The 69,935-nt window shown below is 56.1% G+C and overlaps 2 protein-coding genes across 2 annotated transcripts; both read right to left on the reverse strand.

The window, feature by feature from the left end:
- Positions 1 to 6,148: 6,148 nt before the first annotated feature.
- Positions 6,149 to 11,415, reverse strand: LOC129405831 (phospholipase A and acyltransferase 3-like). Its single transcript, XM_055143441.1, has 4 exons — positions 11,376 to 11,415; positions 7,936 to 8,030; positions 6,892 to 7,006; positions 6,149 to 6,470 (listed from the first exon to the last, which is right to left on the reverse strand). The coding sequence occupies exons 2-4, from the start codon at positions 7,954 to 7,956 to the stop codon at positions 6,163 to 6,165; spliced, it is 444 nt and encodes a 147-aa protein (XP_054999416.1). The 5' UTR covers positions 7,957 to 8,030; positions 11,376 to 11,415; the 3' UTR covers positions 6,149 to 6,162.
- Positions 11,416 to 15,994: 4,579 nt separating this feature from the next.
- Positions 15,995 to 52,596, reverse strand: LOC129406066 (uncharacterized). The gene is made up of 11 exons (XM_055143824.1): positions 52,544 to 52,596; positions 41,599 to 41,689; positions 38,483 to 38,597; positions 36,551 to 36,822; positions 34,565 to 34,652; positions 34,205 to 34,292; positions 34,049 to 34,133; positions 24,778 to 24,892; positions 21,880 to 22,145; positions 16,413 to 16,524; positions 15,995 to 16,104 (listed from the first exon to the last, which is right to left on the reverse strand). The coding sequence occupies exons 1-10, from the start codon at positions 52,594 to 52,596 to the stop codon at positions 16,423 to 16,425; spliced, it is 1,275 nt and encodes a 424-aa protein (XP_054999799.1). The 3' UTR covers positions 15,995 to 16,104; positions 16,413 to 16,422.
- Positions 52,597 to 69,935: the final 17,339 nt, after the last annotated feature.

Genomic DNA, 69,935 nt, shown 5'->3' on the forward strand with positions numbered 1-69,935 from the left:
ATCTCCTCATAGAGCAAACTGTGGCCCCTCACGCACATTCCCAGGCCTTGGTGCTGACTTTTAACACTTGAAGCACAAACGGGCCCACAGACGGGCTCACAGTGCTCAGGGAGCCCAGAGCCACGTGGGGACTCTTGGCCAATGGGTGCAGGTCAAGGGCCTGGTGTTATGGAGCTACGGTCCCTGGGCCTCACCCAGCGATGCCCGTGGCCAACACCTGGGGCAGTGCCAGGATCAAACCTGAATTCCTGACCCAGGGCCACCTCTCTGGCGCCTGTCTCCCTTCGGTTTGTTTTGATTTTTTTCCTTTTTGCCATGCAGAAGTGCTTTGCCTCTTCTCCTGGCTCTGGTCTCTGGGGTTCTGCCGACAGTGCTCCTAGAGGGACCCACCAAGCATTTCCTCATTGCGCTGAGCTCTCTAACTGGGTCTCGTCCTTGAATGTCATACTGAACCTTTTTATGGTGCATCTGTGCTACTTTGGAGCTGTGGGGTCGCTGACTAGACACAGGGATGTTCCCTTGTCCCCCTTCCCCTCCTCCATACACAGCTCATGGATCACTTTCTGCATCAAACAGTCCAGAGGATGCTCTAAAGTCGGCTTGAGTCAGGACACAGGGACACAGGAAGGAGGAGAGGGCTCATGGGGGAGCCATGAACTGTCCTAGGGCTCAGTCTCTTTGCCGCCAGGATATGGGTGCAGGAGGTGGGGCTCGGGCAGCCCTTTGCAGGTGGCAGAGTGGAGAGAGAGAGACAGCAGCTGCCCCACTGATCTGGGAATGCTCATTCCAGCTCCTCATGGCTGAGTCCCATGGGAGGCAGCTGGGCTCATCTTCACCCTGTCTAGTTTTTTGGGAGAGACCCCTCTCCCAATCTGTCTCTTGGGCCTCACTGTCTGGGGACAGGATATCCGGGATCAGTTCTAGCATTGCTTCTAGGAGCCAGATAGGCCCTTCAGCAAACACATTTGCCTCCGCCCCTGAGAGACTGGGGTCCATGGCTATGAGTCCTGTGTTGACTGTTGGCTCTCTGGTATGACATGGCAAATGGGGCTTCAATGGGTTAGTGGGGGCAAGCCTGGGACCAGCTCTGTGTTGTGGTGGCAGCTTTGCAGTAATGCTCAGGTTGGTATATAGGAGGCAAGATTGGTCAGAAAGAGGAATGGTAAAGTGGGAGATTTGATAACAAAGGCCTCTTTTAATTATTTTTCCGTTGTTCGCAATAGATTAGTACATTCAATATTCCAACGCCATTTCCACCACCATTAAACCTTCCAACCACCATTCTATCAAATTTTCCCAGCCACAACCCAAGTCTGCCCCAGTAGCAGGCCCTAAGTAACTTATTTTTAATTGCTTGCTACGGATAATCTGCTAAAAATGATCTCAAAAAGTTTCTTTAGGAGACACTGTGGGGACTGTTGTATCTCACCTGGGAGCCCTTGTATGAAAGATTTAACAACATGCGGTTACAGGTTGGGCTTTTTGTGCCAATGTGTGCAACTAGGTGTGCTACTCCTAGCATAACACTAATGTACAGTATGATATTTCACACGTCACATTTGTTCCAGGAATTCTAAACTGTTAAATTCGGTGATGCAGGTGGAGGTAAATTTTCAACTTGATAGTGATTTTTGGGGTCCAGCGACATTTCTCCAGCTTCTGTAACTCTTCTGAGGTTTGTGAGTCTCTGGGTCATGTCCATTAATGAGTTTATTTGGCCCCAGAGGCAGTTTGTGGGTGTGACTGCCAAGCGCCTGGAAGCAGAGGGAGGTGGAGGGAGGTTGCCATCCCTGACTCCGTGAGAACCTGGGCATTTCAGTCACAAAATCCGCATACTGGAGTTTTTCAGCAGATTCCCTCATGGATGAGGCTCGTCCAATCCTGTGGAGATTCGCCATGAGCATGGCTATGATTGACTTTTGGAGATTTTCAGCTGCTGGACCTCTGATCAGTGAGGCGGGGACTCACCTGCCCTCTAGGCTGCCCCAATTGAGACTTAGCCTGATAGGGGTCTGGAGGTATCTCTGCAGCGTGTTGATCTCTTCTGAGATTTATTGGTGAGTCTCTGGGTCATGGTCATTAGTGAGCTTATATGGCGCAAGACCAAAGGCCACTAAAAGTTCTGGGGGGACTCAAACCTAGCAGAAGGTTTGAGTCTGTTCCAGAACCTATCTGTCCTGGAAATGGAACAAAGGATGCCTGGGCTCTGGGACACCTCATGAAGGGACAGAAGATGGGCTGTAGGGATCCCCTGGGCTTTCTTTCTCACAACCTCCATGGGAAGACTTGGCATCATTGAAAGTGAACCTATGGCACCTCGTGCCCCAAAGCCAGTCATGAAACCTTTTGGGGATATGACAGAGGGTCATATGTTCCAGCAAAACAGGCAGGGGGTGGAAGTTCTCAACCCAAGCAGCCCCTGTCCCGGGTTGAAGCCTTGAGTTTGGTGAGAGAGTGGCTGGCCAGCCTGTAGGCGGCAGAGGGCTCAGTGTCCCCAGTTGGGTGGGTGAGCTGTCATGAATCGGGTGACCAGAGAGAACGGTGTGGCAACTTGGCAGTCCTGATCCCGCACCCCCCAGACTCCTGTCCACGGTGCAGGACCACAGTCACCTCAGACATGTCCAAGAAAGGACTCTGACAAGAAAGGCTCAGCTCTGCTGCACCCAGCTGACACACTCTGGTCCCAGAACCGGGTCTACACCCACAGTGGGTCCCTCACAGATACGGACCTTCAGAGAAGTGCAGAAAGGGGGTCTGCCAGGACAATAACCCGTGGGCAGAGAGAACAAATGCCATTCGTTTCTGGCAACGCTCCTGAAACCCTCTAAACAGTCATGTATTGGAGACTAAGGAAAAATAATAATAATAACAACAACAACAATGAGTTTAAGTTTGCAAACACCTTGGACCTGGTGACCCCTATCTTAGCAGAGACTCATGCGCCACCGGTAACTGTGACCGTGAACGACTGTGGGGCACAGAGCCCCAGACTGGCGCTGCCTTCGCCCCTACCCTGCTGCCCCTTGCCAGGGTCCCCCACAGGGCTCACAGCACACGCAGCCCTCATGGTAACATCACTGACACTGGAGTGAAGCCCAGGGCTCTGCTCTATCCTCAGAGCCCAGGGGAGGGCCACCTGACCCACCAGTAGCCAATCAGCGGGCTCAGTGTGTGGGCGCTCAGCCAATCACGTTCTCTCGGGAACCCGGCTGGGGGCCTGTGGATGGGGAAGGGGCGTGGGGACAGAGGCCCCGGGAGGTCTGTGCAGGACCCTGTGGAGAGAAGCAGGAGCCCTGGTCTGGAGCAGGGGGAGCCACAGAGACCGGGAGAGACGGGGAGAGCCGAGAAAACGGGCGGATCCTGCGGGGGCCACAGGAGCAGCGGGCACTGGGGCCGCATGGACACACAGGCCCTGGGTCCTGTTCCTGCCCATTGGGATGGGCTGTCCCTGAGCGTCTGTGGAAGGACCCGCGTCCTGCAGGAGAAAGACGGACACAGACGCAGACACCGGAGTGCAGCCCTTTATTAAAGCTCCGTGTGCGGGGACCAGCGAGAGACAGTGCGGGGCGGTCATTGCTCGGTGGGGACGTTCCCGCTGCGCCGGACAGTGGCCCGAGATTGAGTCGGCTGAGAGTCCCCTGAGGAGAGAGAGCAGGTCTCCTTGCCACATGGACACGAGTCTCACCCGGGCCACACCCCTAGCCCAACTCCAGCCCCTCCCCCCAGAGGCGCCCCCATCCCTGCTGCCTGGGGCTCCCTAGGAACTTTGGTGCTAACACACTGGGGTCCAGATGGGCTGCAGGGCCCCCACCTGCACTGCCTGAAATGAGCCCCAGGGGTCCATCAGGGTGACCGAGAGGCCAGACCCAACCCCCTTGGCTAGGCTGGCCGTCGGGGTTGGAGGTTCTTACCTCTTTCCGTTTCCTGCACAGTACTCGGTACAGGAATGATGCTTCCCACACTGCGACTATACGAAAAAGTCTGAAAGGGATACTCCGCCTGCAGCAGGAGAAGAGGGTCACTGGCGAGGGGCTCCGGCCACCACGCGCACACCCGCGGCTGCCACGCAGGAGGGACCAGCTGCCTCGTGTCCGTTGCAGCAGAACCCCGGGGGAGAAAAGAGAGGCCGGAGGGTCTCCAGAGGGGGCAGGACCCTCGAGAGAAGGAGGCGCTGCCCAGCGGGGAGCAGCAGTGGGAGAGGAGCTGTGGGTGTCCGCTGGGGACACTCGGGAGGGACACAGGGGCCTGGGGCTTCTAGAGGCGGAGGAAGCCGACAGGGGGCGCTGTGGGAGTGCCCGGAAGGCTCTGTCGGGGCTGGCCAAACCGGAGCCGGGGAGCAAGGGGGATGCTGAGGCACCGGAAACAATCCTATCCCGGTGCTCAGCTCCCTGCAGCCCCAGCGGGCGCTCAGGCTCATCTGCTGCACCAGGGCCGGGACTGTTTGTTCCTCTAGACATGAAGCTTTCACTGCAGTTATCCCCCGGGTGTCACCAGAAGGGGATTCTGGAGTAGGAAGTGGATCCTGGCGGGAGTGGAGACCAGTAATGGTTCAGGAGGGACAGAGGATGTTCCCTGGGGTGGACACACTCAGCAGAGCACCTGTCACCATAAGGGTGCCCCCTGTCCTCTCAGTAGAAAGGGGGGCCTTGAACACACGACGTCAGCAGTGTCTGCAGAAGCTGTTTGTCCCGGCTGCCCAGCAACGCTCTTCATAAATTCCAGTGCCCCCTAAATCGCTCAGTGAAGGGCCCGGTGATGCCCGACTCGAGGGGTGCACTCAGGATATCAGGGACAGAGAAATAGCATCCAAACAGGAAACAAAGAGTATTGCAAAGGCAAACACGATGTCTGTGGCCTTGGAAGTTTGAGTCAGGGGAGAGAAGAATCCAGCCACCCTCCGTGGGAAGAGGAAGTGGTTCAGGGGTGAAGGCAGCTCCTTTGCAAGGGTGAGGCCGGATGTGCTCCAGGGCCACAACTAAAGTGTTGACATCGTGTGTTTGTGGTTGTGTGTGTTCTGTGTGCACATGCATGTGCTCATAGCAGTTCCTCAGACGCGCTTAAAGAGGATGTCAACTCACAGTTCAACCAAGTTTCCCAGAGACAAAACCCAGTCGGGGGACAGCACTACACTGTCGCCTCGGCACCCAGATGCCTAGAACAGTCTCAGTGACTGCCTGGGCTCCATCCTTGGCTCCTCATTCCCAAAGGTGTGGGTTCCCCTCACCCCCGAACCTTCTCTCCATGATCTTCTCCTCCTTACACTAGAGCTCTGTGCCCATCTAGGAGGGGGGTATCTAGTCGGGGTCTTTGATCAGGATCGGAAGACCAGCAGGGAGGACCAACGGGAAGCAGAGGACCTGTCCTCTCAGACAGGATCCACCTCCAAGGGCCCCCTCAGCCTCTCAGCCCCTGGAGATGGCCACTGGGAGTCGGACCTTGTCAGGGACTTACAAGTTGGTTTCGGTCAACACTGTCAGCTTTTCCCGAAGAGACAAGGAGGCTGATCTGACCCTGGGGGACAATAGCGCCCAGAGGACTGAGACACTGACCAGCAGACACTGAGCCTGAGGGCAAGGCAAGGGGATGCCCGAGCTGTGGGCAGTGCCTGTGGCCCAAACCACCTCCTCTGCACTCCCTTCAGCTCCTCTATTTTTTCTCTCCTGTCCACACCTAGTATTGCTCTGCCTGCCCCTGAGGTGCCCGGGCTGCAGCCCAGGGTCTCCCTCATGCCAGGCATGTGCTCTGCCCCTTGAACCACATCCCAGCTCCTCCTCTGCCCAATTCCCACAGCCCATGATTCCTGGGCTCTAGGATCCTTGTCAAGGGTCAGGCTTACTCCAAGAACAAAACACACCTTCACTGCATGGTCTCCTATCCCTGACCCCTCCAGGGCAATCAGACTTGTGTGGCTGGTGCCCTGGGGTCACATCCCACCCTCCATGCAGGCAGTAGGCTGAGTAAACATATAGCTGAGCACTGTGGACCTTGGTTTTTTCATCTGTGAAATGGGTGATAGAACCTGCTTCTTGCCAGTGATGGGTAGAGCTCATCTTCATCTACAGAGTCCAAGCTGGTGTCCCTTCACCTTCCACCCTGACACTGACTTCGGAAGGGGCACACTGGCTCTCTGTTTGTCCAGTCAATCACCCTCTGTAAGCACAGTCAGTGGGGACAGTGCTGGGGATGGGGACACACCTGGTGAGAGCGGGCAATTCTGTAGCGCATATATGTGGCGAAGTGCTCGCGGTTCTCAAGCATGAGGTTGTAGTTCCACTCCTGCCCCACACTTGTCAAGGCTCTTTGGACGATCTCCGCAGCAGGCCGTGCCCCCATCTCTTCATCGTATTTGTTATTGACCTTGTACCGGCGTCCCGCAGTCACCTCAGACAGCAGGTCCTTCTTCACCATAGCTCGGGAACTCAAGCCCAACACAGACCCGGATAAATTCACTCCTGAACGCCCACCACCTCCTGTGGGGTCACAAGAGAGGACTCAGTGGTCAACCCTGCACAACCCCAGGGGACCCTCCTTCCTCAAATAAGTCACCCCATGGCCCCCGTCCCCAGGGAGGGGATGAACCCAGAAGGGTTGACATCCCCCGGCTCCGACCCACAAGGGGGACCACTGGGCCTGAGCCTCTGGTAAAGCTCTGGAGTCCCCGGACTCTCTTCCCCTCATTAAAGAAAGGGGACAGAGGGACGCTGGGAGGAACCCTGTCTCCCACACGGCCATGCCCTCCTCCCTGACCCAGGTCCTTGCTCACTGCTGGTTCTGAAGCAGAGACCGGGCGTTCTTTAATGCCCCAACAGGATGTTGCTGGAACTGCACATTAAAGTGGGTGACAGGGACACAGCCACCTCAGCCCGTCCTCTACAGAGACCCCGTCCTCACCGACGTCAGTCACATGCACCACGTAACCATCTCCCACATACACGGCCCAGTGCTCGTAAACACCGCAGAAAATCTCAATCAGATCTCCAGGTTGGGGCTCAGGATCTTCTCTGTTCTGCAAAAGAAAAACAGAGACAGAAAGAGGTGAGTGCTTGACAGAGAAGGTTCCAGAACATTCTACAACCATCACACCTGTAAGGAGCCCAGCGCAGCCACAGAAGCCCGATATTCTCCCTGCAGGAAATGAAGAGGAGGGGGCTCCCCTCACCAAGAGAGTAGACCCCCTTTCCTGGGGTTGCTGGGCTAGGAATGAGTGTTTGGGAACAGAGGTGACAGGGTCCCCAGAGGAGCCATGAGAGGGGCTCACAGGGAGAAGTGCAAAGTGCTCTCCCAGGCCATCGTCCCCCTATCTACTGGTCCTGGGGTGACCTAGTGTTCCGACCCCCAGGCCAGCCTGGGGACACTGAGTTCAGCCCCTGCCCACGTGGGCCTCACTCCCGGGAGTCAAAGCTGCCCCCACAGAGGAGGGGACTCAGGGACAGGAAGGGCAGGAGCCTGTCAGCCCCTTCCCCGGGAGAGACACCGAGACTGTATCTGAGTATTTCCCCCGTGCACCCCGAGACCCCCACAACCATAGGGGTTAGCCCGGGGCAGCTGCAATCTGGGTCCAGGAAAGAGGCCAATGGGGGATCCAGGGGGAGCTGGAGAGCTTGGGGGGCTGTGCCCCTGTGGAGTGGCATGAGCTGGAGACTGTGTCCTGGTCCCTGCAGAATGGGGGCCCTGCAGAATGGGGACCCTTCACACGAGTCTCTGGGGGTGCCCTGGTTCTGGCCACACCTGCTGCCGCTGCCTCAGCTGAGCGGGATGCACTGAGCCGGGGCTGCGCTGCCCACTGAGATCTTGGGGCGAAACAGTACGACAAGGCTTTGACCCGGGGTCAGAGTCACCAGGGGGGAGGCAGAATGACAGAGTGAGCACCCAGACCACTGAACTAGGATTAGCCCCAATTTGCTGATTTTAACATAAGGGTCTCTGGAGTCTTACCGAGGACGAACTCGCCCCCATGAGGCCCACGGCCTGCGGTTCAGCCTTCGTTGCACTGCAGAGTCTTATTCTCCCTCAACCGTGCCCAGGTGCACCTGTGTCATAAATGATGGGCATCAAAGTTCACACCTAAACTGCCGTGTCCCCTGCAGGCGGGGTCGTGCCTGGTCGGTGCAGAGAGTCAGGGGTTAAGCAGAGGGGACGTCGGGGTTCAAGCTCAGAGTCTAAAGGGTCGGGGGGTGAGTCAGAGCCTGGGTAAAACCCTGAGAGGGAAAGAAGGGCTCAGGCAAGGCAGGTGCATGGGGGGCACGGAGGGTGGCAGACGGGGAGGGAGCAGGAGGCCCAGACCCCGCAGAAACCTGCCCGGCCTGAGCAGAGACACAGAACTCACAGGGTCAGAGGGACAGAGCCCCACACCCCACCCTCACAGACACGCGCCCCGGGGCCCCCATCCGAGCCCCGTCACAGGCTTGAGCCCGGGCTCCGGAGCAGGGTTGCTGCAGAGAAACGGCTGATTCCAGAGCCCGTGATGGAGCAGAGATCCCAGACCTCCTCCCTCAGGCTGGGACTGGGGGTCCTCCGGGGCGGGGGAGGGAGGAAACAGAAGGAGAAGCGGGAGAGGGCGGGACAGGGTGCTGAGGGGAGAGGGTGGGACAGAGGGCTGAGGGGGGAGGGTGGGAAAGGTCCTGGAGGGGGCAGCAGTTGTACCCCGGGGGCTGCAGGTGACAAGGCGCTTTGATGAAGCCACCGGCCGTCCTGTCGGTATGATGCACAGCCGACCCCAGGTGACCCTTCACCATGAGATGAGGCCGCTGTCCTGCCTCTGGGTCTAAACAGCGCACTCTGTGTTTCACTTTCACAAAAACTTCACTTCCTCTCTGACCCTTCCAGGCACATAAACATCATAAATTCCACATCAAGCGGTCCCTGTCAAAGCTGCCACTTCTTTGTCCAATAGGGGCAAGCCACACTCTACGGGCACCTGGACGCTGAAAGGAGCCAGAGAGAGGAGACATCGGACAGCGGGGCCTGAGTGGGAGATGTGGTGCTACTCGAGGTCAGGGCAGAGGCCAAAGTCACCCCGTCTGGGGGCTGGACTCAGTCCAGGGGGGACAGCACTTGACTCAGATGTGGCCGACCCAGTTCCACCCGGGCACTGTCTAAGGTCCCCTGAGCACGCCCAGGAGGGACCCCTGAGTCCAGAGCAGGAGGGGCCTAACCTCCATCCCTCTACCAAATGTGCAGGGAGAGGAGGGGAGGGAGAGAAGGGACAGACAGGAGGGAGGGAGGGAGGGAGGGAAGGAAGGAGGGAGGGAGGGAGGGAGGGAGGGAGGGAGGGAGGGAGGGAGGGAGGGAGGGAGGGAGGGAGGGAGGGAGAGGAGGGAGGGAGGAGAGGAGGGTCTGGGCATGGGGTGAGGTGCTGCAAGGAAACCCACACTCAGCCCCCAAACTGCCCGCCCTGAGCAGGACAAACCTCCAAGGTCAGGACCGAAGTCTGGACGCAGCCCACAAACACTTTCCCCATCCCGCACCCATGGACGGTCCCAGCCACCGGCAGGCCTATACCCAGGGGCAGTTGCTGCCAGTTAAGAGGTTTATCCAGGTACCAATAGTGTGGAAAGACCCCCCCAAAGCATCTTGGTCTCAGGGGGACTTGTGGTTATCGGGTTGGGAAGAGGAAGCGGCAAAGGCAGACATGGGAAGTGGGGGAGGGCGGGAGCCACGAACTCAGATTCAGGACGCAGGTCACGACGACGACAATGATGATGATGATGATGATGATGATGATGATGATGATGATGATGATGATGATGATGATGCGGTTTGAGAAATCCCAGGCGCGGCCTGCCCTTATGAAGCACAGCTGACCTCAGTGCAGTGCTGCCCCTCAACCCAAGGCCATCGGGGGGGACACCCGTGCTTGGTTCTTTCCATCGGGAAAGGGCACCTGTTGCTCCTAAGCGCACAGGCCATGGGGACGTTTCTTAGCCCTGGTTTAGGGCTGAGCCGAGGGGGAAAGTGTGAAAGAAGTGACAGCTCTGTGGGGATGGATGGGGTCTCTGGTGCCTGTGTACGGGCACCCCACACAGGAGGAGAGCCGCCTGCTGCCCCGGAAGTCAGGAGAGCCAGGGCCCCTCACCCCCTCTGGCCCAACCCCCAGAGACACACACCCGGCCCCAGTGGAAACCCAACTCAGTCCTGCCTGGTGTGGAGGGAGATGTAGGCCCAGCTGACTCGCCACCAGCCCCAAGTCTCTCTCCTCTGACACCCCCTCCAGAGAGCCCCCCACAGCAGAGACCCCTTCACAGATGTCCCACCCTACAGCTGTCACAGCTGCCAGGGACCTGCCCCTGGTGATCAGGCTGAGGCAGGGTCTCCTGGAGGGTTAAGACAGTGAGATGGAAATAAGAGACAGAGCAGGGTGGGGGCGATGGCCTTGGACGGTTCCGACTGCCTCTCACTCTCCACATGCAGAGCTTCAAACAGTGCTTATTAGGGACAGGGCTGAGTCCTCCAGGGAATCGCTCGTCCCTCCTAGTCATGTTCCAAGAGCAACTGCCCCGGTCTGCCTTTGCCCTCATCTAATCTCTCCTCAACCAGAAAAGGACCCGCCCTGCCGCCGTGACAAGAGCGTCCCACCCCCACCTCCCGGTGACCGGCATCTAAACTGGGGGAGACCCGGGAGGTCCCAGCATCAGGCCTTTGGTTGGAAATGTCTGAAATTATTCCAGACCAGGCAGTGTGGGGAAACAATAAGAAACACACAACGGGGAACAAGAAACACAAAGGACAGTGACAAGAACAGAAAACCCAAAGGGAAAACTCAGAACTGCTGAGAGATGAAATCCATCTGGGCTATCGCAGTGAGCGGGTCCTAGAGCCCCCTGAAGTCCCTTCACCCCCTCCAGGGGACGCGGAAGTGCTGATCCCAAACAGCCCGGTTTAGAGCCTGTTCCTGAGCAGGAGCAGAGCAGCTGAGGGGGGACCCCAGGGTGTAGGAAGCAAGAAGGAGGCACAGTTTTGTGGGGGGGCCAGGGCCGCTCTCCTAACTGTACCCCTTGGATCATCTTTCTGGGACCCTCCCAGTGTGGAGGGGGGGGTCCTCCCTGAGCCGCCATCCTGCTCCGCCCAGGCCAAGCAGCTCTGGCACCGTCACTCCTAGGAACATCCCCACAGTCCCCACTAGCTGAACTGCCAGATGGGGGCCGGGTGTCTGTGGGGTCTCAGGCAGTGCCCCTGGCCCAGGACGTGGTGCCGTGCAGACCCTGAGGTTGCAGGGACGATGGTGTTTGAGGCCCTAAGGCCACCCCAGAGCTGCTCTGATGCCTATGAGACACGGCTGGAGCCACGGCCAACCCACTGGTGACCCTGCACACAGCCGCGCCTCACCTGGACACTCTCTTCCGCCAGTCTAACGGCACAGTTTCCTGGACACTTACCGAGGTCGCTGTCCTGCCTCCGAGTCACCTGCTGCTCCGGGTCCCGCGTCTAAGTGCAGCGCACTCTGTTTCACTTTCACAAAAGTTTCACTTTCTCTTTGACCCTCCCAGGCATGTGAACATTTTAAATTCTGCATCAAGGAGTTCCTGTCAAAGCTGCCATTTCTTTGTCCAATAGAGGCAAGCCACACTCTACGGGCACCTGGACGCTGAAATGAGCCAGAGAGAGGAGACATCGGACAGCGGGGCCTGAGTGGAAGATGTGGTGGTGGTCGAGGTCAGGACAGAGGCTAGAGTCACCCCGTCTGGGGGCTGGACACAGTCCAGGGGGGACAGCACTTGACTCAGATGTGGCCGACCCAGTTCCACCCAGGCACTGTCTATGGTCCCCTGGGCACCACAAGGAGGGACCCCTGAGCCCAAAGCAGGAGAGCCCCAGCCCCGATCCCTCTACCCAATGTGCAGGGAGAGGAGGGGAGGGAGAGAAGGGGCAGGCAGGAGGGAGGGAGGGAGGGGACAGTGTGGGCAGGGGGGAGGTGCTTCAAGGAGCCCCACACTCAGCCCCCAAATGCCCGCCCTGAGCAGGACAAACCTCACAGGTCAGGGCCGATGTCTAGACAAGGCCTAGAGACACTTTCCCCATCCGACATCCCAGGACGTCCCTGCCACCTGCAGGCTTATACCCAGGGGCAGTTGCTGCCAGATAAGAGGTTTATCCTGGTGCCAGCAGCCTGCGAAGACCCCCCCGAAGCATCTTGGTCTTGGGATGGCTTGTGGTTATCGGGGTGGGGTGAAGAAGCAGCAAAGGTAGAATGGGGGGTGGGGGAGGGGTGGGAAATCAGCCGAGAACTCAGATGCAGGACGCAGGTCACGACGATGATGATGATGATAATGATGATGATGATGATGATGATGATGATGGCGGTTTGAGAAATCGCTGGTCCGGCCTGTCATGTGTGAAGCTCAGCTGACCCCTGTGCAGTGCTTCCCCTCAGGCCATCAGGAGGGACACTCATACTTATTTCTTTCCATCAGGGACGGGCACCTGTTGCCCCTAAGCCCACAGGCCATGGGGACATTTCTTAGCCCTGGGGAAGGCTGAGCCGAGGGGGAAGGGGCGAAAGGAGAGACTGTCGGGAGTAGGAGGGCATTCCTGGCCCCCGTGTACTTGCACCCACACTGGACCCAGAGTCACCTGCTACTTCGGAAGTCAGGCAGGAAGGCAGCACGTGTGAGAGGGGAGCATGTGGTGCGGGGGGCAGGAGAGGGAGGAGCTGAAGGTTCATGGGCTACGTGCAGTTACTGGGGAGCCATGGTACGGGGTGTCTAACTCTCTATGCAGACACAGAACCATCCGTTTCTCGACTGCACACAGTGACAGCATCCCACGTATCCAGTCCGGGCGCCAATCTATTCGGTTAGAAATGGTGACTCTGGTCAAGAACTGAGTGTTGAGAGTAGGTAAAGGGATACACATGATAACCTTTCAATGTCTGTATTGCAAACAGTAATGCTCTGAGGGAGAAGGGAGAGAAGGAGAGAAGGGGGAGGGAGGGAGGGAGGGAGGGAGGGAGGGAGGGAGGGAGGGAGGGAGGGAGGGAGGGAGGGAGGGAGGGAGGGAGGGAGATAGTGAAGTGCCTACCACAGAGGCAGGCTGTGGAGTAGGGGGGTGGCGGGAGGGAAACTGAGGACATGTACACTGGTGAAGGGACGGGTGTTGGAACAATATGAGAGAGAAAGAGAGAAAGAAAAGAAAAAAGAAAGCAGGGCCTGGAGAGCTAAAAATAAAAAATAAAAATAAAATAATTCTACAGTCAAGAAACAAAACAAAAAAAGAAAACAAGGAAGAAAGGAAGGACCATGATCAATCTTTAACTTTCTATCTCACAGTGATTGACTTAAAAATATTGTTTTAATCATCAATCCATAACAATTTTCAGGAAGCATCAGGCCCCCTGACGTCAGTCTGTCGCCGTTATCGGGGTGGCCGTGGGTCAGGGCCGGGCAGCGTTCTCACAGGCTGACCAGTCCAGCGGGCTCAGGGCTGTGTCAGCGGGAACTCCAGCAGCTCTGGGCCGAGGATTCAGCAGCTGGACCGTCCAGGAGGCCAAAGACTATGGGCCCAGCAGCAATCCGGCAGGGCTGACCCCCTCACACCGCGCCTGCGGCCAGCTCGGACCCCAGACCCGGCCTGGCCCAGCAACATCAGGAGACACCTGCTCCGAGTCACCGTAGGCGGCCCCAGGGGGCTGAGGGGCTGAGCAGAGCCCGTCTCAGGGCAGAGAGAGCGTCACGTTCCCGCACTGCAGAGACAGGCAACACCCCGGCTGAGCACCATTCAGGCAAGTGAAGCGGGAAGGAGCAACACCGGCCCTGAGCACTCAGCCCAGGATGAAGGGAGCTGAATGGGGTGCGAATGATGACCTGCCTGGGGAGGTGGGGGACGGTCTCTGGGGGACACCGCCCTGACCTGCCTGGGTGGGGGCGGGGTGGGTCTCATCTCCAGGGGTCTGTGCTCCAGGGGTGAGTGTAAACAGTGCTTTGAGGTCTGGGGGCCCCTCTCAGCACCTGACGTGTCTTTCACCAACCTCCTTCCACACCCTCCTCCTCCTCCCCTGGTCCCTCCAGAATCTCCTCCTCTGGCCCAGAGGCCGCGCCTGGCTCAGGAGCCCTCTAGGTCCCCAACCCAGGACATCTGTCTCTCCCTCATGGGACACCAGCTCCCGAGTCCCTCCTGCCGGTGACATCCTGATGAGGCTCTGTGAAGGTAGGGGCAGGACCCCCCACACCCTCTTTCTCCTCTGCTCCACCCCAAAGGGGCCAACAGGCCAGCACCCACCCACACCTGAAACCACAGGGAACATTCTTCTCTGACACTGTGTCCCCAAGGCCATGAAGCCAGAGTGACAGAGGCTGGGGGCTGATGGGAGATGAACTTGGCCCCTGCCCGAATAACAGACTGGAGGAGACGGGCAGGTGGGCAGGAGGTGAGAGAGAGAACGGGGAAAACAGACACGTGCACGCAGGAGATCAAGGTCCCGGCTTGCCTCGGAGGTCACTCCGTGAGCCACCCAGAGGGAACCTGGCCCTTGTGAGCGAATCTCAGGACTGTCCCTGGCTCAGAGATGGAGAAGGACACAGCCACCCGCGGGTCCTCGGAAGGGAAGGGCCCAGCTGGTGCGCGCTGGGTCCAGGCCTGAGCCCTGATGGCAGTGTCTGTGGAGGGTAAGGCTGGGGGGGGTGCGGGGGAGGGTCCCGCTCTCTGCAAACGTCATTAAGATCTGGACCGCCCCCACCCTGCACGGTGAGGCTGCACATCTCTGGGTGGGAGCAGGGAGAAGCCTGCACCTGCCCCAGGGCCCTTGTGGGCATCGTGTCTTCCAGAGGACAGCGGTCACCCTGACTCATGGACACGGCATCACTTCTCCAGACAGTCGAGATGCCCTGAGACGCAGACCCCCCAGGGGCTGGGCTGTTGTCACGCAAGGGGCCTGTGTGTGGAGCCCTTGATTGATGTCAAGGTGCCCACAGGCTCTCTGAGCACCTTGGAATGGATGAGGGGAGCTTCAGGTGCTCAGAGAGTCTGTAGACGCAGATTGGGGTCAGGACATGGTGTAGACTGGGGCTGGGACACTGTGTAGACAGGTCAGGACACGGTGTACACTGAGGTCGAGAAATGGTGTAGTCTGTGGTCAGGACATGTTGTAGTCTGGGGCCAGAACACAGCATAGACTGGGGTCAGGACACAGTGTAGACTGGAGTCAGGACAGAGTGTAGACTGGGGTCAGGACACTGTGTAGTCTGTGGTCGGAACACTGTGCAGACTGCGGTCAGGACATGATGTAGACTGGGGTCAGGACACAGTGTAGTCTGGGGTCAGGATATGGTATAGACTGGGATCAGGACACAGTGTAGACTGGGGTCAGGACACAGTGTAGACTGGGGTCAGGACACAGTGTAGTCTGTGGTCAGAACACTGTGTAGACTGGGGTGAGGACACAGTATAGACTGGGGTCGGGATATGGTATAGACTGGGGTCAGGACACAGTGTAGTCTGGGGTCAGGATATGGTATAGACTGGGATCAGGACACAGTGTAGACTGGGATCAGGACACAGTGTAGACTGGGGTCAGGACACAGTGTAGTCTGGGGTCAGGACACAGTGTAGTCTGTGGTCAGAACACTGTGTAGACTGGGGTCAGGACACAGTGTAGTCTGTGGTCAGAACACTGTGCAGACTGGGGTCAGGACATGATGTAGACTGGGATAAGGACACAGTGTAGACTGGGGTCGGAACACAGTGTAGACTAGGGTCGGGACACGGTATAGACTGGGATCAGGACACAGTGTAGACTGGGGTCAGAACACAGTGTAGACTGGGGTCAGGACAGTGTAGACTGGGATCGGGATATGGTATAGACTGGGGTCAGGACACAGTGTAGACTGGGTCGGGACACAGTGTAGACTGGGGTTGAGACACATGTAGCACGCATGCATCAGCGCCAGCAGGGGGCCCTGGCTCCTGTTCTTGTCCATCCGGGGCGTCTCCCCGCCCCTGTGTGCGGGTAAGAAGAACCACATTGACCAGGACTAATCCCAAGGCCACTGTCGGGATCCTGGACGCGGCCGTTTATTGCTCCTCTCGGAAGCAGAAGGCGGGAGCCGGGAGCCGGCATCAGGGCCCTGGGGTCGGTCCTCCCTCATGGGCGTCCTGCCCACACGTCCCCACCTGAGGAGAGAGCGGCAGTGGCCTTCTTACAAGGACTCGATGCCCATCCCGCGGCAGCCTCTACCCTCGCCCAGCCCTGGCCTCCCGGGGGCACCTGGTCCCTCTGCGCTTGGGCCCAGGACAGGCCCGGCGGTACCTAACACACTCCCCCCGGGCCGCAGTGCCCCAACACAGTCTTCCGAACAGGACCCTGAGCAGTATAACCCAGAAGCCAGATCACACACACACACACACACACACACACACACACACACACACAACCCGTGGCTGAGTCAGACCGACTGGTGGTTGCGGAGCCCGGGACTCACCACTTGGCAGCTAGTTTCTGAACACAATGAACGCGAGTGGGATGATCACGGCCAGGGCCACGACTCCGAGTAAAGCTACGTTCTCGCTGATGACCTTTGCCTTTTTGTCCACCTGCAGCAGGAAGAAGAGGGTCACTAGCGAGGGGCCCCGGCGACCACGGACACACCCGCGGCCCGTGTCTTTCACCAACCTCCTTCCACACCCTCCTCCTCCTCCCCTGGTCCCTCCAGAATCTCCTCCTCTGGCCCTGAGGCCGCGCCTGGCCTCTAGTTCCCCAACCCAGAACATCTGTCTCTCCCTCATGGGACACCAGCTCCCGAGTCCCTCCTGCCGGTGACATCCTGATGAGGCTCTGTGAAGGCAGGGGCAGGACCCCCCACACCCTCTTTCTTCTCTGCTCCACCCCAAAGGGGCCAACAGGCCAGCACCCACCCACACCTGAAACCACAGGGAACATTCTTCTCTGACACTGTGTCCCCAAGGCCATGAAGCCAGAGTGACAAAGACTGGGGGCTGATGGGAGATGAACTTGGCCCCTGCCCGAATAACAGACTGGAAGAGACGGGCAGGTGGGCAGGAGGTGAGAGAGAGAACGGGGAAGACAGACACGTGCACGCAGGAGATCAAGGTCCCGGCTTGCCTCGGAGGTCACTCCGTGAGCCACCCCGAGGGGACCTGGCCCTTGTGAGTGAATCTCAGCACTGTCCTTGGCTCAGAGATGGAGAAGGACGCAGCTACCCGCGGGTCCTCGAAGGGAAGGGCCCAGCTGGTGCGCGCTGGGTCCAGGCCTGAGCCCTGATGGCAGTGTCTGTGGAGGGTCAGGCTGGGGGGGGGGGTGCGGGGGAGGGTCCCGCTCTCTGCAAACGTCATTAAGGTCTGGACCGCCCCCACCCTGCACGGTGAGGCTGCACATCTCTGGGTGGGAGCAGGGAGAAGCCTGCACCTGCCCCAGGGCCCTTGTGGGCATCGTGTCTTCCAGAGGACAGCGGTCACCCTGACTCATGGACACGGCATCACTTCTCCAGACAGTCGAGATGCCCTGAGACGCAGACCCCCCAGGGGCTGGGCTGTTGTCACGCAAGGGGCCTGTGTGTGGAGCCCTTGATTGATGTCAAGGTGCCCACAGGCTCTCTGAGCACCTTGGAATGGATGAGGGGAGCTTCAGGTGCTCAGAGAGTCTGTAGACGCAGATTGGGGTCAGGACATGGTGTAGACTGGGGCTGGGACACTGTGTAGACAGGTCAGGACACGGTGTACACTGAAGTCGAGAAATGGTGTAGTCTGTGGTCAGGACATGTTGTAGTCTGGGGCCAGAACACAGCATAGACTGGGGTCAGGACAGAGTGTAGACTGGAGTCAGGACACAGCGTAGACTGGGGTCAGGACACAGTGTAGACTGGGGTCAGGACACGGTATAGACTGGGGTCAGGACACAGTGTAGTCTGTGGTCAGAACACTGTGTAGACTGGGGTAAGGACACAGTATAGACTGGGGTCAGGACACAGTGTAGTCTGTGGTGGGAACACTGTGCAGACCTGGGTCAGGACATGATGTAGACTGGGGTCAGGACACAGTGTAGTCTGGGGTCGGGATATGGTATAGACTGGGATCAGGACACAGTGTAGACTGGGGTCAGGACACAGTGTAGACTGGGGTCAGGACACAGTGTAGTCTGTGGTCAGAAAACTGTGTAGACTGGGGTCAGGACACGGTATAGACTGGGGTCAGGACACAGTGTAGTCTGTGGTCGGAACACTGTGCAGACTGGGGTCAGAACACGATGTAGACTGGGGTCAGGACACAGTGTAGTCTGGGGTCGGGATATGGTATAGACTGGGATCAGGACACAGTGTAGACTGGGGTCAGGACACAGTGTAGACTGGGGTCAGGACACAGTGTAATCTGTGGTCGGAACACTGTGCAGACTGCGGTCAGAACACGATGTAGACTGGGGTCAGGACACAGTGTAGTCTGGGGTCGGGATATGGTATAGACTGGGATCAGGACACAGTGTAGACTGGGGTCAGGACACAGTGTAGACTGGGGTCAGGACACAGTGTAATCTGTGGTCGGAACACTGTGTAGACTGGGATCAGGACACAGTATAGACTGGGGTCGGGATATGGTATAGACTGGGGTCAGGACACAGTGTAGTCTGTGGTCAGAACACTGTGTAGACTGGGGTCAGGACACAGTATAGACTGGGGTCGGGATATGATATAGACTGGGGTTGGGATATGGTATAGACTGGGGTCAGGACACAGTGTAGGCTGGGGTCAGGACACAGTGTAGACTGGGGTCAGGACACAGTGTAGACTGAGGTCGGAAGAGTATAGACTGGGGTAAGGACACAGTGTAGACTGGGGTCAGAACACAGTGTAGACCAGGGTCGGGACACGGTATAGACTGGGGTCAGGACACAGTGTAGACTGGGGTCAGGACACAGTGTAGACTGGGGTCAGGACAGTGTAGACTGGGATCAGGACATGGTATAGATTGGGGTCAGGACACAGTGTAGGCTGGGGTCGGGTCACGGTGTAGACTGGGGTTGAGACACATGTAGCATGCATGCATCAGCGCCAGCAGGGGGCCCTGGCTCCTGTTCTTGTCCGTCGGGGGCGTCTCCCCGCCCCTGTGTGCGGGTAAGAAGAACCACATTGACCAGGACTAATCCCAAGGCCACTGTCGGGATCCTGGACGCGGCCGTTTATTGCTCCTCTCGGAAGCAGAAGGCGGGAGCCGGGAGCCGGCATCAGGGCCCTGGGGTCAGTCCTCCCTCACAGGCGTCCTGCCCACGTGTCCCCTCCTGAGGAGAGAGCGCGAGTGGCCTTCTTACAAGGACTCGATGTCCATCCCGCGGCAGCCTCTACCCTCGCCCAGCCCTGGCCTCCCGGGGCACCTGGTCCCTCTGCGCTTGGGCTCCCTGGCCGGACGCACAGACTTGGGCCTAGGACAGGCCCGGCGGTACCTAACACACTCCCTCTGGGCCGCAGTGCCCCAACACAGTCTTCCGAACAGGACCCCGAGCAGTATAACCCAGTAGCCAGATAACACAAACACACACACACACACACACACCACAGTCTTCTCGAACAGGACCCCAAGCAGTATAACCCAGAAGCCAGATCACACACACACACACACACACACACACACACACACACACCAGTCTTCACGAATAGGACCCCGAGCAGTATAACCCAGAAGTCAGATCTCACACACACACACACACACACACACACACACACCGTGGCTGAGTCAGACCGACTGGTGGTTCCGGAGCCCGGGACTCACCACTTGCGGCTAGTTTCTGAACACAATGAACGCAAGTGGGATGATCAAGCCAGGGTCACGACTCCGAGTAAAGCTACGTTCTCGCTGATGACCTTTGCCTTTTTGTCCACCTGCAGCAGGAAGAAGAGGGTCACTAGCGTGGGGTCCCGGCCACCACGGACACAACAGCGGCCCGTGTCCTCTTCAGCGGACCCAGGGGGAGGGGGGGCAGAGAGACCAGAAGGGGCTCCCGAGGGGGCAGGACACTCGAGAAGGAGGAGCTGCCCAGCGGGGAGCAGCAGTGGGAGAGGAGCTGTGGGTGTCCGCTGTGGGCACTGGGAGGGACACGCGGGCCTGCGGCTGGTACAGGCGGAGGAAGCCGACAGGGGGCGCTGTGGGAAAGGGGGGAGTGTCCGGAAGTCTCGGTCGGGGCTGGCAAATCAGGAGCCCGGGAGCAAGGGGGATGCTGAGGCACCGGAAACAATCCTATCCCGGTGCTCAGCCCCCTGCAGCCTCAGCGGGCGCTCAGGCTCATCTGCTGAACGAGGGCCGGGACTGTTTGTTCACCAGGGGCGAAGCTTTCACTGCAGTTATTCCCCGGGTGTCACCGGAAGGGGATTCTGGAGTAGGAAGTGGATCCTGGCAGGGTGGGGACCCGTCGTGGTGCAGGAGAGACAGAGGATGTTCCCAAGGGTGGGGGCACTCAGCAGAGCAGGTGTCACTCCTAGGGTGCCCCCTGCCCTTCTCAGGAGAAGGGGGTCCTTGAAGACCCAGCGTCAGCAATGGGACCCGAACTCTACAGGTTTGTCTCAACTGTCCATCAACCCTCTTCATAAATCTCCTACGCTCCCATTTTATAGAGGGGAAGACCGTGTACAGGCCAACACAGGGAAAGAGGCCAACAGTGTAAACGACACTCCCAAAGCCACAAAGTGACAGCCCTGAGATGCCCGATCCTAAAGGGCACCCAGGGCATCAAGAACAAGGAAACAACACCCCAAACAGAGACGGAAGAGAACATTCCAAAGATGAACACAGAGTGGATCTTGCCACCTCGGGCATTTGAGCCCAGGGAGAGGAGAGAAGCCAACCAGCCTCGGGAGGGGTGTGGGAATGGTCCAGGTGTGTGTGTGTGTGTGTGTGTGTGTGTGTATGTGTGTGTGTGTGTGTGTGTGATCAGAAAACCCCTTCAGACAAGCTTAAAGAGAACATAGTTCATCAGAGTGGCCCGACACAGCACACCGGCAGGGGGCAGCACGGCGCTGGCCTCTGGGCATTCGGGTGCCCAGAACAGTCTCAGTAACCACCTGGGCTCCTTCTGGGCTCCTCAATCCCAAAGGTGTGGGTTCCCCTAGGTCACATCCCCTTTCTCCAGGGTTCTCCTCCTCACAGGGGTCGCTGTGCGCATCTGGGGTGTCCCTAGTGAGGGCTCAGGGGTCAGCATCCTGGACACCAGAGGGAGGACCCACTGAAGCTGCCTTTGAGCAGACAGGACCCACCCCCAGGGGGCGCCCTCACCCTCTCTACCCCTGGAGATGGCAACTGGGAGTCGGACCTTGTCAGTGACTGACAAGTTGGTTTAGGTCAACACTGTCAGCTTTTCCAGAAGAGACAGAGAGGCTGATCTGACCCTGGGGGACAATAGTGCCCAGTGGACTGAGACAGTGACCGGCAGACCCTGAGCCTGAGTGCAGGGCAACAGGATGCCCGAGCAGCGGGCAGTGCCTGTGGCCTCCTCTGCCGTGATCACGCTCCCCCCAACTCCTCTACTCCTGTTTCCTCTCCTGCCCACACCTAGTATTGCTCTGCCTGCCCCCGAGGTGCCCGGGGTGCAGCCCAGGGTCTCCCGCACGCCAGGCATGTGCTCTGCCTCTTCACCCAGAACCTGGCCCCTCCTCTGCCCAACCTCACAGCCCCCATTCCCTGGGCTCAGAGCCCAGAGAGCAAAACACCAAGAGATAAGCTGCCTCCACTGCGGGGCTGCCTCTCCCTGACTCACCCGGGGACATCGGGGCCTGTGTGGCAGGTGCCCAGGGCTCCGGCCCCACTCACAGGGCAGGCACTAGGCTGAGTGTGGACCGATCCCTGAGCACCGTGGGCCTCAGTTTCTCCATCTATAGAATGGGTGCTAGAACCTGCTGCCAGAGTTAGGGAGGACTATTACGGGGGGACCGGGACGCGGCTGAGACACACCTGCTCGCTGAGGGAAACTCCGTAGCGCAGCAGAGTGGCAAAGTTCTCGCAGTTCCTTTCAGGGAGGTTGTAGGATATCTCCCGGCCCACCAGCGCCTCTGCCCGTTCAACGACGCGAGGCAGCGGCGGGTGCGTCTGGTCGTATTTGCTGTTGACCCGGTACTTCTTCCCCGCGGCCGCCTTGGACAGCAGCTCCTTCCTCACCACAGCTCCGGTGCTCAGGCCCAACACAGAGGCGATCAAATTCATTCCCGAAGGCCCCTTCTCTGTGGGGTCACAAGAGAGGACTCAGTGGTCAACCCTGGGCCACCCCAGCAACGCCAACCAGCTCCAAGTAAGCCCCCCCCAATGCCCCCAGGGAGGGGTGAGTCGAGAAGGGCTGACACCCGCCAGCTCCGACCCACTGGGGCCCACTGGGGCCTCTGGAGAAGGTTCCCGAGTCTCCAGATCTGTTTATTTGGGGTTTTTTTCTTTATTTTCCTGGCGAGGCAGAGGAGGAGCTGGGTGGACCCCAGGGGCGTCCTAGCTCAGTGAGGGGGAGGGACAGAGAGAGCTCAGGGACGGGGAGAGACCCTCCCTCTTAGCTAGGTTGGGGCACAACTCGGCGTGCACTGACCCGGGTTCCATCCGGGCACCACCAGGTCCCAGAGTCATGCGGGTGTGGCCCGGGCACCCCCAGCACCACAGCCTCGGGCAGAGGGGCCTGGAGACCTGGGCCGGGCACTCAGGCCTCCTGAGCACGATCCAGAAGCCCCCCTAACATTTATACCAAGGATTCCTTCTCTTGCGTGGAAACACAGTCCGCTCCCCGCTCAGCCGGCCTTCAGGGTCTCTGACCCCAATCTCTCCTTCAGGTTCTCCCTCCTCTGACCCTTAGTCTTCCGGCGCTTTCTGTAACCCCCCCCCCATCTTCTCCCTCCCCCATCCAGGCTCCCAACATCTCTCCCTTCTCTCCCTGCCCCTGCCTCCCCACTACAGTGTGCTTCTTTCCTCTGTCCTGTAGGAGGCGCCCTCTCCTACTTCTAGAAACAGAGAGAGAGAGAGAGAGAGAGAGAGAGAGAGAGAGAGAGAGAGAGAGAGAGAGCGCCTTGGACCATAGGGGAGGGGCACACACCCACAGTCCCTCTCTACCCCACCCCCAGTAACCACTGTAGCACTGTCATCTGTTGTTCATCGATTTGCTCGAGAGGGCACCAGTAACGTCTCCATTGTGAGACTTCTTGTTACTGTTTTTGGCATATCGAATACGCCACCGGTTGCTTGCCAGGCTCTGCCGTGCGGGTGCGATACTCTCGGTAGCTTGCCGGGCTCTCCGAGAGGGGTGGAGGAATCGAACCCGAGTTGGCCGCGTGCAAGGCAAACGCCCTTCTCGCTGTGCTATTGCTCCAGTCCAGTAACCACAAAGACATGAAAATCTACGTTTGCACAAACAAAGCAACCCTCTGTGGAAAGACTTATAGAGGATTCAATAACAAGGTCCAAAAATCAAAGTCCCCCTGCACTGCACCACCCCCCAAAATAAAATCCTCCTCTAGGGAACAGGATTCCGAGCGTGGTGTGCCATCGAGATCCCCAGCTGCGACAGAGAGAGCTCGGCACTCGCTCTGGATTTGATTCCAGGCACCATGGGGTCCCCGAGACACCTTCGGGCACAGCCCTGGAGACCCTTGGTAAATCAGCGCCTTCAGGCGGCCTTGGGTCATTCTCAGCACCAGGGGGCGAGCACAAGCTCAGAGCCAGGAAAGCACAGTGGGGAGGGCATTGGCCTTGCCACGGGCGACCCGGGTCGATCCCTGGCATCTCAAACAGTTCCCTTCACCCGCGAGGAAGGATCCCTGAGCATGCAGACAGGAGTCAGGCCTGAGCACAGCCGGGTGTGGCCCCAAATAAACAAACAAAAGCCCCGAGCAGCATCATATCTCCATCCGTGAGTCCCGGACTGCCAGCCCAACCTGCAAGAGTCAGCATCGGACCGGGACCCCTGAGCACTGTCTGGGGAGCAACTCCTGGAGAAGTGAAGATAAAGGAATCGCACCCAGCAGGGAAGGAACGAAGGACTGTCATCTGGCCTGAAACTCGACGGCAGGATGCTCAGTGCCACTAGGCGGGAAAGTGCATCTTCCCGTGGGGAGGGCGAGGCCAGGGACGGATCCTCCATGACTGGACTGAGGTGAGTGTATCTACGACAGGTATCTAACTGCAGGGAGCACTGAGACGCCCGAGTCCCTCCCTGTAGCGGGACAGAGGCACGTGCACTCAGAGCCCCGCTGTCGGCGTCAGGGGGACACTCAGACGAGGGGCCTCTCCAAGCCCCCAGACCAGACCCTGCCCTGCCCCGGGCGCCCAGCTGGTGTTTCCTTCCATGCCAGGTGCTGGAGGGGAGGGGGTTGGCTCAGCCCTGCCAAGGCCACCCTGCTCTCCCTACTGCCAACCCCACCCCAGGGGCTTCTCCCTGAGCCACAGAGGGTGCAGCTGAGAGGAGGGAGGGACATAGGATACCCACAGTCGGCGGGCAGGAGCCAGGGTCCACCGTGCAGCTCCCTGGGGTGGAGGCCATGCTCCTTCCATGACCCTGGGCAGTGCTGAGTGTTGGGGAGCCCCTGCTTCCTGTCTCCCTGTCCCTGCAGATCAGCAGCTACAGAGGAGACTGGGTATGGGAATCCTGTGTCCCCGGGACAGGGGCTGAGTGACCCCCTGCTCTCTAACTGGACGTGTCCACAGCCTGTCCAGGAACTTCCGGCTACAGGAGATCAGCCGCTGACGGGCTTACAGGGGACAGCCCCGGTCATGCGGCCTTGGTGGCTGTGCCCACCGGACAGGCCAGCAGGGGAGACCAGCACATTGTGAACCTATCCCACAGTCACCTCGGCCCGTCCTCTACAGAGACACCGTCCTCACCGACGTCAGTCACATGGACCACGTAACCGTCTCCCACATACACAGCCCAGTGCTCGTAACCATCGCAGAAAATCTCAATCAGTTCTCCGGGTTTGGGCTCAGGACCTTCTCTGTTCTGCAAAAGAAAAATAGAGACAGAAAAAAGGTGAGTCCTTGATAGAGAAGGTTCTAGAACATTCTACAACCATACCTGCAAGGATCCCAGTCCAGCCACAGATACCCAATATTCCCCCTGCAAGAACTGAAGAGGTGGGGCTCGAGTGATAGCACAGTGGGTAGGGCGTTTTCCTTGCACACGGCCAACCCTGGTTCAATTCCCAGCATCCCATATGGTCCCCTGAGCACCACCAGGGGTGATTTCTGAGTGAAGAGCCAGGAGTAACCCCTGAGCATCGCCAGCTGTGACCCAAAAAGCAAAAAAAAAAAAAAAGAAAGAAATGAAGAGGAGAAGCTCCCTTCACCAATATAGTAGCCTCCCATTTCCTGGGGTTTCTGGACTGAGAATGAGCCTTCGGGGCAGAGTGACAGGGTACCCAGGTCAGCCGTGAGAGGGGCTCACAGGGAGGGGTGCAACTGGGCGGGAACCCCTCCCTGCATGGAGCAGGTCTGTGTCAGCAAGGGAGGCCTGGTCACCAGGAGGTCTAGATGCTCCCCCAGGCCTTCGTCCCCCCATCTGCTGGTCTTGGGGTGACCTCGTGTTCCAGCCCCCAGGTCAGCCTGTGGACACTAAGCTCAGCCCCTGCCCACATGGGCCTCATTCCCAGGAGTCAGATCTGCCCCCACAGAGGAGGGGACTCAGAGTCAGAAAGGGCAGGAGCCTGTCAGCCCCTCCCCTGGGAGAAACGTCAAGACTGTATCTGAGTGTTTCCCCCGTGCACCCCAAGATCCCCACAATCACAGGGGCCAGCCTGGGGCAGCTGCAATCTGGATCCAGGCAAGAGGCTGATGGGGAGCCCAGGGGGAGCTGGAGAGCTTGGGGGGCTGTGCCCCTGTGGAGCAGCATGAGCAGGGAGACTGCCTTAGCCCCCTGCAGAATGGGGGCCCCCTCACAGGAGTCTCTGGGGGTGCTTTGAATCTGGCCACACCCTTTGCACCTGCCTCAGCTGAGCCAGGTGCCCTGAGCAGGGGCTGTGCTGCCCACTGAGATCTTGGGGTGAAACAGTATGACAAGGGCATTGAGTAGGGGTCAGAGTCAACGTGGGGGCAGCAGAAAGACAGAGCAAGCACCTCAGCGCCTAAACTAGGATTACCCCAATTTACTGATTTTAACATAAAGGTCTCTGGAGACTTGCCGAGGAATTTGTGCCCCCCATGAGATCCGCTGTGGTTCAGCCTTCGTTGCACTGCAGAGTTTTATTTTCCTTCAGCCGTGCCCAGGTGCAGCTGTGTCATAAATGACATGCATCAAAGTTCACACCAAAACTGCTGTGTCCCCTGCAGGCAGGGTCCTGCCGGTAGGCACAGAGACTCGGGGATTAAGCTGAAGAGATATCAAGGTTCAAGCTCAGAGTCTAAGGGGCGGTGGGTGAGTCAGAGCTGAGGTAAAGCCCCAAGAGGGAAAGAGGGGCTCAGGCAAGGCAGGTGCAGGGGGGGCACGGAGGGCGGCAGATAGGGAGGGAGCAGGAGGCCCACCCAGCAGAAACCTGCCCAGCCTGAGCAGGGACAGAGCCCTAGCCCCCATCCTCACAGACTCGCGCCCCGGGTCCCCCATCTGAGCCCCGTCACAGGCTCCAGCCCGGACTCCGGAGCAGGGTTGCTGCAGGGAAATGGCTGATTCCGGAGCCCGTGATGGAGCAGAGGCCCCAGACCTCCTCCCTCAGACTGGAACTAGGGCTTCCTCAGACCCGGCTCCACATTTGGAGAGTTGGGGTCACTCATAGTTCCTACTGCCCAGCTGGTCGCAAAGCTTCAGTAAGAGCCTTTCAGGGATGCTGGGCAGGTCAGGGGTGCCTGTCCTGAGCAGGAGCAGAGCAGTAGAGGGGGGGCCTCGGGGTGCAGGAAGCAAAGAAGGAGGCAGGGTTAGGTATGGGGTGCAGGGCCGCTCTCCTGACTCTACCCCTTGGATCATCTTTCTGGGACCCTTCCCCAGTGTGTGCCACTGACACAGAGCAGGGACAGAGGAGGTGGATGGGGGTGGGGGTCCTCCCTGAGCCGCCATCCTGCCCTGCCCAGGCCAAGCAGCTCTGGCACCGTCACCCCTAGGAATGTCCCCACAGTCCCCACTAGCTGAACAGCCAGATGGAGGTCGGGTGCCTGTGGGGTCTCAGGCAGTGTTCCTGGCCCAGGACGTGGTGCCGCGCAGACCCTAAGGGTGCGGGGATGATGGTGTCTGAGGCCCTAAGGCTACCCCAGAGTTTTTCTGAGGCCTTGAGACATGGCTGGAGCCACGGTCAACCCACTGGTGACCCTACACACAGCCGCACCTCACCCGGACACTCTCTCCCGCCCGCACCCGCCTGTCTAACGGCACAGTTTCCTGGGCACTTACCGAGGCCACTGTCCTACCTCTGAGTTACCTGCTGCCCTGAAGTCCAGGGTCTAAGTGCAGCGCACTCTCTTTCACTTTCACAAAAGTTTCACTTCCTCTTTCACCTTCCCAGGCATCTTAACATTTTAAATTCTGCCCCAAGCAGACAGAATTTGACAGAATTCCTGTCAACGCTGCCATTTCCTTCTCCAAGCAGGGCAGGCCCCGTCCTACGGAGACCTGGACCCTGAAATGAGTCAGAGAGAGGAGACATCAGACAGCAGAGGCTGAGTGGAAGATGTGGTGGTGGTTGAGGTCAGGGCAGAGGCCAAAGTCACCCCGTCTGGGGGCTGGACACAGTCCATGGGGGACGGCACTTGACTCAGATGCAGCCGACCCAGTTCCACCCAGGCACTGTTTATGGTCCCTTGATCACCACCTGAGCACAGAGCCAGAGGGGCCCAATCCCCATCCCTCTAGCCAGTGTGCCAGGAGAGGAGGGGAGGGGAAGAAGGGGCAGGCAGGAAAGAGGAAGGGAGGGAGGGAGGGAGGGAGGGAGGGAGGGAGGGAGGGAGGGAGGGAGGGAGGGAGGGAGGGAGGGAGGGAGGGGAGAGTCTGGGCAGGGAGGAAGGTGCTGCAAGGAGCCCCACACTCAGCCCCCAAACTGCCCGCCCTGAGCAGGACAAACCTTATAGGTTAGAGCTGAGGGCTGTGGGACCCGGCGTCAGGGACACATTCCCTATTCAGTTCACACATTTCCATCCCTGAGCACCGAAGGCGTCTACTGCAGGATGGTGCTGTCGATAGATGGGATTACTCAGTGCCTGGGGCTGGAGCGATAGCACAGCAGGTAGAGCATTTGCCTTGCACACAGCCGACCTGGGTTTGATTCCCAGCATCCCATATGGTCCCCTGAGCACCGCAAGGAGTAATTCTTGAGTGTAACGCCAGGAGGTAACCCCTGTGCATGGCCGGGTGTGACCCAAAGAGAAAAAAAAATAAGAGTATTCAGTGCCAGCAGCCTGAGAAGATCAACCTCCCCTCCCCCAAGTATCTTGCTCTCACGGACTTGTGGTCATTGGGGCTGGGGGAGGAAGCAACAAAAGCAGATGTGAGAGGTGGGGAAGAGGTGGGAGCCGGGACTCAGATGCAGGTCACAGGTCACAGTGATGAAGATGATGATGAAGACGGCGACTATGGCCATCTGATGCCATCGCTGGCCTGGCCTGTGGTGTGTGAAGCACAGGTGACCCCCGGTGCAGCGCTGCCCCTCACCCCGTGATGCCATCGGGTGGGGAAGCCCCCACTTGGTTCTTCCCTCCCGTCGGGGTCAACACCTGGTTGACATTAAACCCTCAGTGATGGAAGGGGGCAGTACCGGCACACCCTCAGCCCAAATAAGATTCGGAGCTACTGCTCACGAAACAGACCCTCTGATCCTAAAGACTATGATCCAAGAGGTCTTCTAACCCATTTTGGCACCCAGAGCAGCTTCTTACAGAAATGCACCTAGACTGCGAGCTGTACTACGGCTATGTGCTGCCCGGGGAGGGATTTTCCCTCTCCACCGTTTTTCTGTGCGGTAAATAGCGGCAGCAGCATCATCCACGTGGCAAGAGCCACCCCCTAAGACTTCCGCCCAGAGGTAGGAACTTTGCAATGTTGTGGCTCATAGGCGATCATGGGAAGGGGGCGGTACCGGCACGCCATCGGCCCAGATAAGATCCGGAGCTGCTGCTCACGAAACAGACCCTCTGCTCGTAAAGACTATGAACCAAGAGGTCTTCTAACCCATTTTGGCACCCAGAGCGGCTTCTTACAGAATTACATCTAGACTGTGAATTGAACTAAAACATCAGAAATCCAAAACTGTGTGGCCGCTATTGCGGCCGCGTGAGATCATAGAATCTTCATTCTTTATTCTCAGCAATGAAAAGAAATGATTAAATGATGCCTTTTCAGCAGGCCTGATTGTTGGGGGGAAATTCCAAATAATAATAGTGTGTTCTCTATTGAAATATTGTATGTATTCAAAGTATAGAAAATAAAATGAAGATCACTAGCTACTTAGGTGGGGGCTGGGTAGGAGGGGGGTATATTGGGGTTCTTGGTGGTGGAACATGTGCACTGGTGAAGAGATGGGGTTTCAATCATTATATGACTGAGACTTATACCTGAAAGCTTTGTATTTTTTTTTTGCACGGTGATTCAATATTATAAAATTTAAAAAAATAAAAATAAATAATTTTTAAAAGCCCTCAGTGATGGGCACTTTCATTTTTTTGCTTTTTGGGTCACACCTGGCGATGCACAGGGGTCACTCCTGGCTCATGCACTCAGGAATTCCTCCTGGCGGTGCTCAGGAGACCATATGGGATGCTGGGAATCGAACCCAGGTCGGCAGCGTGCAAGGCCAATGCCCTCCCTGCTGTGCTAACTCTCCAGCCCCTGATGGGGACATTTCGTAGCCCTGCAAAGAGGCAGGGGGAAAGTGACAAGGTGTGAAGGGAGGGAAATTCCTTGGGAAGGAGATGGAGTCTCTGGCGCCTGCTCTCCAGCACCCGAGGGAGCCAGAGCACCTGCTGGCCGCTCGCCCAGCTGGTCCACACCCAGAAACACATCCACACCCACCACCTCTCTCACACCCACCATGGGCCTCGCCCGCTGTAGCCATGTATAAAAAGTCCAAACCTTCCCATCGCCCCTGGGACCAGGGCTGCAGCAAGAACCAGGAGCTGATCTCGGTCGGGCTCTTTGCCCAATAACAGCTTTAGACAGGCAGGAAGGGGCCGCCAAGAGCTGCAGCGCCTGCCTGGGGTCCAAGCCTGACCCCACACGGCCCCACACAGCCCCACACAGCCTCACACAGCCCCACACGGCCCCACACAGGTCCTCATGGACTCCCTGAGCAGCACTGGCTGTAGCCCTGGGGACCCCCAGAACAAGCCTCATGCCCCTCCATGAGAGTTCAGACCTGTGACAGACTTTGATTAGAAGCAGCCGGGCTTAGAGAACCGAATCTCTCTTCCTAGTGAGAACAGCGTGTACCAGAGACTTCTCAGGGCGCTGCCATCCCCAACCGCCAATCTCTGAGTCTCTCGCTGAGTGCTCGGCAATTCCCCTCTGACCCCGACTGCCCAGAGTGAGGCTGAGCCCGCAGTGAGGGCCGGCCCTCATGAACTGCCCCTTTCCATGTCAGACTCTGACAGGGCTGCACTGCACACCAGGGGTCCCCACTTTCCTCTAAGTGTCCGTGACCGGCCAGCACAGCCCACACAGCTCAGAGGCCCTTGACCACACAGAGAGTTTCAGGCCTGGACACAGCTTAGGGACCCCGCAGGCAGCAGCTGCGCAGGGCAAGGGGTTGGAGCGTCCTCAGCCTCTGAGAGTCAGCTCCACTCAGCAGCTCCACACGCTCCTGCCCAGTCACTCATCAGATCTCCTCATAGAGCAAACTGTGGCCCCTCAGCGCATTCCCAGGCCTTGGTGCTGACTTTTAACCCTTGAAGCACAGACGGGCTCACAGATGAGCTCACAGTGCTCAGGGAGCCCAGAGCCACGTGGGGACTCTTGGCCAATGGGTGCAGGTCAAGGGACTGGTGTTATGGAGCTCCGGTCCCTGGGCCTCACCCAGCGATGCCCGTGGCCAACACCCAGGGGCAGTGCCAGGATCAAACCTGAATTCCTGACCCAGGGCCACCTCTCTGGCGCCTGTCTCCCTTCGGTTTGTTTTGATTTTTTTCCTTTTTGCCATGCAGAAGTGCTTTGCCTCTTCTCCTGGCTCTGGTCTCTGGGGTTCTGCTGACAGTGCTCCTAGAGTGACCTACCAAGCATTTCCTCATTGCGCTGAGCTCTCTGACTGGGGCTCGTCCTTGAATGTCATCCTGAAACCTTTTTATGGTGCATCTGTGCTACTTTGGAGCCGTGGGGTCCCTGACTAGACACAGGGATGTTCCCTTGTCCCCCTTCCCATCCTCCATACACAGCTCATGAATCACTTCTGCATCCACTAGTCCAGAGGATGCTCTCAAGGCAGCTTGAGTCAGGACACAGGGACACAGGAAGGAGGAGAGGGCTGATGGGGGAGCCGTGAACTGTCCTAGGGCTCAGTCTCTGTGCCACCAGGATATGGGTGCAGGAGGAGGGGCTCGGGCAGCCCCTAGCAGGTGACAGAGTGGAGAGAGAGACAGCAGCTGCCCCACTGATCTGGGGATGCTCATTCTAGCTCCTCATGTCTGGGTCCCCTGGGGGGCAGCTGGGCTCATCCTTACCCTGTCCAGGTTTTTGGGAGAGACTCCTAGCCCAATCTGTCTCTTGGGCCTCACTGTCTGGGGACAAGATATCTGGGATCAGTTCTAGCATTGATTCTAGGAGCCAGATAGGCCCTTCTGTGAACACGTTTGCCTCCGCCCCTGAGAGACTGGGGTCCATGGCTATGAGTCCTGTGTTGACTGTTGGCTCTCTGGTAGGACATGGCAAATGGGGCTTCAATGGGTTAGTGGGGGCAAGCCTGGGACCAGCTCTGTGTTGTGGTGGCAGCTTTGCAGTAATGCTCAGGTTGGTATATAGGAGGCAAGATTGGTCAGAAAGAGGAATGGTAAAGTGGGGAGATTTGATTAAAAAAAAGCCTCTTTTAATTATTTTTCCGTTGTTCGCAATAGATTAGTACATTCAATATTCCAACAGCATTTCCACCACCATTAAACCTTCCAACCACCATTCTATCAATTTTTCCCAGCCACAACCCAAGTCTGCCCCAGTAGCAGGCCCTAAGTAACTTATTTTTAATTGCTTGCTACGGATAATCTGCTAAAAATGATCTCAAAACGTTTCTTTAGGAGACAGTGTGCGGATTGTTGTATCTCACCTGGGGGCCCTTGTATGAGAGATTTAACAACATGCAGTTACAGGTTGAGCTTTTTGTGCCAATGTGGTGTGCTACTCCTAGCATATCACTAATGTAACACGTCACATTTGTTCCAGGAATTCTAAACTGTTAAATTGTGTGATGCAGTGGAGGTAAATTTTCAACTGGAGAGTGATTTTTGGCGTCCAGAGACATTTCTCCAGCTTCTGCATCTCCTCTGAGATTTGTGAGTCTCTGGGTCATGTTCATTAAAGAGTTTATTTGGCCTCAGAGGCAGTTTGTGGGTGTGACTGCCAAGCTTCTGAAAGCAGAGGGAGGTGGAGGGAGGTTGCCATCCCTGACTCTGTGAGAGCCTGGGCATTTCAGTCACAAAATCTGCATACTGGAGTTTTTCAGCAGATTCCCTCATGGATGAGGCTCCTCTGATCCTGTGGAGATTCGCCATGAGCATGGCGGTGATTGACTTTTGGAGATTTTTAGCTGCTGGACCTCTGATCAGTGAGGCGGGGACTCACCAGCCCTCTAGGCTGCCCCAATTGAGACTTAGCCTGATAGGGGTCTGGAGGCATCTCTGCAGGGTGTTGATCTCTTCTAAGATTTATTTGTGAGTCTCTGGGTCATGGTCATTAGTGAGCTTATATGGAGCAAGACCAAAGGCCACTTAAAGTCCGGGGCGAGTTCCTTAACCTAGCAGAAGGCTTATATCTGCTCTGCAAATGGAACAAAGGATGCCTGGGCTCTGGGACACCTCATGAAGGGACAGGAGACGGGCTATAGGGATCCCCTAGGCTTTCTTCCTCACGACCTCCAGGGGAAGACTTGGCATCATTGAAAGTGAACTTATGGCACCTCGTGCCCCAAAGTCAGTCATGAAACCTTTTGGGATATGACAGAGGTTCATATGTTCCAGCAAAACAGGCAGGGTGTGGAAGACCTCAACCCAAGCAGTCCCTGTCCCGGGTTGGGGCTTTGAGCTCGGTGAGAGAGTGGCTGGCCAGCCTGTGGGTGGAACAGGGCTCAGTGTCCCCAGTTGGGTGGGTGAGCTGTCATGGATCGGGTGACCAGAGAGAACTGTGTGGCAACTTGGGGTCCTGATCCCGCACCCCCACCCTCCTGTCCACGGTGCAGGGCCACAGTCACTCAGACATGTCCAAGAAAGGACTCAGCCAAGAAAGGCTCAGCTCTGCTGCACCCAGCTGGTCCCGGAACCGGGTCTGCACCCACAGTGGGTCCCTCACAGATACGGACCTTCTGAGAAGTGCAGAAAGGGGGTCTGCCAGGACAATAATCCTGGGCAGAGAGAACAAATGCCATTCGGTTCTGGCAATGCTCCTGAAACCATCTAAACAGTCATGTATTGGAGACTAAGGAAAATAAATAATAATAATAATAACAACAACAACAATGAGTTTAAGTTTGAAACACCTTGGTCCTGGTGACCCCTATCTTAGAAGAGACTCATGCGCCACCAGTAACTGCGACCGTGAAAGACTGCGGGGCACAGAGCCCCAGACTGGCGCTGCCTTCGCCCCTACCCTGCTGCCCCTTGCCAGGGTCCCCCACAGGGCTCGCAGCACACGCAGCCCTCATGGTAACATCACTGACACTGGGGTGAAGCCCAGGGCTCTGCTCTGTCCTCAGAGCCCAGGGGAGGGCCACCTGACCCACCAGCAGCCAATCAGCGGGCTCAGTGTGTGGGCGCTCAGCCAATCACGTTCTCTCAGAAATCTGGCGGGGGGGCCCTGTGAGTGGGGTAGGGCCAGCGGGACAGAGGCCCCGGGAGGTCTGTGCAGGACCCTGTGGGGAGGAGCAGTAGCCCCGGGCTGGGGCAGGGGGAGCCACAGAGGAGAGACGGGGAGAGACGGGGAGAGCCGAGAAAGCGGGCGGATCCTGCGGGGGCAACAGGAGCAGCGGGCACTGGGGCTGCACGCGGTCACTGTCGCGTGGACACACAGGCCCTGGATCCTGTTCCTGCCCATCGGGATGGGCCTGTCCCCGAGCGTCTGTGGAAGGACCCTCGTCCTGCAGGAGAAAGACGGACACAGACGCAGACACCGGAGTCCAGGCCTTTATTAAAGCTCCGTGTGCCGGACCAGCGAGAGACAGTGCGCCGCGGGCATTGGTGGGTGGGGACGTCCCAGCGCCGGACAGTGGCCCGAGCTTGAGTCGGCTGAGAGTCCCCTGAGGAGAGAGAGCAGGTCTCCTTGCCACATGAACACGAGTCTCACCCGGGCCACTCCCCTAGCCCAAACCAGCCCCTCCCCCCAGAGGCGCCCCCGTCCCTGTGGCCTGGGGCTCCTTAGGAACTTTAGCGCTAACACACTGGGGTCCAGATGGGCTGCAGGGCCCCCACCTGCACTGCCTGAAATGAGCCCCAGGGGTCCATCAGGGTGACCGAGAGGCCAGACCCAAGCCCCTTGGCTAGGCCGGCCGTCGGGGTTGGAGGTTCTTACCTCTTTCCGTTTCCTGCACAGTACTCCGTACAGCAGTGATGTTTCTCACACCAAGTCTATCTACCAAAGCATGAAAGGGATACTCCGCCTGCAGCAGGAGAAGAGGGTCACTGGCGAGAGGCTCCGGCCACCACCAGTGGCCGTCACTCGGAGGGACCAGCTGTCTCGTGTCCTTTTCAGCAGAACCCGGGGGGAGCAGAGTGGCCGGAGGGGCTTCCGAGGGGGCAGAACCCTCGAGAGAAGGAGGCGCTGCCCAGCGGGGAGCAGCAGTGGGAGAGGAGCTGTGGGTGTCCGCTGGGGACACTCGGGAGGGACACACGGGCCTGGGGCTTGTAGAGGTGGAGGAAGCCGACAGGGGGCGCTGTGGGGAAGGGAGTAGTGCCCTGAAGTCTCGGTTGGGGCTGGCCAATCAGGAGCCGGGGAGCAAGGGGGCTGCTGAGGCACCGGAAACAATCCTATCCCAGTGCGCGCTCAGGCTCATCTGCTGCACCAGGGCCGGGACTGTTTGTTCCTTTAGACATGAAGCTTTCACTGCAGTTATCCCCCGGGTGTCACCAGAAGGGGATTCTGGAGTAGGAAGTGGATCCTGGCGGGAGTGGAGACCCGTCATGGTTCAGGAGGGACAGAGGATGTTCCCTGGGGTGGACACACTCAGCAGAGCACCTGTCACCATAAGGGTGCCCCCTGTCCTCTCAGTAGAAATGGGGGCCTTGAACACACGACGTCAGCAGTGTCTACAGAAGCTGTTTGTCCCGGCTGCCCAGCAACGCTCTTCATAAATTCCAGTGCCCCCTAAATCTCTCAGTGAAGGGCCCAGTGATGCCCCACTCAAGGGGTGCACTCAGGACATCAGGGACAGAGAAATAGCATCCAAACAGGAAACAAAGAGTATTGCAAAGGCAAACACGATGTCTGTGGCCTTGGAAGTTTGAGTCAGGGGAGAGAAGAATCCAACCACCCTCCGTGGGAAGAGGAAGTGGTTCAGGGGTGAAGGCAGCTCCTTTGCAAGGGTGAGGCCGGATGTGCTCCAGGGCCACAACTAAAGTGTTGACTTCGTGTGTGTGTGTGTGTGTGTGTGTGTGTGTGTGTGTGTGGCTGTGTGTGTTCTGTGTGCACATGCATGTGCTCATAGCAATTCCTCAGATGCACTTAAAGAGGATGTCAACTCACAGTTCAACCAAGTTTCCCAGAGACAAAACCCGGCCGGGGACAGCACTATACTGTCGCCTCGGCACCCAGATGCCTAGAACAGTCTCAGCGACTGCCTGGGCTCCATCCTTGGCTCCTCATTTCCAAAGGTGTGGGTTCCCCTCACCCCCGAACCTTCTGTCCGTGATCTCCTCCGTACACTAGAGCGCTGTGCCCATCTAAGAGGGGGGTATCTAGTCTAGCTCTTTGTTCAGCATCGGAAGACCAGCAGGGAGGACCAAGGGGCACTGCTCTGAGCAGACAGGACCCACCTAGTATTGCTCTGCCTGCCCTTGAGGTGCCTGGGGTGCAGCCCACGGTATCCCGCATGCCAGGCATGTGCTCTGCCCCTTGAACCACATCCCAGCCCCTCCTCTGCCCAATCCTCACAGCCCATGATTCCTGGGCTCTAGGATTCCTGTCAAGGGTCAGGTTCACCCCAAGAATAAAATGTACCTTCACTGCATGGTCTCCTATCCCTGACCCCTCCAGGGCGGTCAGACTTGTGTGGCTGGTGCCCTGGGGTCACATCCCACCCTCCATGCAGGCAGTAGGCTGAGTAAACATATAGCTGAGCACTGTGGACCTTGGTTTTTTCATCTGTGAAATGGGTGATAGAACCTGCTTCTCGCCGGTGATGGGTAGAGCTCATCTTCATCTACAGAGTCTGAGCTGGTGTCCCTTCACCTCCCACCCTGACACTGACTTCGGAAGGGGCACACTGGCTCTCTGTTTGTCTGGTCAATCACCCTCTGGTAAGCACAGTTAGTGGGGACAGCGCTGGGGACGGGGACACACCTGGTCAGAGCGGGCAATTCTGTAGCGCATATCTGTGGCGAAGTGCTCGCAGTTCTCATAGAGGAGGTTGTAGTTCCTCTCCTGCTCCACCCTTGCCAAGGCCCTTCGGACGATCTCCTCAACAGGCCGTGCACCGATCTCTTCATCGTATTTGTTATTGACCTTGTACGGGCATCCTGCGGCCGCCTTGGACAGCAGGTCCTTCTTAACCACAGCTCGGGATCTCAAGCCCGATGGAGACCCGGAGAAATTCACTCCTGAAGGCCCACCATCTGTGGGGTCACAAGAGAGGACTCAGTGGTCAACCCTGCACAACCCCAGGGAAACTCCTTCCTCAAATAAGTCACCCCATGGCCCCTGTCCCCAGGGAGGGGATGAACCCAGAAGGGCTGACATCCCCCGGCTCCGACGCACAAGGGGGACCACTGGGCCTGGGCCTCTGGCCAAGGCTTTGGAGTCCCTGGACGCTCTTCCCCTCATTTCTTTGCTAAGGGACAGAGGGACGCTGGGAGGAACCCTGTCTCCCACACGGCCATGCCCTCCTCCCTGACCCAGGTCCTCGCCCACTGCTGGTTCTGAAGCAGAGGCCTTGAGTTCTTCAAATGCCCCAACAGGATGTTGCTGGAACTGCACATGAAGGTGGGTGACAGGGACACAGCCAAGTTGGCCGACACTGGCTCCTGGTCCCAGCCTAGCATCCAACTAGCTTGTGGCCGGTCACCAACCCTGCACTGCCCTGAGTTCCAGCTGGGAAGCCTCAGCAGGCCCAGGCAGAAAGTCCACAGCAGGAGATGTCATACTTCTCAGGTTCAAGTTCCCCGATTCTTCCCAAAAGATATCCCAGGAGAGCAGCTGGGCTGGTGCCAATGTCTGGCTCAGCTGCTCTTGGGGCTGTCTGTGCGGGAGGAGGTGTTTCCGATGTCCTTCACCATATATTATCTTCCAAAGGGCAATTCCACACTGTCAGGCCTGGCTCCCTCAGGCTGTGGGAACAGCTGGGTTCACAGGAGAACCCAGAGGGCAGCATTGGGTCCAGCTGGCATCTCACCTGGTCAGAGGGGAGTCTACAGGCAGCAGAGAAACCTGGGCACTGACAGTGGGCAGGGATGGCACAGGGCTCAACGGTAGCCCGCACCCCTCATGGGACAGCCCTGGGCTCCATCCTGGGACACCTTAGAAATATTCGGGGTTCTGGAGATGGGACATGGTTTGAGGTACAGGCTAGGCGTGCATTGATCTGGGTTCTATCTGAGCACCCCCCACCCACATTGCAGGGCCCGAACAGCCCCACAGCCTCAGGCCAGGGAGGAATCCCAGACAGAGAGTTCGAAGAATCATGTGTGGGGCCTTGAGGCCTCCTGAGCACCCATCCAGAAGCCCTCTATAAGTTTACAATTTGTACTTCCTGTAGGGAGGAGGGTGGCTCAGCCCTGCCAAGGCCACCCCGCCCTCCCTACTGCCACCCCCACCCCAGGGCGCTTCATCCTAAAGCCACAGAGGGTGCATCTGAGAGGAGGGAGGGACACAGGGACACCCACAGTCAGTGGGCGGGGACCAGGGTCCACCGTGCAGCTCCCTGGGGTGGGGGCCATGCTCCTTCTGTGACCCTGGGCAGTACTGAGTGTTTGGGAGCCCCTGCTTCCTGTACCCCCTGTCCCTGCAGATCACCAGCTACACAGGATACTGGGCGCGGGAAGGGCTGTGTCCCCGGAACAAGGCAGAATGACCCCCACTCTCTAACTGGACGTGTCCACAGCCTGTCCAGGAACTTCCTGCTACAGGAGATCAGCAGCTGATGGACCTACAAGGGACAGCCATGGTCATGTGGCCTCGATGACTGTGCCCATGACCAGGCCAGCAGGGTAGACCAGCACAGTGTGAACCAAATCCACAGTCACCTCAGCCCATCCTCTACAGAGACCCCGTCCTCACCAACATCAGTCACATGGACCACATAACCGTCTCCCACATACACGGCCCAGTGCTCGTAACCATTGCAGAAAATCTCAATCAGGTCTCCGGGTTTGGGATCAGGAACTTCTTGGTTCTGCAAAAGAAAAAGAGACAGATAGAGGTGAGTCCTTGGCAGGAAAGGTTCTAGAACATTCTACAACCACCACATCTGCAAGGAGCCCAGCCCAGCCTCATATGTCCAATATTCCCCCTGCTAGTAATAAAAAGGAGGGGGCTTCCCTCACCATGAGAGTAGCCCCACTTTCCTGTGGTTTCTGGGCTGGGGATGAGCCTTTGGGGACAGGGAGACAGGGTCCCCAGAGGAGACATGAGAGAGGTTCAAGGGAGGGGTGCACAGTGGATGGGACCTCCCTCCCTGCACGGAGCAGGTCTATGTCAGCGAGGGAGGCCTGGTCACCAGGTCTAGATGCTCCCTCAGAACATCATCCCCCATCTGTTGGTCCCGGGGTGACCTCGTGTTCTGACCCCCAGGCCAGCCTGCGGACACTGAGCTCAACCCCTGCCCACATGGGCCTCACTCCCGGAAGTCAGAGTTGCCCCCACAGAGGAGGGGACTCAGGTTCAGGAAGGGCAGGAGCCTGTCAGACCCTCCCCCGGGAGAGACGCCAAGACTGTATCTGAGTGTTTCCCCCCATGCACGCTGAGACCCCCACAACCAGAGACCAGCCCGGGGCAGCTGCAATCTGGGTCCAGGCAAGAGGCAGATGGGGGAGTCCAGGGGGAGCTGGAGAGCTTGGGGGGCTGTGCCCCTGTGGAGCGGCATGAGCAGGAGACTGTACCCTGGTCCCTGCAGAATGGGGGCCCTTCACAGGACCATATGGGATACTGGGAATCGAACCCGGGTTGGCCGCGTGCAACGCAAACGCCCCACCCGCTGTGCTATCGCTACAGCCCCTCTGGAGACTTACCGAGGACTGTCCCCCACCCATGAGATCTGCTGTCTTCGATTCAGCCTTCGTTGCACTGCAGACTTTTACTGTCCCTCAACTGTGCTCAGGTGCGCCTGTGTCATAAATGATGGGCATCAAAGTTCACACCAAAACTGCTGTGTCCCCTGCAGTCACGGTCATGCCCAGTAGGACCAGAGACTCGAGGGTTAAGCAGAAGAGATATCGGGGTTCAAGCTCAGACTCAAAATGGGCAGAGGGTGAGTCATAACCAAGGTATTGCCTTTCACTCTTCACACGCAGAGTTTCAAACCAGTGATTATTAGGGAAAGGGCCGAGTCCTACAGATGATCACTCCTCCCTCCTATTCATGTTTCTGAGAGAAAATGCCCTGTTCTGCCCTTGCCCTCATCCAATCTCTTTTCAACTAGGAAAAGACCTGCTCTGACTCTGTGAGAGAGTCGTCCCCACTAGGTGACCGGCATCTAAACTGGGGGAGACCCGGGAAGTCCCAGCATCAGGCCTTTTGTTGGAAATGTCAGAAATTATTCCAGACCAGGCGCTGTGGGGAAATGACAAGAAACACACAAAGGGACACAAGAAACACAAAGGACGGTGGCAAGAACAGAAAACCCAAAGGGAAAAATCCACCCAAGATATCGCAGTGAGCGGGTCCTAGCGCCCTTTGAAGTTCCTTCGCCCCCTCCAGGGAATGCGGAAGTGCTGACCCCAAACAGCAAGTTAGTAGCTCAGGCATTTCCTCACGATTGTACTCTGGGCACCAGATCAGGGGTGCCTGTTCCTGAGCAGGAGCAGAGCAGCTGAGGGGGGAACCCCGGGTGCAGGAATCAAAGAAGGAGGCAGGGTTTGGTGGGGGGTCAGGGCCGATGTCCTGACTCTACCCCTTGGATCATCTTTCTGGGCCCCTCCCACAGTTGTCCCACTGACACAGAGCAGGGAGAGAGGAGGTGGATGGTTGGGGTCCTCCCTGAGCCGCCATCCTGACCCGCCCAGGCCAAGCAGCTCTGGCACCGTCAGCCCTAGGAACGTCCCCACAGTCCCCACTAACTGAACTGCCAGATGGGAGTCGGGTGCCTGTGGGGTCTCAGGCAGTGCCCCTGGCCCAGGACATGGTGCCACGCAGTCCCTGAGGCTCCAGGGACGATGGTGTCTGAGGGGTTAAGGCCACCCTCAGAGCTGCTCTGAGGCCTTGAGACACAGCTGGAGACACAGCCAACCCACTGTTGACCCTGCACACAGCCGCACCTCACCCGGACACTCTCCTGCCCAAACACACCAGACTAACGGCACAGTTTCCTGGACACTTACCGAGGCCGCTATCTTGCCTCCGAGTTACCTGCTGGCCCGGTCTGAGGTTTAAGTGCAGCGCAATTCTGTTTACTCTCAAACACTTTCAATTTCTCTTTCACCCCCTCCCCCAACCATGTTAATATTTTACATTCTGCTCAGCATTTCCTGTCAAAGCTGCCATTTCCTTCTCCAAGCAGGGCAGGCCCTGCCCTAAGGGCTCCTGGACCAAGAAATGAGTCAGAGAGAGGAGACATCAGATAGCAGAAGATGAGTGGAAGATGTGTTGGTCGAGGTCAGGGCAGAGGCCAAAGTCAGCCCGTCTGGGGGCTGGACACTGTCTAGGGGGCACGGCACTTGACTCAGATGCATCTGACCCAGTTCCACCCAGGCACTGTCTATGGTCCCCTGAGCACCACCAGGAGGGATATCTGAGCCCAGAGCAGGAGGGGCCCAACCCCCATCCCTCTACCCAGTGTGCAGGGAGAGAATGGGAGGGAGAGAAGGGGCAGCAGGAGTGAGGGAGGGAGGGGAGAGTCTGGGCTGGACGGTGGTGCATCAAGGAGCCCCACACTCAGCCCCCAAACTCCCCGCCCTGAGCAGGACACACTTCACAGGTCAGAACCAAGGTCCTCAGGGACTTGATCCCTATTCCCGGACACACATTCCTACCCCTTGGCACCAGCAGGCCTATATACCCCAGACGGTGCTGCCAATAGAAAAGTTTATTCAGTACCAACAGACTGAGAAGGCCCCCCACCCCGGGCATCTTACTTCGGGAACTTGTGGTCATTGGGGCTGGGGGAGGAAGCAGCAAAGGCAGACAGGGGAGGTGGGGGAGGGGCGGGAACCGGAACTCAGATGCAGGACACTGGTCACACTGATGATGATGGTGATGATGATGATGATGATGATGAAGATGGTGATGAAGATGGTGACTATGGCAGTTTGATGCCATCGCTGGCCCGGCCTGTGGTGTGTGAAACACAGGTGACCCCAGTGCAGCGCTGCCCCTCACTCCGTGATGCGGGAAGTTCCCCGCTTCCTTGTTCCCTCCCATCAGGGTCAGCACCTGGTTGACACTAAACCCTCAGTGATGGGGACATTTCTTAGCCCTGCGGAGAGGCTGGATGAGAGCATCAAAGTGTGAAGGGAGGGAAATTCCTTGGGGAACGAGATGGAGTCTCTGGCGCGTGCTCTCCAGCACCCCGAGGGGACCAGAGCACCTGCTGGCCAGAACTCTTCAGAGACCAGGCCGCTCGCCCAGCTGCCCCACACCCAGAAACACATCCACACCCTCGGAAACCCCAACCCACTGCCACCTAGTGTGGACACAGGGCGTAGTCCCCACAGGCTGCAGCAAGAACCATGAATTGTATCAGTCAGGCTCTGTGCCGAGTAACAGCTTTAGACAGACAGGGAGGGGCCACCAAGAGCTGCAGCGCCTGCCTGGGGTCCAAGCCTGACCCCACACAGCCCCACATGGCCCCACACGGCCCTAATGGGTCCTCATGGGCTCCCTGAGCAGCACTGGTTGTAGCCCTGGGACGCCCTGAACAAGCCTCATGCTCCTCCAATGAGAGTTCAGACCTGTGACAGACTTTGATTAGAAGAAGCCGGGCTTAGAGTATCGAATCGCTCTTCCTGGTGAGAACAGCGTGTACCAGAAACTTCTCAGGGCGCTGCCATCCCCAACTGCCAATCTCTGACTCTCACGCTAGTGTTCGGCAATTCTTTTTTTTTTTTTAATTTTTATTTTTTAAAAAATTTTATCACCATGTGGAAAGTTACAGAGTTCTCAGGTTTATGTCTCAGTTATACCGTATTCAAACACCATCCCTTCACCAGTGCCCATATTCCACCACCAAAATCCCCGGTATACCCCCCATCCCCCACCCCAACTGTATAACTGATTAATTTCACTTTATTTTCTCTTCACCTTGATTACGTTCCATATTTCATCACAAAACTCACTATTGTTGTGGGAGTTATATCCCCAAACAAGATAACCCTAATAAGGAGGCATTTGATAATTAGTTTTCCATTAAAAGATTGTATGTTTTCTGGGGCTGGAGAGATAGCACAGCGGGTAGGGCGTTTGCCTTGCACGCGGCCGACCCGGGTTCAAATCCCAGCATCCCATATGGTCCCCTGAGCATGGCCAGGGGTAATTCCTGAGTGCAGAGCCAGGAGTAACCCCTGTGCATCGCCAGGTGTGACCCAAAAAGCAAAAAAAATAAAATAAAATAAAATAAAAGATTGTATGTTTTCAGATTTTAGAAAAGGTCGTGCGGCCGTGTTAGCGGCCGCGCGGCTCGGATGTGTCCCAGTCCCGAATCCTGGAGCCGTGTTAGTTGCTGCTCAGTGTCGCCAGGGTTCCATCTGGAGAAGGTGTGCTGGCGGCACCTCCTCCTTCCGGGCCCCCGGTGTTGCTGGCCCGAATTCGGGTCCAGAGCATTTTCCGGGCCGCGTTGCTCACCAGAATGCCTGCCGCTTCTCTGTGGATTGTGTCAGCAAGATGGCACCGAGGGTGGGTCGAGGGCGTGACTTCCAGTGGCCGGGACCACTTGGAGTTTTGGGCTGGCGCCGGCCCACTCCAGTGCCCCCCCGCGACTCGGATGTGTCCCAATCCCGAATCCTGGAGCCGTGTTAGTTGCTGCTCAGTGTCGCTAGGGTTCCATCTGGAGAAGGTGTGCTGGCGGCACCTCCTCCTTCCGGCTCCCCGGTGTTGCTGGCCCCAATTCGGGTCCGGAGTGCTCGGCAATTCTCCTCTGACCCCGACTGCCCAGAGTGAAGCTGAGCCCGCAGTGAGGGGCCTGCTCTCACGGAACTGCCCCTTCCCACGTCAGACGCCCACAAGGCTGCACACCAGGGGTCCCTGCACCCCTCTAAGCGTCCATGACCATCCAGCACGGCCCGCACTGCTCAGAGGCCCTTGACCTCACAGTTTCCGGCCTGGGCACAGCTCAAGAACCCGCGGGCAGCAGCTGTGCAGGGCAGGGAGTGGGAGGGTCCCCGGCCTCTCAGGGCCAGCCTCGTGCTCAGCACCTCCACACGCTCCCAGCCCAGCCGCTCATCAGGTCTGCTCGGTCAGACTTTCACAGAACAGACTGTGGCCCCTCACACGCATTCCTAGGCCGTGGGGCTGATATTGTAAGTCTCAAGCACAGATGGTCTCACAGACAGTGCCCTGGGAACCCAGTGCCCGCATGGGACTCCTAGCCAATGAGTTCATGGCAAGGGCCTCTCAATGTGAGCTACAGCCTCTGGGCCTCACCTAGAGATGCCTGGAGCCAGTACCCAGGGGCAGTGCCAGGATCAAACCTGCATCCCTGATGCAGGGCCACCTTGCTGACCTCTTGTTCTTCTTTGGTGTGTTTTGCTTTTTTCCTGTCTTCCTTTTTGCCATGAGAGATGCTTTGGGGCTACTCCTGGCTCTGGTCTCTAGGGACCTTCCGACGGGACTCCTGGAGGGACCCACCAAAGTATTTCCTCATTGACTGAGCCCTCTGAGCACAAGCTCATCATTGAATGTCATCCCTTCACATTTCTAGGTGCATCTGTGCCACTTTGGAGCTTTGGGGCTGCTGGATGGACACAGGAACGTTCCCCTTGTCCCCCTCCCCCTCCTCCACACAGAGCTCATGGATCGCTGTTTACATCCACCATTCCAAAGTATGTTCTAGAGGCGGCTTGAGTCAGGAAACAGGGACACAGGAAGGAGGAGAGGGTTCTCAGGTGTGCCATGGACTGTCCTAGGGCTCAGTCTCTGTGCGGCCCCGGTTGTGGGTGCAGGGGGAGGTGCTCAGGCAGCCCCTGGCAGGTAACAGGGTGCAGAGAGCGCTAGCAGCTGCCCCACTTTATTGAGGACGCCTATTCCAGCCTCTCCCGACCAGGCCCCCTACCCGGCTGTCCCATGCCAGGCTCATGCCCACACTCTGCAGGTTTTGGGGGGAGGCCGCTCACCCAGTCTGTCTCTTGGGCCTCCCTGTCTGGAGACAGAATATCCGGGCTCAGTTCTAGCGTGCCCTCTAGGCACCGCTAATGGCCCTGCCACAAACACATTTACCTCCACCCCTGTGAGGCTCGGGGTCCATGCCAATGAGTTCTGTCTTGACTGTCTGCTCTCAGGCAGGACACGAAAATGGGGCTTCCATGGATCAGTGTGGGGGTGAGCCTGGGACCAGAACTGTGCTGTGGTGGCAGCTTTGTAATAATGCTCAAGTTTGTGATAGGGGAGGCAAGAGAGAGTCAGGAAGAGGAATAATAATGTGGAAGGCCTCTTTTAATTATTTTCAGTTGTTCACAATAATTTATTGCATTCAATATTCCATCATCATCCACAGCACCACTATACCTTCCCATTATCATTCTATAAAATTTTCCCAGCCACAACCCAAGCCTGCCCCAGTAGCAGGCCCTAACTAACTTATTTTGTATTGCTTCTATGGATAATCTGCTAAAAATGATCTTAAAAAGTTTTTCTTTAGAAGAAAGTGTGTGAGGATTGTTGTATCTCACCTGGGAGCCATTGAGCCTTTGTATGAGATTTAACAACATGTGCCTAAATGTTGAGTCTTGTGTGCTAATGTCGTGTGCTACTCCCAGCATAGCACTGGTGTAGAGAATGAGATGTCCCACGGCCACATCTGCTCCAGGAATTCTAAACTGTTAAATTGGGTGACACACTGGAGTTCAATTTTCAATTGGATAGTGATTTGGGGGTCCAGCGATATTTCTCCAGCTTGTGGATCTCTTCTGAGGTTTTTGAATCATGTGAGTTAATGACCTTATATGGCCCCAGAGGCAGTTCGTGGGCATGACTGCCAAGCTTATGGAAGCACAGGGAGATGGAGGGAGGTTATTATCCCTGACTCCGTGAAAGCCTGGACATTTTGGTCACAAAATCTTCATACTGGAGTTTCTCAGCAGATTCCCTCATGGATGAGGATCATCCAAGCCTGTGGTGATTGGCCATGAGCATGATGTCAATTGACTTCTGTAGGTTTTCAGCTGCTGGGGCTCTGTTTGGGCAGGGTGGAGACTCACCCACCCCTCTGGGCTGCCCCGGATGAGACTTAGCCTGGCTCGGGGTCTGGAGGCATTTCTGCAGCTTGTTCAGCTAGCTGAGATTTATTTGTGAGTCTCTGGGTCATGGCTATTACTGAGATTATATGGGTGATAGCTAAGGCCACTTTCAGTTTGGGGGGGCCCTTAACCTAGCAGAAGGCTCATATCTGCTCTGGAAATGGAACAAAGGAGACCTGGGCTCTAGGCCACCTCACAAGGGGACAGGAGACAGGCTGTAAGTGTTCCCTGGGCTTTCTTCCACACGACCTCCCAGGGAAGACTTGGGACCATTGACAATAAACCTCTGGCACCTCATGCCTCAAAGCCAGTCATAAAATCTTTTGGGGGTATGACAGAGGTCCATAAGTTCCAGCAAAACCAAGCCGTCCCTGTCCCAAGTTATGGCTTTGAGCTCGGTGAGAGAGTGGCTGGTCAGCCTGTGGGCCATAGAGGGGCTCAGTGTCCCACAGTTGGGTGAGCTATCATGACCAAGAATCAGGTGACCAGGGAGCACTGTGCGGCAACTTGGGAGTCATGGTCCCACTTCCCCCTGCCTTCTGTCTATGTCAAGGACAACAGTCACCACAGACGTTCCAAAAAGGGACTGGGGAGTGTGTGGGGGAAGGAGTCCGCTCAGCTAAGCTGCACCAAGCGGACAAACTCTGGTCACAGAACCGGGTCTGCACCCACAGTGGGTCTCTCACAGATATTGACCTTCTGACAAGTACAGAAAGGGGGGCTGCCAAGACAATAATCTGTAGGCCGGGAAAACACAGAAATTTTGGTTCAGGAAGTGCTCCTGAAACCCTCTAAACAGTTATGCATTTGAGACCAAAGAAATCAAAATAATAATAATAATAATAATAATAATTATGAGTTTAAGTTTGCAAACACGTTGGACCTGATGATGTCTAAGAAGAGATGTATGCTCCACCGCTAACTGCAACCATGAATGTCTTCGGGGTACAGTCCCGAGTCCCATTACTCTCCAGGGGCCTGGACTGGTGAGGCTTCACCCCTACGCGGCTGCCCCACGCCAAGACGCCCCACAGGGCTCACAGCACACACACCCCTCACAGTAACATCGCTGACACTGGGGGTGAAGCCTAGGGCTCTGCTCTGCCCTTGGAGCTCAGCAGAGGGTCACCTGATCCACCAGCAGCGAATCATTGGACTCGGTGTGGGGATGCTCAGTCAATCACGTTCTCTCGGGAACCCTGTGGGAGCCTGTGGGGGAGTGGGGGAGGGGTGGAGGCAGGACAGAGGCCCCAGGAGGCTGTACAAGACATTTTGGGGAGAAGCAGGGGCCCCAGGGATATCCGGAGCGACCGCACACGAAATGGCTCCTCTGCTCCTAAAAGACTATGATCCCAGAGGCCTACTAACTTTTGGCACCCAGTAGCTTCTTACAGAAATGCATCTTGACTGTGAACTGAGCTACAACCCCATGCCACCCCTGGAGGGAAAGGTTTTTCTCTCTCGGCCTTTTCTTTCGGAGATTTCTGACAGAAATCTCTCTGGACTTAATTACTAAAATATCAGACATCCAAAACTACGCGGCCGCAACAGCGGCCACGTGAGCTCATATATTCTTCATTCTTAGCAATCGATGGAAAACAAACTATCAAATGATGTCTTTTCCGCAGGTTTGATTGTTGGTGGAAAATTCCAAATAATAATAGTTAGTTTTTGTTGAAAAATTTAATGTAATCAAAGTAAAGAGAGAGTAAAGTGAAGATCATTAGCCACACAGGTGGGGGGGCTGGGAGGGGTGTATACTAGGGTTGTTGTTGGTGGAACATGTGCATTGGTGAAAGGATGGGGGTTTGATCATTGCATGACTGAGACTTAAACCTGAAAGCTTGTAACTTTTTTCATGGTGATTCAATAAAAAGAATAAAAATTTTAAAAAAGGAACTATTCAAAGTTTTTTTTTAAAAAAAAAAAAGAAGCAGGGGCCCTGAGCAAGAGCAGGGGGAGCCACAGAGGAGAGACATGGTGAGACGGGAGAGCTGAGAAAACGGGGGATCCTGCAGGGTCAGCAGGAGCAGCGGGCACTGGGGCCGCAGCCGGTCACGGCCGCAAGGACACACAGCGCTGGCCACGGGCCCTGGGTTCTGTACCTGCCCATCGGGATGGGCATGTCCCCGTGCTTCTGTGGAAGGACCCGTGTCCTGCAGGAGAAAGATGGACACAGATGTAGACCCTGGAGTCCAGCCCTTTATTTCTCTGTCCACCAGCAGGAAGGGGCAGCGCAGGCGGCATCAGGATCATGGGTACATTCCTGCTGTCTTACAGCAGCCTAGGCTTGAGTCGGCTGAGAGGCCCCTGAGGGGAGAAAGTGGGTCGCCTTGTCACAGGAACTCAAGTCCCACCCGGACCGCCACCTAACCCAGCTCCAGCCCTTTCCCCGAGACACGCCCCTGTGCCTGTGGCCTGGGGCTCCCTAGGAACTTTGGGGCTCACATGCTGGGGTCTATATGGGCTGCGGGGCCCCCAATGCACTACCTGAAATGAACCCCAAGGATCCATCAGGGTGACCAAAAGGCCAGACCCAACCCCCTAGGCTGTGCCGATAGTGGGTTACAGGGGCTTACCACATTCTTGTTAGTGTGTGTGTGAGGGGGTGGGATCATTACAGGAAAGATCAGAACTCCTCGGTGATAGGCACCTTTATATCTAAGCGATTCTAAGCATCTTTCTTCTTCTCCACCTTCAGCAGAAGAGGGCCACTGGTATAAGGCTCCAGCCACTACACACACACCCGCAGACGTCACCCAGGAGGGCCCAACTGGCCCGTATCCTCTTCAGCGGAACCCTCCGAGAAGCAGATAGGCCGGGAGGGGCTCCTGAGGGGGCAGGACACTCGAGAGAAGGAAGCGCTGCCCGACAGGGAGCAGCAGTAAGAGAGGAGCTGTGGGTGTCCGCTGTGGGAGGGACACGCAGTCTCTGGGTTGGGTCAGGCGGAGGAAGCTGACAGGGGGCGCTGTGGGACAGAGGGGAGTGCCCTGAAGTCTAGGTCGGGACTGGCCAATCATGAGTCGGGGAGCAAGAGTGATGTTGAGGCACCGGAATCAATCCTATCCCAATGCTCATCCCCTGCAGATCCAGCGGGCACTCAGGCTCATCTGTTCAATGAGGATCGGGACTGTTTATTCACCAGAGGTGAAGCTTTCACTGCAGTTATACCCTGGGTGTCACCGGAAGGGGATTCTGGAGTAACAAGTGGATCCTGGTGGGGTGGGGACCTGTCATGGTCATGGAGGGACAGAGGATATTCCTTGTGAGCGTACTCAGCAGAGCAGCTGACACCCTGAGGTTGCTTGCCTGCCCAGCAATCTTCTTCATAAATCTCCTGTGCTCCACTTCACAAGGGAGAAAACTGAGATCACAGTGTAAAAGGCTAGCCCAAAGCCACATCGGGATGATTCTGAGATGCCCAATCAAGAAGGGCACTAAGGAGTTCAGAGAGGATGTAGTGGGATTGCTTGGAGCACATAGACTAGAGACTAGAGACCAGCGTGGGACAATGAACTTTGTATGACCTGCACTGGGGGCTTGGGAGAGTCCTGTGCAGAGGGCCTCTTGAAAGAGGGGCCTTGAAGGTAAAACCTACCAGCAAGATAAGCAGGACACATCCTGCACGTACATACTCCTCGTGCTCTAAGTAACCTTGGGAATAATCTGACTTGGTATTTTTTAATGAGAACATCCTGAGACAAACACAAAATATGTCTGTTTGGTGTATAACTCATGAGAACATCTTTTGACTTGGCTATGTGCCTGGGCAAATGTATGTTAAGAATATAAAAACTGCTTGCTTGAGAATAAACCTGGCCTTCAGCCTCGATAGCTGCTGGTCAATGCTTCATCTCTGAGTTGATGGTCTTCATGCCGGAGCTGGACTCCGGCAAGAGGAGGAAATAACACCGCAAACACAATCGAATAAAATATTGCAAAGGAGAACACAGCAATGTCTGTGGCATTGGGCATTTGAATCAGGGGAGAGAAGAATCCAACCCCAGTCCAGGGCTAAGAGGAAAGGTTTGGGGGGTGAACACAGCTATTGTGCAAAGGTGAGGCAGATGTGCTCCAGCACTACAAGTAAAGGAGGCTGATTCCCCAGTGCTCGTGTGTGTGTTCGGGGGGGAGAGGTCCTCTGTCTGTGTCTGTCTCTGTGTATGTGCTCACAGAAGCCCCACCAGATGAGCTCAAAGAGACTGTCAACACCACAGTTTATCAGAGTGACCTGAGACATAACATGGTTTGGGGCCATCACCACGCCATCCTCTGGACACCCAGGTGCCCAGATAATCTAAGTAACCACCTGGGCTCAATATTGGGCTCCACATTCCAAAATGTTTCATCACTGCACCAATGACTCCTTTCTCCAGGGGCCTCCATCTCTTTACAAGAAGTTCGGTGCCCTTCTGGGGTGTTCCCAGTGTAGGGTCTCAAGGTACAATAGCCTGGACACCAGCAGGGAGGCCCTAGGACAGCTGCCTCTGAGCAGACAGGACCCACCTCCAGGGGGCGCCTCTGTCCAGCCTCTGTCCGTGGAGACGGCAACTGGGAGTCGGACCTTGTCAGTGACTGACAAGTTGGTTTAGATCAACACTATCAGCTTTTCGTGAACAGACAGGAGGCTAATCTGACCCTGGAGGACAAAAGTGCCCAGTGGACTGTGACACTGACCAGCAGACACTGAGCCTGGGCTTGGGGCAAGGAGATGCCCAAGCTGTGGGCAGTGCCTGTGGCCTAAACTCCGTCCTCTGCCATGATCACGCTCCCCCCAACTCCCTGTCTTCTATTTTTTCCTTCTGTCCACACCTAGTATTGCTTTGCCTGCTCCTGAGGTGTCTGGGTTGGACCCCGGGTCTCCCGGATGCCAGGCTTGTGCTCTGCCTCTTCACCCACAGCTCAGCCCCTCCTCTGCCCAATCTTCACAGCTCATATTCCCTGGCTTCTAGGGTCTCTGTCAAGGGTCAGGCTCTCCCTAAGAATAAAAGCCACCTCCATTGCAAGGTGGCCTCTCCCTGACCCATCCACTGTGATCCAGTCCTATGTGGCTGCTGCATGGGATCACATACCACCTATCGTGCAGGTGCTAGCCTGAGTGAACAGAGCCCAGGCTGGTATCACTTCACCTCCAAGCCTGAGTGTCACTTATGAGGGGCACATTGGCTCTCTGTCCAGTCCTGCCCAATGAACTCCGGCCAGCACAGTCAGTGGGGACATTGCTTAGTGCAGGGACATGGCAGGGTGTCCTGGTCAGAGCAGGCAACACCATAGCATAGCTCCGTGGTGATGTGCTTGCAGTTCTCTTGGTTGAAGCTGTAGTGCCTCTCCTGCCCCACCAGCATCAATGACTTTTGGACAATCTCCAAAGGAGGTCGTGGCTAGAGGTGCCGATCATTCATGTTATTGACCCAGAACTTGCACCCTGTGGCCACCTTAGACAGCAGCTCCTTCTTCACCACAGCTCTGGGGCTCAAGACTGACAGAGACCCGGTCATATTTGCTCCTGATTTCCCAGAGCGTGTGGGGTCATGAGATAGAACTAGGTTGTCACCCAGCAATCTCCAAAGATTCCATCCAATGGCTCTTGTCCAATGGAGGGGATGAGCCCAGAAGGGCTGACATCTGTTTGCTCCTTCCCACAACAGGGGCCGCTGGGTCTGGCCCTGGCCAAGGCTTTGGAGTCCCCGGACTCTCTTCCCCTCATTTCTTTTCTAAGGGACAGAGGGAAGCTGGGTGGATCCCGGGACTCCCACATGGCCATGTCCTCCTTGCCGTTGCTTTCTGAAGCAGAGACCAGGAAATTTTCAAATGCCCCACGACAGATGTTGCTGGAATTGTCGCATGAAGGTGGTTGACACGGATGCAGAGACAAAGTAGCCGACGCTGGTTCCTGGTGCCAGCCCACCACCCAACTAGCTTGTGACTAGTCACCAACCCTGCACTGCCCTGAGCCCCAGCTGGAAGGCCTCAGCAAGCCCAGGTGGAAGGTCCAGGGCAGGACATGTCCACACTCCCCAGGGTCAAGTTCCCTGATTCTCCTCTAAGGACGCCCCAGGAGAGCAGCTGGGCTGGTGCCAGTGTCTGGCTCAACTGCTCTAGGGGCTGTTTGTGCGGAAGGGGGGTTTCCGCTGTCCTTCATCATTGATTCTCTTCAAAAGGGCAATTCCACACTGTCCAGGCTTGGCTCCCTCCAGCTACAGGAGTAGGTACAGGAGCAGGAGAACCCAGAGGGCAGCATCAAGCCCTACTGGCATCTCACCAGCCAGAAAAGGAAGCTGCTGCATGCAAGAGGAACCTGGGCACCTAGTGTAGGCAGGGAGGGCACGGGGATCTCTGGGAGACTTCGTGCTCCTCATGGAACAGCCTGGCTCCTTGACAGGACCCTCTAGAAATATTCTGGGTTCTGGAGATGGGACCTTGGTGGCGAGCAGCTTAACGTGCACTGACCCGGGTTCCATCCAGGCGCCACCTGGTCCTGGAACAATACCGGGTGTGGCCCACGCATCCCCGGCACTGCAAGGCCTGAGCAGCCCCACAGCTCCGGGCCTGGGAGGAACCCAGGATAGAGAGGATGAGAACTGAGGGTGGAACCTCAATGGTTCCTGAGGATTATTCCAGAAGACCCCCTAAAATTTATACCAAGGAGTCATTTTATTTGTTTGTGTGGAAAAACACCCTATGCTGCAATCGGCTTCAATATCTCGGACCCCCAAATTTCTCCTTCAGATCTCACCTCTCAAACAGGATGTGTTCACAGCCTGTCTTCTGAAGATCAGAAGGTGACATGCTATCAGGGGACAGCACTGGTCACTAAGTCTCCGTGCTATTTCCACTGGCCAGGCCAGCAAGGGGACCAGCACAGTACACCACCGAACCCATAGTCACGTCTGCCCGTCCCCAAAAGAGACCCCGTGCTTAGCTAGGAGAGTCAGATGGACCTCGTAACCGTCTTCCACATATCTCCGTGCGCAAGGGATGATTTTCTCACCACGGTAAATCTCAATCAGGTCTCTGGGTATGGGCTTTGGACCAAGTCTGATGTGTGAAAGAGAAAGCAACAGAAAGAGGTGAGTCCTGACAGAGAGCACTCTAAATCCACCACAATAGCAAGGAACTAGGCCCAGGTGCAGACTCCTCTTGTTCCCGTCTGCAGGAAGTGTAGAGGGCTTCACCTGAAGAGAAGCATCCCACTTTCTTGGGCTTGCTGAGGTGGAATGAGTCTTTGGGGACAGAGGTGACAAGTTCCCCAGAGGAATCACGAGAGGGGGCTCACAAGGAAGGGGTGCACAGTTGTTGGAGCCCCTTCCCTGCACAGAGCAGGTCTGTGTCAGCGACGGGGGCCTGGTCAAAAGGAGGTCTAGACACTCCCCCAGACCATCGTCAGCCCCAGGGGTGACCTCATGTTCTGACCCCGCGTCCAGCCTGGGCACATTGAGCTCAGCCCATTCCCATGTGGGCCTCACTTCCGGGAGTCAGAGCTTCCCCCACAGAGAAGAGGACTCAGGGTCAGGAAGGGCAGGAGCCTGTAGAGCCCCTCCTTCATAGAGAAGCTGAGACAGTATCTGAGTGTTTCCCCCCGTGCACCTGAGACCCTCACAATCACAGGGGCCAGACTGGGGAAGCTGCTATCTGGATTCAGGCAAGAGGCAAATGGGGGATCCCAGGGGGAGCTGCAGAGCTTGAGGGGTTCTGCCCCTGTGGAGCAACATGAGCAGGGAGACTGTGCCCTGGTCCCTGCAGAATGGAGGCCCTTCACAGGAGTCTCTGGGGGTGCCCTTGGTCTGGCCACACCTGTTGCTGCTGCCTCAGCTGAGCCGGGTGCCCTGAGCAGGGGCTGCGCTGCTGGGAGTGGGGAAGGCGCTACCCACTGAGGCTTAGGGAGAAACGATGGAACAAGGCCTTGGACCCAAGGGGTCGGAGCCAACATGGGGGCAGCAGAAAAATGAAGCGAGCACCTCAGCCCCTGAACTAGGGTTAATGCCAATTTCCTGAATTAAAATAAGGGTCTCTGAAGATTTACCAGGGCCATTCTTCTCTTGGTGAGATTCGCTGCCTGTGGTTCAGCCTTTGTTACACTACAGAGTTTTATTTTCTCTCAACCCTGCCCAGGTGCATCTGTGTCATAAATGACGTGCATCAAACTTCATACCGCAGGTGCTTTGTCCCTGGCAGGGTTGTGCCAAGTAGGTGCATCGGGGTTCAAACTCAGAGTCTAAAGAGGTGGTGGGTGAGTCAGATCCAAGGTAAAACCCAACGTGTGAAAGAGGGGCTCAGGCAAGGCAGGTGCGTGGGGGGACACGGAGGGTGGCAGAGGGGAGGGGAGCAGTAGGCCCAGATCCAGCAGAAACCTGCCCAGCCTGAGCAGGGACACAGAACTCACAGAGTGAGAGGGACAGAGGCCCCCAACACCCCATCCTCACAGACACGCACCCCGAGTCCCCCATCTGAGCAGATTCAAAACTCTTGATCCCCAGACAACTGCATGGTCTATATGGTAAGTGGAAAAGTCAATATCAAAGCTTTCTGGCTCAAGACGAAGCTCGGTTGTGGGTCCGAGTGCAGGTCGGGATGTTTGGGTACCTGCAGTGGGCTGGTTAAGCTCACCCTTTCTCCCAGGAGGGAAGTTCCGTCATTTTCCATTCAAGATATTCTGAATTAAACATGCACTTTAGAAACATGATCTCAACCTATGTTGAGCAGCGCCTGTGTCTCTGACATGACAAATAGGAAAGACCTGTTAGGGGTGGAGCAGGTCTCTGCCCGTGGTAGGCACGGAGGAACAAAGGAACAAAACCGAGATAACTCTTTCTGCAAACACATGGGGTTTATTCAAGCCAACATATCCATGTCGGGACCTTCAACCGTGCCTGAGAGCGGCAAGGCTGAGGGCCCCGAACTCAAAAACAAACCGTGTTTGTACCCTTTTGGGGGAGAAAAGGGAATCACACATATTGGATCAAAGGGAATTACCCCTACTGGATCCAAGGGAATCACACCTATTGGATCCAAGGGAATCACACATAGGTCACTTAATTTGCTAATCTCAACATTTGTTAACTGTTAACTGATAAATGTTAAATGTTTGCTTACAGTTCCTAGAGCAGTTTGTTGGCCCACTTGGTGACCCTTTCCTGCCCAGCAGTTGGTCGCAAAAGCATCTTTCAAAGCAGCCAAGCAGTTACAAAGGCAAATTTAACCCTTAACCTGCCCTCCTCTTCAGACCTAGAGCCTCAGGACACAATCCTTGGTTCCCTGCTCAAACTGTTTCTGAACTGCCTGGCTGGTGCCAGCCCATTGAGGAACCGTCCAGGAATTCTTCTGGAGGCAAGAGGGCTTCAGAGACACCACTCCAGAGATGGGGAAGGACAGCATTGAAGGGGCCCGTGTTCCCATAATTTGTAATTGCTGTAGTTCTGCGGGATCATGGTCCCTCTGTAGAAGAAGCTCAGGCTTGGCTCTGGGGCAAACTTCCTCCCTCCAGGGAGCTTATGTTAATGGAGTTCCCGTGGCCTCTGACCATTGTTTCACTCTGCTTTGCTTGGGGGGTGCGCGTCCACTCCCAGGAGTGCTCTCTGCGTGCTCCACTCCACTACATTGCCCCCCTCTATCCCTTTCCCATAGTTCCTCCTTCCCTATATGAGCCCTGTTGAATTTTAATAAAGGTTTTGCCGGCTAAAGAGCCTGTGACTCTTTTTCCATCAGCTCTGGGGAACAACTATAGGTCCCAAAGCACTGAGGGCCACGGACACGGAGGATCAGTGGCATGGGGACCTGGCAGGTGGTGAGGAGTCACATATGTACCAGCTCTGTGTGGAGCAGGGCGGCCGCTCTCCCCGTCCTTCACCAAGTTTAGAAGCCGGTCTGTAGCGGGAGTGCAGCGCCGTGGATGAAGCTGTCCCGGCTTCTCCCCTCTGCAGAAGGGGCTCCTTCCCGCCAGGCTCTCCTCCGACAGCAGCTGACCGGCCTTCAACAGTGACCAGAAGACAGGAGGGGGGCGGAGCCAGGCAGAGAATTTGGGCACCTTCTCCAGGACACGGCTGCACCGGGGACCTGCTGTCGGGGACCTGAGACTCACATCCAACGAGGACTCCCCGTGCATCTCAGACACAGCCTGAAGTGCTCCCTGGGAGCAGGCGGGCCCATATGACTCTGAATCCCGGGCAGGTTTGCCCCACCCGAGACCCAGAGTCGCCTCACGTGGGCCCCAGCACCCTCCCAACAGCCAGGTCAGACTGTCACAGAGGCTGCTGGTGGGGTGCCCCAGGGCTGCATTTCCCAGGGCTGGGACCATGTCCCATGTCATGGCTGTGTCTCATCTGCATGTGAGTCCTGCATGTGAGGGGCGGGATGGGCTGAGGGAGACCTGAGAATGCTTTTGGGGGGCACTACCCTGACCTGCATGGGGGTGGGGGTACAGGTCTCTAGGGGGGACACTGCTATGACCTGCATGGGTAGTAGGGTGCTGGTCTCTAGGGGGGGAGAAGTAGTGGGAGAGGAGCTGTGGGTGTTTGCTCTGTACACTCAGGAGGGACACAGGGCCTGGGGCTGATACAGGCGGAGGAAGCCAACAGGGGGCGCTCTGGGGCAGGGGAGAGTGCCCGGGAAATCTCCGTTGGAACTGGCCAATCAGGAGCCGGGGAGAAAGGGAGATGCTGAGGCACCAGAAACAATCCTATCCCAGTGCTCAGCCCCCTGCAGCGCCAGTGATGCTGAGGCTCATCTGCTGAACAAGGGTCAGGACTGTTTGTTCCTCCAGAGGTGAAGCTTTCACTGCAGTTATCCCCCGGGTGTCACCGGAAGGGGGTTCTGGAGTAGAAAGATCCTGGCGGCGTGGGGACCTGTCATGGTGCAGAAGGGACAGAGAATGTTCCCTGGGTTTTGTTCACTCAGCAGACCAGCTGTCACCCTGAGGGTGCCCTCTGCCCTCCCAAGGAGAGGAGTGTCCTTGAAGGCCCAGCATCAGCAGCGGGATCTGAGCTCTACAGGAGCATTTGTCTCGGCCGCCCAACAACCCTCTTCATAAATCTCCTGTACTCCCACTTCACAGAAGAGAAGACTGAGTCTGACAGTGTAAGTGGCTCTCTCAAAGTTGACAAGTGATGGCCGTAAGATGCCTGATCCTAGAGGGGACACCCAGGACATCAGGGACAAGGAAGCAACATCCCAAACAGGCACTAAAGAGAACATTCCAAAGGCGAACATAGAGCAGATGCTTGTCGCATTGGGCATTTGTATCAGGGGAGAGGAGAAAAGCCAGTGAGGCACCGACTGGTGTAGGGAGCCATTTTACAAAGCTTGGCTCTTATCTTCTGATTAAACAGAGGCTTACTTAAATTCCTGTAGCAAGGTTGCCACTCCTGATCTTACTGATCTTATCCTAACGCCATTTGTTTATCACTAGCTAACGCCCATGCCACACCCTGCATTTTACTACTGTTTGTATTGGGGGTCCCTGCATGTATACCATACCACCTCCTCCCAGCAGAGAGGCACAAATACTGTAACTGCCATAGAATAAATGCTCTCTCTCTCTCTCTCTCTCTCTCTCTCTCTCTCTCTCTGTGAGTCTGTTCATTGGGTTGCATCCCCTTCTCAGTCCCACGAAGGGTCCTCCTTGCTAGACAGGACGGGACTCCCACAATGCAGGAGTGAAGAGGAGGGGGCTTCCTTCAACAATCTTTTACTAGAGTTTTTGTGCTAAAATTAGCCTTTGGGGACGGCGTGACAGGGTCCCCAGAGGAACCGTGAGAGGGGTGCTCACAGGGAGGGGTGCAGAGAGGGTGGGAACCTCCTCCCTGCACAGATCAGGTCTGTGTGAGTGAGGCCTGGTCACCAGGAGGTCTAGACGCTCCCCCAGGCCTTCGTCCCCCCCCCCCGACTGCTGGTCCCGGGGTGACTTTGTGTTCCGACCCAGAGTCCAGCCGGGGAACACTGAGTTCAGCCCCTGCCCACATGGGCCTCACTCCCGGGTTTCAGAGATGCCCCCACAGAGGAGGGGACTCAGGGTCAGGAAGGGCAAGAGACTGGCAGCCCTCCACCAGGAGAGACGCCGAGACTGTATCTGAGTGTTTTGCCCCACGCATCCTGAGACCCCCACAACCACAGCGGCCAGCCTGGAGCAGCTACAATCTGAGTCCAGGCAAGAGGCAGACGGGGGAGCCCAGAGGGAGCTGGAGAGCTTGGGGGGCTGTGCCCCTGTGGAGCGGCATGAGCAGGGAGACTGTGCCCTGGTCCCTGCAGAATGGGGGACCCTTCACAGGGGTCTCTGAGGGTGCCCTGGATCTGGCCACACCTGCTGCCGCTGCCTCAGCTGAGCCGCGTGCCCTGAGCAGGGGCTGCCCTGCTGGGGGTGGGGAGGGCACAGCCCACTGAGGTCTCCAGGAAGAAACAGGACAAATCGGTGGGGTAAAGCATCCAAACTCAGGTGTCAGAATCAAGGCTGGGGCATTAGGAGAGAGAGAGCACCTCAACTCTTTCTGGTTCCTGAATTTTTAAGCTTAAATAAAAAGTTTCTGGAGACTTACCAAGTCCATTGTTCCCCCAGAACTGATTGGCTGCCGGTGGCTTCAGTTTTAGTTGTACTCCAGTAAGTGTGTCCCTCAACACCTGCCCAGGTATACCTGTGTCATAAATGATGTGGACCAAAGTTCACACAGGAACCACTGTGTCTCCCAGAAGAGCAGGGAAGTGACCAGTAGATTCAAAATTAAGCAGAGGAGACAGCAGAGTACAAGCTCAGAATCTAAAGAGAAGGCGGAGGGTGAGTCAGAGCCGAGGTAAAGCCCCGCGAGGGAAAGAGGGCTCAGGCAAGGCAGGTACTGGGGGGCACAGAGAGCGGCAGACGGGGAGGGGAGCAGGAGGCCCAGACCCAGCAGAAACCTGCCCGGCCAGAGCAGAGACATAGGACTCACAGAGTCAGAGGGCCAGAGCCCACACCCCATCCTCACAGACACGTGACCTGACTCCCATCCGAGCCTCGTCAGGATCTAGCCCAGACTCTTGAGCAGGGTTGCTGCAGAGAAACAACTGATTCCGGAGCCTGTGATGGAGCAGAGACCCCAGGCCCCCTCCCTCAGGCTGGGTCCAGGGCTTCCTTAGGGGCTGGGGAGGGAAGAAACAGCAACAAGGGGAAATAGGTGGGACAGTGTCTGAGGGAGGAGAGGATGTGACGGGGGGCTGAGAGGGGAGAGGGTGGTCTGGGGACTGAGAGGGGAGAGCGTGGGACAAGGGGTGTTGGATAATATTGGTTTGTCCTTGCTCGAGAGCTTATATTTATTGAGTTATTCCCGCAGGAGTGGCCCTGAGGCACACTCAATTCCATCATGCACTAATAATCCCATGTTGCTTTTCTCTTTTCTTTTTGTCACTTGCATGGTTTAGCAATGTCCTTTTTTGTAAGAACACAGGAAGACAGTTTTTGTAACATAGGAGTTAATTCGCTACATGTAAGATTTACTCCTGGGCAACCATCGGGATGGAGAGATAGCACAGCGGGTAGGAGGTTTGCCTTGCACGCGGCCGACCCGGGTTCAAATCCCAGCATCCCATATGGTCCCCTGAGCATGGCCAGGGGTAATTCCTGAGTGCAGAGCCAGGAGTAACCCCTGTGCATCACCAGGTGTGACCCAAAAAGCAAAAAACAAAAACAAAAAAAAACTCCTGGGCAACCATTATATTTACCTGACTTAAGCCTCAGTTGCCCTTTCTTCCAAACACCCACAAAAGGAGGATCACGATGAAGGGACTGAATGGACCCAGAGCAAGCTGTAATCCCCATGGCATAGAAAGGGGACAAGCTAAGTGCAATAAGAAGTATATAAGATCATGGTCATGGAATAAATTCTGTCAGACCCCAAAAGAAGTACCTGATAAGGACCCTGCTTGGGTTAGGAAAGACTAACCTGGCCTGGGGACTGTTATCTGGAATATATAGTGAGATATCCTCATGAGGAGCCAAACTTTAAGCTTAATATATCTCTTACTGTGTTCACACAAAACGACTAGAAATCTTGCACTGTAGCACTGTCATCCCGTTGTTCATTAATTTGCTCGAGGGACACCAATAACATCTCCATTATGAAACTTGTTGTTACTGTTTTTGGCATATTGAATATGCCAGAGATAGCTTGCCAGGCTCTACCGTGTGGGCAGAATACTCTCGGTAGCTTGCCGGGCTCTCTGAGAGAGACAGAGGAATTGAACCCGGGTCGGCCGCGTGCAGACTAGAAATATTATAAGAAGTAAATTGACTATGATTGTTTAAATGGATTACTAGCTGAGGGAAGAAGAAAGCAATACACCCTGGATGAAATTCCACCCTTGAGCGATCTTCTAGAAATCTGGAGTGCTGAACCCTCAGATGAGAACTTCTCCTTGAGTTAATATCCTAGAACTTCCTCTGAAGGAGTGGCTTTACCTCTGTTTGCTGTTATGACAATATTCAACCCCACCTATGTACTCCCACCCTTCATGATTTCTATATAACTATGCTGTAAGGGGTAAGAAAGGATAAAAAATATAAAGACTAGATGAACACAGCTACTTCTCCGGGAATGGAGCATAACATGAGACCCCCATAGTCCTACCACTGGACTCCACACCAGGCTGTTTAACTTAGGGTGCCTCGGAGGGGTGCGGGTGAGAGCCCTCCCCACGCCAAGGACCTAGCTCCAGCAGCCAAAAACCTCAAGGCTCCATCTGAGCCTCACATATGAGTGAACCTATTCCTGAACCTCGCGGCCGCAAAAGTGGCCGCATGACACATCATAAGACACTCTCTACCCATTCTCCATAATTACCACACCACTATTTGATGGTGTTCAGATAGCAGGCAACAAATCATAGAGGGAAATGTATATGTACATATGCATATATACATATTTTCAGATATATATACCAAAGCTCACATCACCAAAACTTTAACATGTTAGTGATATCCTATAGAATGTCTTAATAGCTCCTGCCAAAACAAAACAATCTTCACGCTGTTTCCTACGTGAACACTTTTTTATAAGCATGTTCAGCAGCTCTTCATAGCAGACAATACAAGATATATAATTTCTGTTGTGTTTTGGGACAGGGATTTGGGTTTGGGATGGAAACATCCCAAATTTGGTGGTTGGAAGGTGTGATGGTGCTGGGATTGGTGTTTAAATATTAAATGCAATCTTTGAAGGACTGTCCACATTGTTTTCCAGAAAGGCTGGACCAGTCGGCATTCCCATGAACAGTGAAGGAGTGTGTTGGGGACTGTTCAGGACCCTGAACAAAAGAGGTCCCCGCAACCTTTACTCTGGACAAACCGGAAAATTCCATTACCAGCGTTTGCATAACCTGAGGCACAGGTGCCCTTGTGACAAAGGAAATAGCTAACCTCTAGAAGTAAAAGTAGCCCAGGGCAGTTAACCACAAGATCCCAAGAGCCCGTAGAGTAGAATACCTTCCTTTATACTAAAAGCCATACTTTTGCTTACAAAACCTTGTACGTTCCTCCTGACAGATGTTCCTGCCAGATAAATCCTTGTCTTCCCCTCCAATATTTCTCAACCGACTCTTCGAGAATATTGTAAGCCCACCAAAGAACACCCCGAACCTTTCCTTATTTGGTCTGAGAAGACACTTCCCTGATGATTGACAATTCATGTACCAACCCCCTGCTAAGAAAGGTATAAAACCAGCATGACTGATAATAAAGACGCTCTTGATCAGCATGTGTTGTCTTGAGCCTCTTTCTTTCTAACCTCACCAGTTTTATTCTCAGGTCGGGACCGCTCACAGAACCCACTCAATTAGGAGCGCTTTCCACTGTTGTCTCTCTGCGGGCCGGAGAGATTTCGGGAAAAAGCGCAGGAGTGTCCCTTTTTCTCCACATCCATGCCAGCACTGGTTGCTTTTGTTCTTTTGAATGTGTGCCAGTCTCCGTGGTGTGAGATGATAGCTCATTGTTGTTTCGATTTGCATCTCCCTGATGACTAGCGATGTGGAGCACTTTTTCATGTGCCTTTTGGTCATTTGTATTTCTTTTTTGAGGAAACTTCGGTTCATTTCTTCTCCCAGTTTTTGATGGGGTTAGAGGTTTTTTTCACCTCTCAGTGTCTGTGCTGCAAACCATAATGCCCAAAAGCAGAGAGACAGTATGGGGAATTTTGTCTGCCATGGAGGCAGGGGAAAGGTGGGAAAGGGGGGGTAGAACGGGGATATTGGGGTGGGGAATGTGCACTGGTGGAGGGATGGGTGTTTGATCATTGTGAGATTGTAACCCAAACATGAAAGCTTGTAACTATCTCACGGTAATTCAATAAAATTTAAAATAAATATTAAGTGTAATCAAATATTGTGAACTAACTTATAACAAAATTTTTAATAAAAGACTAGACTAGGTGAGAAAGATGATTACTCTAAGGGTGAGGATGAGGGAACTATGAAGACTGGGACTACGGACAAAATCTACGACTCTGACTGTGCTGGAAGGGGAGAGACTGGGTGACGCTGGGGAGGAGAGAGAAATAAACTGACGACCGACCAGCCTGGGGCCTCTTTATACTTTCCACAGTCCATCCTTCGCCATGGGCTGGCCAGGGGAACAGCTCTCGGCCATTGAATATTCAGTTTCTCTTGTGCCCACACTTCCTTTTGAAAGTCACAAAGGGGCTGAGGGGGACAGGGTGAAACAGGTGGCTGAGGGGGAGTTGGTGGGAAAGGGGACAGAGGGGTACAGTGGGGGCAGGTGCCTGAGGGGAAGCTGGAGGGGGTGGCAATTTTTCCCCAGGGGCTGCAGGTGACAAGATGCTTTGATGCAATTGCTGCCCGGCCAGTCGTTAAGAAGCACAGCGGACATCAGTACAGCGCTGCCCCTCACCCTGTGACCATCAGAGGGGATATCAGGCTGAGCCCAGGCCCCTCACCAACTCTGGTCCACACCACCAGACCCAATGGAAACCCAAACTCAGTCTCGGCTGGTGTGGACAGAGGTCGTAGGCCCCAGCTGTCCCGCCCACCAGGCCCAGGTCTCTGCTCTCACACCCACCATGGGCCGCGCCCTCTGCAGCCATGGAAAGAAAATCTGGACCTTCCCATCCTCCCTGGGGCCAGGCTACAGCAAGAACCAGGAACTGACCTCAATCGGGCTCTTTGCCAAATAACAGCTTTAGACAGACAGGAAAGGGCCTCCAAGAGCTGCAGTGCCTGCCTGGGGTTCAAGGCCGGCCCCACATGGCCTCATATGGCTCACACGGACACACAGGACCCCATACGACCCACAGGGGTCCTCATGGCCTCCTTGAGCAGCACTGGTGAGTCCCACACCAAGCCTTGTGCCCCTCCAATGAGAGTTCTGACCTGTTACAGACATTTATTAGCAGCAGGCGTCTTAGAATACTGAACCTGTCTTCCTAGTGAGAACAGCAGGTACCAGAGACTTCTCAGGGTGCTGCCATCCCCAACTGCCAATCTCTGACTCACGCTGAGTGCTCGGCAATTCCCCTCTGACCCTGACTGCTCAGAGTGAGGGTGAGCCCACAGTGAGGGGCCTGCTTTCACGCAACTGCCCCTTCCCATGTCAGATCCTGACAGGGCTGCACACCAGGGGTCCGTGCACCGCTCGAAGCATCCATGACCGTCCAGCACAACCTGCATAACTCAGAGGCCTTTAGGTCATTGTATAAGAGATTTAAGAACATACTGTTACAGGCTGAGTTTTGGGTGCTAATGCATGTGTGTGTGTGTGTGTGTGTGTGTGTGTGTGTGTGTGTGTGTGTGTGTGTATTCCTGTATATCAATGGTATACAGTATGAGATGTTTTCTGGTCACGTTTCCACAGTTGCTCCAAGAATTCTAAACTTCAAGTAGGACAAAACAACTGGAATGAAATTTTCAACTGGATAGCGATTTTTTGGGTCCAGAGACATCTCCCCAGCTTGTGGATCTCTTCTGAGATTTGTGAGTCTCTGGGTCATGTCCATTAATGAGCTAATTTGGTCCCAGAGGCAGTTTGTGGGTTTGACTGCCAAGCTCCTGGAAGCAGAGGGAGATGGAGGGAGGTCGCCATCCCAAACCCCATGACTGCCTGAATATTTTGGTCACAAAATCTGCATACTGGAGTTTTTCAACAGATTCACTCATGGACGAGGCTCATCCAAGTCTGTGGAGATTGGCTATGAGCATGGTGGCAATTGACTTCTGGAGGTTTACAGCTGCTGGGGTTCTGTTGGGGTGGGATGGAGACTCACCCACCTGCTCTGGGCTGCCCAGGATGAGACTCAGCCTGGAGCTTGGGCTGGAGGCACCTCTTCAGCCTGTTGATATCTTTCAAGATTTATTTGTGAGTCTCTGGGTCATGGCTATTAGTGAACTTATATGGTGCGAGAGCAAAGGCCATTTATAGTTTAGGGGGACCCTTAACCCAGCAGAAGGCTTATGTCTGTTCTGGAAATGGGAAAAAAGAGGGATGGGCTCTGAACCACCTCATGAAAGGACTTGGCGGGCTGTAGGAATCCCTGGGCTTTCTTCCCCACGACCTCCAAGAAAGACTTGGCACCATTGAAAGTGAACCTCTGGCATCTTGTGCCCCAAATCCAGTCATGAAAGCTTTGGGAGATATGACAGAGGTTCATATGTTCCAGCAAAATAGGCAGGGGGTGGAAGACCTCAACCCAAGCCTTCCCTGTCTCGGGTTGGGGCTTTGAGCTCGTTGAGAGACTGGCTGGCCAGCCTGTGGTGGCAGCGGAGGCTCAATGTCCCACAGTTGACTGAGCTGTCATGACCAAGAATTGGGTGACCGGAGAGCACTGTGTGGCAACTTGGGAGTGCCGATCTCACACCCACACTCTCCTGTCCACGGTCAAGGACCACAGTCACCACAGACATGTTCAAGATAGGACTCAGAGGGCAAAAGACCACTCAGCTCTGCTGCACCCAGCTGACATACTGTAGTCTTGGAAGTGGGTCTGCACCCACAGTGGGTGCCTCACAGATACTGCCCTTCTGAGAAGTACAGAAAGGGGGGCTGCCAGGACAATAATGCGTGGGCAGGGAGAACACACGCCTTTCAGATCTGGCACTGCTCCTAAAACCCTCTAAACAGTCATGTATTAGAGAATAAGGAAAGAAAAATAATAATGATGATGCTGAGTTGAAGTTCTCAAACACGTTGGACCTGGTGTCGCCTATCTTAGCAGATACGCATGCGCCACCGCTAACTCTATCCCTGCACGTCTCTGGGGTAGAGTCCCGACTCCCGCCGCTCTCCAGGGGCCCAGACTGGCGCTGCCTTTGCCCCTACGAGGCTGCCCCATGCCAGAACCCTCCCCCACATCACCACCACTGAGAGCTGGAGCACACGCACCCCTCACAGTAACATCACTAACACTGGGTGTGAAACCCAGGGCTCTGTTCTGTCCTCAGAGCCCAGAGGAGGGTCACCTGACCCAGCAGCAGCCAATCAGCGGGTTAAGGTTGGGAGCGCTCATCCAATCACGTTCTCTTGGGAACCCAGCGGGAGTCTGCGGGTGAGTAGCGGGGTGGGCAGTGGGACAGAGGCCCCGGGAGGCCTGTGTAGGACCCTGTGGGGAGAAGCAGGAGGCCCGGGCAGGAGCAGGAGGAGCCACAGAGTAGAGACGGGAGAGACGGGAGAGCTGAGAAAACGGGCAGATCCTGCAGGGGCAGCAGGAGCAGTGGGCACTGGGGCCGCACCCGGCAACCGTTGCGTGGACACACAGCGCCAGCCACGGGCCCTGGGTCCTGTTCCTGCCCATCGGGATGGGCCTGTCCCCGTGCTTCTATGGAAGCACCCGCGCCCTGCAGGAGAAAGACGGACACAGACGCAGACCCCGGAGTCCAGCCTTTAATTGCTCTGTCCTCCAGCAGGAAGGGGCAATGCAGGTGCATCGAGCCGGTAGGGACGTTCCTGTTGCCCAACAGCAGCCTGGGTTTGAGTCGGCTCAGCGTCCACTAAGGAGAGAAAGCAGGTCGCCTCGTCACAGGGACTCGATTCTCACCCGGGCCGCCCCCCCTAGCTCAGCTCCAGCTTCTCCCCAGAGACGTCACCTGCGGCCTGGGGCTCGCTAGGAACTTTGCGGTTCACACACTGGGGTCCGGATGGGCTGCAGGGCCCCCACAGGCACTGCCTGAAATGGGCCCCATGGGTCCATCAGGGTGACCGAGAGGCCAGACCCAACCCCCTTGGCTCGGCCTGACGTCGGGGTTCGGGGATCTTACCACATTCCTGCTACAGTCTGATCCGCATTACGGTGCAGGCTAACGCCGAGAGATCACGGTGCCTAGTATTGCCAAGGCACCGGCAACAAAACCCAGCACACTCCAAATCTTGCTTTCAACCTGCAGCAGGAACCAGAGGGTCACTAGCGTGAGGCTCCGGCCACCCGCACACACCGCAGCCGTCACATAGGAGGACTAGCTGACCCAGGTCCTCTTCAGTGGAACCTGGGGGAGCTGTGGGTGTCCGCTGTGGAGGCTCTGGAGGAACATGCAGGCCTGGGGCCGGGTCAGGCGGAGGAAGCCGACAGGGGGCGCTTTGGGGAAGGGGGAACGCCCGGCACTCTGGATGCTGAGGCACCAGAAACAATCCTATCCCGGTGATCAGCCCCCTGCAGCCCCAGCAGAACGAGGGTCTGGACTGTTTGTTCACCAGAGGCAAAGCTTTCACTGCAGTTATCCCCCAGGTGTCACCTGAAGGGGCTTCTGGACTAAGAAGTGGATGCTGGCGGGGTGGAGTCCCGTCATGGTGCAGTAGGGACAGAAGATGTTCCCTGAAGTGGGTACTGAACAGAGCAATTGTCACCCTTTTGGTGACTCGTGTCCACCCAGGTGTAACAGGGAGCCTTGGAAACCCGGCGTCAGCAGAGGGACCTGAATTCTAAAGGAGCCGATTGTCTCAGCCACACAAAAACACTCTTCATAAATCTGTGCCCCAATTCACAGAGGGGAAGGCTAAGGTACAGTGTAAAAGACTAGCGCAATGCCACACAGTGAGGATTCTGAGGGACACCAAGTCATCAGAGACAGGTAAATAATATCCCAAACAAGGACCGAAGAGCATATTTCAAAGGTGAACACAGAGCAGACGTCTGTTGTGTTGTGCGATTGAGTCATTGGAGAAAATAATCCAACCACCCTTCAGTGGGAAGAATAAATGATTCACAGGCAAAGACAGCTCCTTGTATGCGTGAGCCAGATGTGATCCAGCATCACAACTAAAGGGTTGACCCAAGTGTTTGTGTGTGTGTGTGTGTGATCACCTCATCCCCTTCAGATGAGCTTAAAGAAAATGTCAGAACCACAGTTTCTGAGAGTATCCTGAGACAGCACATGGGCTGAGGGCAGCACCATACCCTCCCTGGGCATGGGTGACCAGACAGTCTCAGTAACTGTCTGGGCTCCTTCCTGGGTGCCACATTCCCAAAGGTGTGGGTTCCCCTCGATCACATCCCCTTTCTCCAGGGCCCTCCTCCTCCTTATAGAGGTTCGTGTGCCCACTTACGGTGTTCCTAGTTAGGGGTCTCAAGGGTCAGCATCCTGAACACCAGCAGGGAGGACACAGGTGAACTGCCTTTGAGCAGACAGGACCCACCGCCAGGGGGCGCCTTCAGCCTCTCTGCCCCTGGAGATGGCAACTGGGAGTTGGACCTTGTCAGTGACTGACAAGTTGGTTTACGTCAACACTGTCAATTTTCCTGAAGAGATGGGGAGGCTGATCTGACCCGGGGAGACAACATTACCCAGCAGAGAAACTGCCTCCTCTGCCACATCACGCCCTGCAAACGCTCTATTTTTGTTTTCTCTCCTCTCCACACCTAGTATTGCTCTGCCTTCCCCTGAGGTGCCCAGAGTGGAGCCCAGGGTCTCCCGCATGCCAGGCATGTGCTCTACCCCACCTCACAGCCCCTGTTCCCTGGGCTCTCAGCTCCCTGGAAAGGGTCACGCTCAAGCCAAGAGGGAGACTGGCCTCTATTGTGGGGCTGCCCCCCTCTGATCCCTCCAGGGATATTTGGGTCTGTGTGGCAGGTGCCCTGTGGTCAGATCCCCCTTACAGGGCAAGTGCTAGAGTATAGACCAATATCTTGAGCACTGTGGGCCTCGGTTTCTCCATCTGTGACTTCTCAGCAGTGGGTCCAGCTCAGCCTCATCTGTAGAATCTGAGCTAGTGCCCCACTACCCGAACCCTAAAGCTGACATTGGTGGAGGAGGACAATGGCTCTGTCCAGCTCCTGCCTGGATCTTCCTCTGGCCCAGGAGAGTGAGTAGGGACACTGCTAGGGAAGGGACACATGCTGAAGACACACCTGCTCACAGATGGCTTCTCCATAGCGCAGCTCCATGACGAAGTGCTCACAGTTACTCCGTATGACATTGTAAGACCACTTCTTCCCAACCCGCGCCAAGGCCATTTGGACGATCTCCTTAGAAGGTCGTACCCGACGCTTACCATCAAATTTGTTATTAATCCGGTACTTATACCCCTCAACCACCTTGGAGAGCAGCTCCTTCTTCACTACAGCTTCGTCACAAAGCCCACTTGAAGAGCCGGCCAAATTTACTCCCGAATTCCCAGTGGATTTCTCTGTGGGACCACAAGAGAAGACTTTGTAGCCAACCCTACACAACGCTGAGAATTCCATTAACCCCCAAATAAGTCACCCCATGGCCTTGTCCTCATGGAGGGGATGATCCCAGAAGGACTGACATCTGCCAACTCCAACCCACAAAGGGCCCCACTAGGCCTGGTCCTCTTACACAGGCTTTGGAGTCCCCAGACTACCTTCCTCTCATTTTTTTTCTAAGGGACAGAGGGAACCTGGGAGGAACCAGGTCTCCCACGTGGCCATGCCCTCCTCCCTGACGCTGGCTCCGCTCACTCCTGGTCCTGAAGCAGAGGCTGGGAGTTCTTCATATGACCTGAAGCAGATGTTGCTGGAACAGTGACATGAAGGTGGGTGACACAGGCATAGAGCCAAGGTGGCTGATGCCGGCTCCTGGTCCTGGTCCAGCATCCAACTAGCTTGTGGCCAGTCACCAACCCTGCACCACCCTGAGCCCCAGCTGGGAGTCTCAGCAGGCCCAGGCAGGAGGTCCAGGGCAGGAGATGTCCGCACTCCCCAGGGTCAAGTTCCCCGATTCTCCTCTAAAGACGCCCAGGAGACCAGCTGGGCTGATGCCAGTGTCTGGCTCGGCTGCTCTAGGGGCTGTTAGTGCAGCCGTGGGCTTTCCGCTGTCCTTCACCACTGATTATCTTCCAAAAGGCATTTCCACACTGTCAGGCCCAGCTTCCTCTGGCTTCAGGAGCAGGTGGAGGGGCAGGAAAACCCAAGGGCAGCATCAGGACCAGCTGGCATCTCACCAGGCCAGAAGAGGAGGCCACAGGCAGGAGAGGAACATGGGCACCTAACGGGGCCTGAACTTCGTCCCTGCACACCCTAGAAATATTCTGGGTTCTGGAGATGGGGCCATGGTTGGGGCACAGACTCGGGGTGCACTGACCCGGGTTCTATCCTGCACCACCTGGGCCCAGAGCAATGCTGGGTACAGCCCAGGCAACACCACCACCTCCACACAGCTTGAGCCCTACCACAGCCTCAGGCCTCGGAGGAACTCGGGAAGAGAGGAGGAGAATTGGGGGGCGGGGGGATGCAGGTCTCCTGAGTACAGATTCGGAAACTGCCTAAATTTATGCCAAGGATTCATTAGTTTGCATGGATAAAAACCCTGCTCCTCATTCTTTTATTTAAAAAAAAAATTATTGAACCACCATGAGATACAGTTATAAAGCTTTCAAGTTTGAGATTCAGCCATACAATGATCTAACACCCATCCCCTCACCAGTGCAAATTGTCTAACATTGCCATTTTGGCAGCTTTGAGTGATGGCGGGACTGGTGTAGAAATATTGAATGTAGTCATAGTAGAGAGAGAGTATTGTGAAAATTGTCTGCCACAAAAACAAGGGAAAGGTTGGAATGGTGGGGGGGGTGGATACTGAGAATTTTGGTGGCGGAAGATATGCACACTGGTGAAGGAATGGGTGATTGATCATTTTATGACTGAAACTCAAATATGAAAGCGTTGTAACTGTATCTCTCTGAAAATAAATTTAAAAAAAAACAACTAAGCCAA

Source organism: Sorex araneus, chromosome 6, assembly GCF_027595985.1.
Source record: "Sorex araneus isolate mSorAra2 chromosome 6, mSorAra2.pri, whole genome shotgun sequence".
NCBI classification, from domain to species: Eukaryota; Metazoa; Chordata; class Mammalia; order Eulipotyphla; family Soricidae; genus Sorex; species Sorex araneus.

Bases quoted from the DNA above. Each gene is read 5' to 3' on its own strand.
- LOC129405831 (XM_055143441.1), bottom strand. From the start codon at position 7,956: ATGGGGGCGAGTTCGTCCTCG. The intron at 7,007-7,935 runs GTAAGACTCCAG...TTTCTTTTGCAG, and splicing joins TGGGGGCGAGTTCGTCCTCG to AACAGAGAAGATCCTGAGCC. The intron at 6,471-6,891 runs GTGAGGACGGGG...GTGACCCCACAG, and splicing joins GGTGCATGTGACTGACGTCG to GAGGTGGTGGGCGTTCAGGA.
- LOC129406066 (XM_055143824.1), bottom strand. From the start codon at position 52,596: ATGTCACCTTCTGATCTTCAGAAGACAGGCTGTGAACACATCCTGTTT. The intron at 24,893-34,048 runs GTGACCGCGTGC...TTTCTTTTGCAG, and splicing joins GCCTGTGTGTCCACGCGACA to AACAGAGAAGGTCCTGAGCC. The intron at 16,525-21,879 runs GTGTGTCTCAGC...TTCCTGCTGCAG, and splicing joins GAGTTTCCCTCAGCGAGCAG to GTGGACAAAAAGGCAAAGGT.